Source organism: Gastrolobium bilobum, unplaced genomic scaffold (assembly GCF_033153095.1).
Source record: "Gastrolobium bilobum isolate Gb01-03AN ecotype WA unplaced genomic scaffold, APGP_CSIRO_Gbil_v1 utg15927, whole genome shotgun sequence".
Lineage (NCBI taxonomy): Eukaryota > Viridiplantae > Streptophyta > Magnoliopsida > Fabales > Fabaceae > Gastrolobium > Gastrolobium bilobum.
This window is the reverse complement of record NW_026898198.1, coordinates 366,445-438,533: the sequence shown is the minus strand read 5'-3', so window position 1 is coordinate 438,533 and position 72,089 is coordinate 366,445. Positions and strand designations below refer to the sequence as shown.

The following is a 72,089-nucleotide window of genomic DNA, read 5'->3' as shown; positions in this document are numbered from 1 at the left end:
ACTTTATGAAAGTAAGAAAACAATTTTTCAGGAAACAGAAAAAGACAAGCAAGTAATGTGTAAGCCTAGAAATAATTGCACACCATTCTTCTAACTTAGTCCTTTCTCATCAGCTTGCAGATTGCTAAGTGCATTTCAATTTGGAAAGCCCGCAACAGAGCGTGTAAATGTAAACAAAACGATAACAAAACAAATTTGCAATAGAAATTGGAAATCAAATTCAAAGGGGTGTTTGTTTCAAGTTTTTGAAGTGAATTACCGGTAATCCTTTTTTGGTAAATGTAATTACCATGTTTGGTAGAAGGAATAAATTACGATTCCCGAATATCCAAGGATTACCGGTAATTTGATTTATAAAGAAAAGTCACTATTCAGATTACCAAAAATAATATGGTAATTCGGAATACCAATCAGAATACCAAGTAAAGGGAAAACATAACAATAAATTTTGAGACAAAAATATCCCAATACACATAAAAATCTAGACCCAATCTATCAATTATAAAAGTAAAAATAGTTTGGGGTTATTTTTGTAAAATAACCTCATATTTCAAGTCATATTTCGTTCTAAACCAAATATGAAATCAGTAATTTTTACCGAATATTCCCGGTAATATTTTGGCGAACCAAACACCTCTTTCGTAAGATTCCAAGTAAACTCAATTTCCACTGTATTCCCATTAATCATGATTCCTGGTCACCAAAAAATTTCTCTTGTACCAAACACACCCTAAATCAGTTAAATTATTAGTTTCACTATCTCTTAACTTCTCTTTGATGTGGACGTTTGAAAAGGTTATTGATTTGAAGGCTCAACAAGGAAAATTTGAGGCTTCCAGTGCTAGATCCGGTTCTATCTCATGCTTCACCGTAGGCTCCTAATTATATATATGAAAAATATAAGTATCATAATATAAGAAACAGATTTTTTATCTATATATTTGGAAAATACATAATTATAATAATTTGTTATTGTGTTAAGAATCAATTTAACTCAAAACCTAAAGGTGTTAGGTGATTTGGACTTGAAGCGTGGATATGGCACAAGCCCATTTTTTCTTGTCTGCCTTGTGCTTTTCTTAATTTCACTTGAAGGTGGGGGCGGTGATAATCAAACCTGTGACCTCAAGGTCAAAATCTTAAGGTGTTGAGTGAGGGTATTTATATTATATTCTCTAACACACCCCCTCGCACAAGAGCCCGCTTGAAGCGTGAATATGACACAAGCCCATTGTTGGTCTGCCTTGTGCTGCACAAGCCCCTTTTTTTTTGGTCTGCCTTGTGCTTTTCTTAATTCCACCTGAAAGTGAGGGGCGGTGAGAATCGAACCTGTGACCTCGTGATCTCCGAAGCTCTGATACCATATTAAAGAATCACTTCAACTCAAAACTTTAAGGTGTTGGGATGTGGGTCTTTTTAATAATTTATATTATATTCTCTAACATATTGACGTTAAGGAGTGAGAAAAAATAATAGGAAAAAATTCACCAATGTCCATGTAGTTTGTTTCAGAATCACCTATGTCCCTGTGGTTTTTTTTGTATCACATATGCCACTGTGCTTTGTAAAAAATAAAAAATCACAGGGGCATATGTGATAAAAAAACATACCCTTTTGTAAATCACAGGGGCATACGTGGTAGAAAAAAAAATCACAGAGACATAGGTGATTTTGAAACAAACTACAGGAGTATTGGTAAACTTTTCCCAAAATAATATTAATATTACATGTGTTTAGAGTGTATTAGGTGTGCGGTTCAATTCCCTGTAATGTCAAAAAAAAAGGAATTATGTAAGCTTATTAGCATGGGGTCTTCGTGTAAACCACAAGATATTCGCTATAGGTTCCTCGTTTTTCCATGGAAAATACACGCCTTTTTATCAGTAATTAAACTTTAAAAACATATACCTAATCATCGTTACCATTCCACAAACATTAACAATATCTTTTTCTATTTATGCATGTTTAAATTTGAAACTATGCTCGTTCAAATTGCATACTCCAGTCAATATTATCATTGTTTTTTTTTTCTTCTAAAGATGACTGTCTTTTCTTTTAGTTCATTTCGTTTCCAAATTGCAAGTAGTAGGAAAATTGGGAATGAATCATCTAATGTGTTATTTAACTTAATCATGTTATGTAAGAAGATCATAATTATTTATGAATAAATTAACTATGATGAGAGAGAAGAGAAAAAAATAAAATATAGAGTGATAAAATCATCACCATTGATTTGACCATAAATAATTAAGATCCTATATAATTATAGTAAATTAGTAACACATGTTGTAATATTAATATTAATATTACATAATTCTTTTAGAAAGTCATAAATTTTGACTCGGGTATCTGAATCAGGTAATTTTTTTTTTTGATTTCACATAACATTTTGAGATCTACGTAATGATAATTCATTTGGCATGTTTTAACTCTAAGAAACACAATTTGAATTTACAACAATGGTATTATAACCAAAATTCACGCCTAAGTTAGGTGTGACTCCCAAGGCATTCACGCCTAAATTAGGCGTGACTCGTCTGGTGTTGACACGTGACACAAAAAATTAATAGTTTAACCGTAAAACTTTATAAGGCCATAACTTTTGTCTCAGGTATCCGATTGAGGTAATTCTTTTTTTGATTCCACATAATTTTTCGAGATCTACGCAATAACATCTCATTTGATATAATTTATCTCTCACAAACACAATTCAAATTTACAACAATGATACTATAAAGATGACACCAAAGTGGATTAACTCATCTATAAATAAGATGGCACCAAATTTTTTATTCAATACAAAATGCAATCAGCTCTTATTAAATACAAAATGCAATCAACTCCTATACCATTAAATTTAAAATTCAAATAACCTCCAACAAATTTATTTGAATTGGCAACAATATGTAACCAACTCATAAAATTACAACGCAATCAGCTTCTATTAAATACAAAACACAATTAACTCCTATTAAATACAAAATGCAATCAACTTATTGGAGGTTATTTGAATTTTGAATTTAATGTTATAGTACCAAGTGTTTGAAAAAAAAATAGTGTAAAAGGTTATTTATTTGATTATTAAAATATATACAAATTTATATAATATTCTACCAAGTGTTTAGAATATTTATTTAATTATTTTCTTTATTAATACAGATTTTTCATATTGTTTTTTGAGTTTAAATCACAAATTAAATCTTTATTTTTTTTTTCTTATTAATAATAATTTTTTAAATTTTTTTGGTAATACACTATATAATACAATTATTGCAAATTTGAATTGTTTTTATGAGAGATAAAATATATCAAATGAGATGTCATTGCGTAGATATCAAAAATTTATGTGAAATCAAAAAAAGAATTACCTCATTCGGATACCCAAGTCAAAAGTTATGGCTTTTCAAAGTTTTACAGTTCGTAAGTTGCTTTTTTTTCCACGTGTCAACACCAGATGATTCACACCTAAATTAGGCGTGAATGCCTTGAGAGTCACGTCTAATTTTGGCATGAATAGTCACGCCTAATTTTGGCGTGAATGAGTGCAATAGATCTATAAATAGTTTCGAAACATCTATGTATTCGTAATTATTTATCAAAATAGTAATATTTTAATTTTTTTTTTGCCTTTTATTCTGTGCTAAAAAATTTGTGGTTCTAATGGATTGTTAATATTTACTCTTTCACTTTTTGTTCTTTCGGAATATGTTCTTGACTTTTTAGGGCCATTTCATTAGCAACGACAAGATGTGTTTTGCGCCTTTAACTTTTCATTCCCCCTCAACTATATGCTTATGTGATGTAACTATATTATGGGATGAGTTAAAATTAGTTAATGCAACAGAATCATTAGACCAATCCTCATTCTTACTATTTTAAGTAAGTCCAACAAATATTCAACATTATCATCTTCTCGGCGAAAGAAGAATCTCTTTGCATAACAATACATATATCTTTGGTAAAAAAATTAATTAATTGCAATTTAAATAAAAAGTTATAAATTTATTGTTATTTTGAAATTATTTATGCATGTATTGCAGTGTGTCACGTCCTGATTGGGCGTGACCACTCATGCCTAAGTTGAGTGTGACCCACAAGACACTCACATCTAAATTAGGCATGACTCGTCTGGTATTGACACGTGACACAAAAAGTTAACAGTTTAACCGTAAAACTTTAGAAAGTCATAAATTTTGACTCGGATATCTGAATCAGGTAATTATTTTTTTGATTTCACATGACATTTCGAGATATACGTAATGACAATTCATTTGGCATGTTTTATCTCTAAGAAACACAATTCGAATTTACAACAATGGTATTATAAGAGCGTTTAAACCGAGAAGCTTCCGAATTCTTTTCGAACCAACAACAAACACAATCTTCTTTTAAAAATCTTGAAATTGTAAAAAAAAACACAAAAAGCAAACATCTATTGAATAGAGATAGGAGCTCGCAGACATAGTGAGAGTGTATGTGTGTTCTTTGTCTTTGTTGAGAACAATAATGAAAGTTTAAGAGAGTGGGATGTAGTTTTAAAAAAAAAAGTTTTTTAAAAAATAATGTAATATAAGGGAAAAAGGTGTGTCATTTTAAATGACACACCTTGTGTTCTTTCACTCTCAAATAGGTGAGACCTCCACATTTAAAACTTTCCCCCCACTTTCTTTCCCGATATTTATCTTTTTCTTTCACTTAAAATGACACAATTTTGGGTCATTTAAAATGATTCACGTTTTCCCCCATAATATAATGTGGTCTTGTTCCGATAATCCATTTTTAAAGCAGAAATTAATAGGTGCTTTCTTTGGCTTAAAAGTCCGAATCAAGTGATTTTTTTTATTTCACATAACATTTCGATATTTACGCATTGGAAAATTTTTGGAGAATTATTTGTTAATATTGGGAAGTAAAAATTTAAATAACATCATTCACAAAGATAAAACATGCCCAAAGGGGCATCCAATTGCAGACTTTTCATTGGACTTCTAGATTCTTCTGGTGGACTTTATGCTCTGAAACATGTTTTGATAAGAGAGTTTGAGGTGCTATATATGTTTATAATATTGCGTCTATAATAGTATAATTTACCTCAAACCCTTTTATGAAAACACGTTTCACAGCATAAGAACATATTTTTAATGCAGTACATCAAAAGTTTTGCATTTTTTAATATAACTTAAAAAACATTATATTCTCACCGATCTTTCTCACACATTTATATTGTGGTACTTTTATCCATTGTTGCAAATTCAAACTGTCTTTGTGAGAGATAAATTATACCCAATGAGGAGTCATTGCATAGATATCAAAAAGTTATATGAATAAAAAAATACCTGATTTGGATACCTCAGTCAAAAGTTATGAACTTTCGAAGTTTTACGGTTAAACTGTTAACTTTTTGTGCCACGTGTCAACACCAGACGAGTCACGTCTAATTTAGGTGTGAGTGCCTCGTAGGTCACACCGAACTTAAGCGTGAGTGGTCACGCCCAATCAAAGTGTGACACACTGCAATATACACATAAATAATTTTAAAATAGCAGTAAATTAATAATTTTTTTAAAATTACAATTAATTAATTTTTTCCATATATCTTAATATCTGGGAGTTTTATTTTAGTTTCTCTTCTCTTTATAACTAAAAACTTATTCACATATAATTTTATAAAAGCTTTTATTATATATATATATATATATTTTTTATAATGACGAAAAGAGAGAGTTAAAAGCTCTCAAGAGAAGCTTTTTTACGATATATGTCAGTTTTTTAAAATTTCTCATTTTTTTAACTTTTAATTTTACCCTTATTTTAAATCTTTATTTATAGATTTTATCACTTACTCTAATAATATATCCTATTAACAAATTATTTCATCTCTCTACCTTTAAAATCTTAAGAGTAACTTTATATAATTATCAAACACCTTTTAACTTTATTTTTTAAGTTTTTATTTTTAACTTTAACTTAAAAGTAATTTTTAACATATGTCAAACATATTCTTAATTAGATGAGAATATAATGTGCTTGATTCTACTTATTGCGATGAAGGAGAAAACAAAATTGGTTGTAAGACAATAAGCAATAATATTAATAACTACATATATTTTGTATTTTGTCCCTGGTTAGGTGATAAACCATAGAAGTACTTGTTTACTTTACTCCCTTCTCCTTTTTCAAATACTACTTCCATGGGTATATCTTTGAGTTGAATACCATAATTATTTTGAGATAATTTGTCATATATAATCAAAGTTCTAGTTTAAGCCTTGCCTTAGGGTTTTTTTTTAAATGAAAAATGGTCGAATAAGATGGAATTAATATTTCAGATAAGTCAGTTTTATGATTAATAAATGGATAAATTTACCAAACAGTCGTTAGTTCAAGTGATAAATAATTTATTTCTTTTAATTAAAGATACTGAATTCAAGCCCTATTGTGTGAATCCGACGGTATTATCATTTTCTTCGAAAGGTTTTTTTTAAAAAAATAAAGTTCTTCGAAAGGCTGATTTAGCTAGGATTCTAGCCAATCAATTTTTTTATTTGTAAAAAATAATTCTCCTAATCAGACCGCACTTAAGAAAAGTCCTTTTTAAAATAATGATGCTAATAAGTTTTTTTAAGTTAACTCAATCATAATTATTTCTTTGAGACGAGTTGACTATCTCTGATATCTCCACAAACTTCGTTTCTTTAATTCGGCTATGAAATTAATTCGGAGTGCGGAGCGAGTCAGAGACGATGATATTTAAATTCCTCTCAAACATGATATGTGGAAATCAAATCAAGACCCTTTACTTTCACTTACTCAACTTCCTTGATACGAAAGTAATGACTCGAGTAAGATTTCAACACAAGTTACTATGTTAGCCAAAATCACTTTCTAGCGAGTGAATTATGGAAAGGCTACTGCGCAAGTATGTGAAATATTCCAAGGAATCATGCAATCCTTTCATATTTTTAGGACAGTGATATAAAATAAATTTGTCATTGGGAAGTATGTGAAATATTTTAAGGAATCATTCAATATAAATTTATCTTGTTAACCAAATTAACGTGTCACTAGTCACTACAGCAGCTAACATCATTTTCAACTCCACAACCAGTTACTGCACAATTAGCCAAATTCTGACCGATAAGATTTTTTATAACCACAAGTAAATTACATATTTAAAAAGCCAAGGTTAATTGTTTAAAGCCAAAAAGGTAATTATTGGAAAGATTTCTTTCTGAATTTTATATTTATCATGTTACATAAACCAAAAAAATATTTTTACAGACACATTCAAGAGGTAGACCCACATAATTTTTTTTTCTCTTTCATCATTCCATTTTTCTCTCTTCTTAAATATGTTTGTAAGAACATTTTTTTTTAGGAAAAAATTCATCAATATCTCTATGGTTTGCTTCAAAATCACTTATGTCTCTGTGGTTTTTTTCTATAACATATATTCATGTGGTTTGCACAAATGTATTTTTTTATCACATATATATCTGTGATTTTTTATTTTTTACAAATCACAGGGACATATGTGATAAAAAAATTACAGGAACATAGATGATTCTAAAACAAATCACAAGGACATTGATGAACTTTTTACTTTTTATTAGGTCATGTAATATGACAAATATATCGGATAAATTTATTAATCACGATGGTAATTAATCACGATGGTACTCAAAGAATAGAAATGCTTCAGTTCCTTTCTTTTTTTTGGTTATTTGTTCAATGAATTTATTAGTAATCAGTCTTCCTCGGATGATCAAGACTTAAGTATACGTCGTGAATTATGACAAACGTACTTCACAAAAGCACATATATAAAGTTTCTCGAATTGATTGATGATTAGGATTCTTGGACATTAATCAAATCAATATTAATTGTCATAGTTAACAAACGAGCAGTATGAGATAGATAGCCAGGTGAGGCACATGCATGAACATGATTCATGTAATCGAAGGTGAGACACATCATGATCAGGGTATATGCCACGGCGTCGGCGGTGGAACCGTGTGGATTTCGCTGTTAATTCTAATCAAAACTAAAATAAAAAAAAAAATGGTCAAACACAGTTTAGGTGATGACGTGAGGGCGGTGGTCGGTCAAAGACTCTGACCAATGAACAGCGGCGCTGTCGGGCACTGTTACCGTACGTCACAGCATGTGCTACCCTCATTCCCTTGCCTTTATCTGAATAGCTGATGATTCCATCTTCACTACCATGGCATGTAAACCTTTACGTTCCTTCTCATTCTTCTTTTTTAACATGCCTTCCGTTATAGACACCCTTTGGTCCCACCTTTCTTTTGCTGGTTTTGGTGCACTCGACCTTTTTTTTTTTTTTTTTCGCCCATTATTGGTGAACAGAACACACACCTTTGAATTCCGTTGTTCCGTACCACAAACAAAGTCACTTTTTGAGAAGGCCCAATAAAAAGGTCACTTTTCTGGTCCCCTCCTCTTGTTCCTCTTTTCAGCTTTTTTTTTTTCAATTTATGCGGCTGTCCAAAATATGCATGTCAATTTGAGAACTGGACCTACTAGGTCCCATGAAATAAAGAAGCTCTTGGACTGTATTCCACTTAATGGGCTTTGTATTGATATTGAAATTCCATTGTTATTTGTTTATTTATTTATGCCTATCCTATGCACACCGTCACGATTGATATTTGTTACCAAGTTTGTACGATGATTACACAAATTTAGTTTTTGTTTATTGAGTGCAAATGTGCAATACACTTGTAAGTTGTAATGTATAAAATTTTATGTTCACATAACACAATTACCCTTCATATATTTCTATAAATATCATCTCCCCTTTTTTAATGACCGAGAATACAGAACCCCGTGGATGATCCTTGAAAACTATGATTTTTTATATCCCGTGTGTGCCCTAAAGTCCAGAGCACACATGGTATGTAAAATGATTGAAGCAACAAAGTGAATTTGTATCATCTCATGTGAAAAAGTGATTATGCTGTCATGTTATTCGATCATAATTATTAATTTAAAAATCATATATTTTTCTTTCTTTTATCTCATCATCGATGAATAATTGTGATCAAATAACATGATCATATTATCACTTTTCCATATAAAAGAATCTAAATCCCAACGAAATAGCTTCGAAAAGAACGGGCGTGGGGTATCATAATAATTATAGGGGATTATATGGTTCATGGATTACAAGAGCTAGCATTAAAGTTATAGATGTGCCTAAAAATAATTGAATGAGAACAACACATGAGAACGTTCATTTGGACCAAATCTGTCCTTAAAAGATTGATATCCTTGCCTGCCGATTGATATCCGTGCATCGGAATTGAGAAATTTGGTAATGGGTATATGTCACTACGCATGCGGTATGATCGAAATTCAATCCCTTTTGCAAATGAGATATTCTTTCTCATGTTACAGGAGATAAATCATCTCATGTAATATGAGAGATAATATTCACTTTCTATATATTATATAATGGGAATTGGTAAATATTATGAATGAGTTTTCACGAATTTGGTTTCAAAATGATGGAATAGTGGTAGTGGTACCGAGATGTGTATTTTTTAAAATAAAAAATAAAAACAATTCTTGGCACTATCAGTGGAGAAGAAGGGAGTTGCCACTGGGGGTGTGAGTGGATCGGCCCGGCTTATAGGGATCTACAGCTAGCTTATATCAGGTCAGACTCGGTCTATTATATAAAATCAAATAAAACAGGCTCGAATTTTTTAAAAAACTTATTTAAAAAGTAGACCATAGACTTTCTTTTTACATGTAGGGCCTACAAACTCATAGGCCGACCTATATCATATTATTTAATTTATTCATAATAGTACCAATTGGTAATAGTTCAGTTGGTACATGTGAGCTGAGTAAGTGGTGGAAGGACCTAGGTTCGATCTCCCACCAATATTACATTTGAGAGTGACATAAGATCTGTACCAATCTCTACAGTAGCATCAGAATCAACATTTAGTGCTGGAGGAAGAGTTATTTATACTTATCATTTTAGCTTGGCTGAAAATACCATCCAAGTTTTAATATATGGTGAAGATTGACTACGTAATAAGTATGACTTGAAGAAAAAACAAAAGGTATAAGTTTTTTGTTTTCAATCTTATTTTTTCTTCATTCTATTCTTTAATCTTATTTTTTGTTTTCTACATTTACAACTTGTTTGTCAACTTATGTAACCTTGAAATTGTATTTGCCGGGGATAGAAGATGATGAGAAGTTTTTGACTACTACAAGCATCATGATGCATTTGTTGAATTCATGCAATTATTTTAATTTACATAGTATGAATTGATTTATTAGATCTGATGAAATATATGTTATTTAGTTTGGGTATTTTGCTTTTGAAAGTGACTTAAATGCAGATTGTGATAAGTTGTTACTGTGATTATGATTTTGTTTGAATGTTGAAATTATGATTTTTGTTTTAACAACAGAATTTGAATATTTTGTGAAGTTGATTCATATTCTGTTTGGAAGTTAAAAGTTAACTGACTAACGAGCCAGATTAGGACATTTCATTTGTTCTTTTATAAATGGGTCAGGCCAGACTAACGGATAAATTCATACTATGCTATCGAGTTAGGTCAAATTAAAATTTTTGACATAGACTAGAACTTTTCATGCAAAGCTCGACTCAACCCAACTTACTTTCATCCCTAATTGTCACCATCATTCGATTCTGTGAAAATCACTGTGTGTAATTCTTCTCATATCCTTTAATAATCAATAATTGAATTTGTTCATTTTATTTCCTTGAAATACAAAACTTTGGTATAATATATATCCTTTAATAATCAATAGTTGAATTTGTTTCATTTTATTTCCTTGAAATACAAATATATGGTAATTAGAGGTGTTAACGAGTCGAGCCGAGCTGAGCTTTGCTCTTAAAAGACTAATCCTGTGTTTAAATGTGTCAGCCCGACCAAGCCTGTTACCTGATACAAATATAATTATTAACCTGTGGCCTGACTTATTTACAAAAAACAAAAGCCTGATTTAGCCTGTTAGCTGTTAGCCTGTTTTAAAAAATTAAGACAATAAAAATTTATCCAAACAGAATATATAATCATCAACATTAACAATTCCATAAATATTCATAAATTCAAGGTATATCCAAACAACATAATATAGAACAAAATCATTTAAAAATTCTGTTTAACCAATAAAATGGGATGAAATGGATTGAGGGGAAAGAGTGAGCTATTACAAGTAGTATAAAAAATAAAAAATATAAATAAAAAATAATATATTAGGTCAGCCTGAGAGGCTCTAAGGCCGAGATTTTAGATTGGAGCCTGAGGCCTTTATATTAAACGAGCTTTTATACGAGTTCAAGTCTAGTGCCAACAACCAATTTTAGACATGTAAGCTCAGGCCTTCACGAGCCGAGCCAAAGGCCCCTGGCTCGTTTAGCACCCCTAATGGTAATCAACTCTCCGATTGCAGGAGAGATTTATACCTTCTTGCAAATGCATAAAAAATCGTGCCACTGATTTTATTTATAATTGAGTCACATTTTTTTTATCCAAGTCGCATAATTCAAAATCTTTCATGTAACATGAGAGTCGAAACATATATAATACATATATATATATATATATATATATATATATATATATATATATATATATAAGGAAATGATCCACTTACCACTAAAAAAGTTTACTATTCTTACAATTAATTTAAACACCGTTGATTTTTATCAATCTAATTATTATAATTTATTATGAATAATAACATTTATTGTGTCACATCTTATTAATTATTAATTCTCAATAGATTATAATCATTCGACTGACGAAAATCAAAGATGATTAAATTAGTTGTAAGAGTGATAAACTTTTTTGGTGATAAATATATCCTACTATATATATATATATATAGGGATTTACATTTCTGCGGCTGCTGTACGTGCAGCAGTTAAATACTTGTTATCAGTGTTATTAAACTCGATCCGGGCATCGATCCGGTCGGGGTACTGGGTTACTGGTCGGACCGGTTGATCCGAATATATATAAATATATAAAAATATGAACATATAAATTCAATTATACTCTCCATATCTAAAATGAATCAAACAAGGTTCACTAAATATGCTCAAAAACAAGAAGCATAAATAAATAAAAATGCATGCTGTTACTATGTCAATTTAAATTGTAATTCAGAATCTCCATAAACATACTTCTCAATAAACATTGAACTCATATTTTTCAATTCAACTACATTAAAATGACATATGTCATATTCTCTTAATTTATTATTCAGCAAATTACTTCAGTATTGGATGATGAAATTTAAAGTCATTGTAGAAGAGTATACTAGCAAATAAAATTAAAAAAAAAATTTAAAATGAGTTCTACATTTTTTTCTGACAAAATGAAACAATTTTGATTATTTGGTTTTTTTTTTAAATACATGACCCTACTGGGTCACCGGTTTTGACCGGGTTTGGCTGATTTTGTTTGGGTTTTGACCAGGTTTGACCGGGTCAATGCATGACCGGTCTAATGCTTGACCCGAACCGGTCTGATGATCGGTTCACCGAGTCCCGGGTCAACCGTCCCGAGTCGGGCCGAGTTTTACAGCATTGCTTGTTATATATATACATGAAAGTATTAAATATGAGAAATCATAACTATACATATGTTATTGCTATACGTAAAGTGGTTGTAGAAATGATTTATCATATATATATATATATATATATATATATATATATAATTAAACAGATTGAATCAATTAAACAGGATTGCAGAAAATCTACGAAGATGAGTTAGCTAGAGTTTCAAGCTTTAGTTTTGTTTGTTTTGTTTGTTTTGTTCTAGGCTAGGCCCTCTTTAACTACCAAAAAAATAAATAACAATTCAATAATCTACTAATTGAACCAATAATCTAGCAATGCAATACTTCAACCGAATCGATGAATGAGGCGAGTTTTAAGACACTCTTCCTATCAATGTTTCTCGTAAGAGATATGAAATTTTTCAACCAAGTTTCTTGCGTAAAGGGGGGATCTGGATCCTCTCATGTGAAAATTCACATGATTATGTCATGTGGACAATCATAACCATACAAAGGTGGATCAATGGTAAAAAAGGAGGAAAGAGAGAAAATGATAAAATAGATAATTACGAAATCATAACCGTTGATTTACCTTTGTATGGTTATGATCTTCTCACATGACCATATCATGTTTTTTTGACAGAATCCATTTCCGTAAAAAGCAGAGAAAGAGGGATGTTTATGTGCATGTACCAAACCAAACCACCATCATCATGCATCTTGGTAGAATTAGCAAAAATAATGTTTCAAAAGCTGATTTTTTTTTTTTTTTGTTTTGGGTACAAAAAAAGCTGATTCTTTCTCCCCCTCTCATCTTCCTTTTCCGTATTTATCTATTTAGATTGTGCAGCCACAGGGGATTTTCTTGGTTCCACATATTTATTCTCTTTTGTATGTTCGACTTAGGATCTTTTAGGCTTTCTCCAGATACGAAGCTTTATTTGATTTGATTACACGATAAAGTTTTTCCAATTTAAACTTGACAATGACTATAGATAATCACTCCAACAAAATGTCAATTACGTCAACCAAAAAATTATTAGTGGTCATATCACAGTCTTAGCAACATATTATTCCTTAGGGCCACGTCACCACTTCAAAGGCGCATATGATTTTTATTTTTATTTTTTTTCCTATAGGAAATAATATGCCATGCCATGAAAACAAAGAGCTAGAAACGAAAAACAATAACTATATTTTACGTAGCATCGATATTGATATCAACACAGGATTCGAGATATGATACGATATAACACTCTGACACATTAATTTAAAAAATGTTAGATTTCAACGTGTTAAGACACATTTTGATATTAAATAATATTTTTAATTTATGTTGCGTATATTATATTTAACATTCAATAATTAACTAAAAAAAAAGTTAAACTTATAATATTCATTAATTTTGCAAAGAAACATAAGATATCACAAATATTTATATTAAATTCAATAAAATAATAATAGTAATCCAACAAATCTAATAATTAGAACTAAAAATATAACACAACGCAACTTTTAAATTTTTTTTTTTAATTTCTACAATCTACGTCAAAATATCGAAAAGTGTCGAAATATAGAAGAGTGTTATACAACACATCGGCATCTTTAAAATGTGGTGCATGTAACTAATGGAATAAGAAAAGGAATGGTTAGTGTTATAAGAAAGAGACAATAGAATGGGAAGTTGCTGCACCAATCAGGTTGTGCCGACGTGTAGGAAAAGTCATACTGTTTATGATGTTAATTTGTGGGGTGAATGAGACCGTGGTAATGTCACGTCCAAAGTAGGACTAATACAGCAAATGATGGGGTGCTGTCTGTTGACGTTGGAATAGACATGGACATATTAAGGATCACACGCACGTGTGCGAACTTTCTACACCATTTTTGGCTTTCGTTGTTGTATTTGTACAAGAAAGCAGACACAAAATTCTCACATAATGATCAAACTGCACTTATCGCTTATCGGCTCATAAAACACACCTCGTGGTTATATATATATATTTGGGAAGGATATTCTGACAACTAAGTTATGTTACTATCAAGTGACTACTAATCAATTTCACTGTTAGATCGATTATGTTGATCCAAGGGTTATATTTATTTACATCTTTGTATGGTCATGATTCCCCGTATTTAAAGTAAAAGCATTAAATATGAGAAATCATAATCATACAAAGGTGAAAATAAATATAAAGTATTAAATATAACCGTTGGATCAACATAATCGATCTAACAGTGAGATTGATTGGTAGTCACTTAGTAGTAACACAACTTAGTTGTCACAATATCCTTCCCCATATATATATATATATATATATATATATATATATATATATATATATGTGTGGGATTTATAAGTGTCATGTTACAGAAAATTGTTTAGAACATGTTATAGACGGATCGAATTCCATGCCTCAAACTTTTACTTTTTTGTTTTTTTAAAAAGCCAGTAGGCCCCACCTATGTTGTCTGTGCAGGAAATTACAAATTTTTTTTGTAACATGACATACATAAGCCCACACACACACACACACACACATATATATATATATGAGAAAAGTTATATTTACAACCTTTTTTTTACAACCTCTTATAACCATATCTTAAGACCGTTGATTTTCGTCAATCAACGGTTATGATTTTCGCAAATTAAACTCATTAATTAATTATCAATTCACAATAAATGATAACCGTTGATTGGCGGAAAACAACGGTGTTAAGATATTGTTGTAAGAGATTGTAAAAAAAAAAGGTTGTAAGTATAACCTTCCCATATATATATATATTTATATATGAGTATGTTTTTTCTGATGTTACTTTAGATAACTTTATCTAATGTTCATCAAAACGACGTCGTTTTGGACGGAAATCATGGTATTTTTGTAATTTTAATTAATTTCAGGGTTATAATAGTCTTTATCACTTTAATTTTATAATTTTTCAACCCCAAAACGACGTCGTTTCGATGAACATTAGATAAAGTTATCTAAAGTAACATCGGAAACTTTTTTCCCTATATATATATATAGTTTTATAAAAGTTATGTTGTAGGAAAAATGATTGTGTTATGTTATAGAGATTCATTTTCCGTGCTGTAGTTTTTTTTGTTTTTTTTGTTTAAAAAAATGCGGGTCCCACAAAATGTTGTGTGTGTAGAAAATTTTGTTGTCATGTTGCATGATGAATGCAAATCCCACACACACACACACACACACATATATATGTAAAAAATAGAAATATAAGAGACCTCAATTTAATTTTTAAAAATTTTAGATATTGATTCAATATTGTAATGTTTAAAATAAAAATCAATCTATCCTTTAAATGTATATTTAAAGATTAATTATTTTTACATTATAAAGAACTAAATTAGTGTAAAAGCTTTAAAAAGTCATCTTGATGTTTTATATATCTTTCAAGAATCAATTTGAACATTTATTAAAAATAAATTATTAAAATCTTATAAATGGATGTTTGTATTTTAATGTTATGGTTTAATTATACTATCTCCAATTTACAAAAAAAATAAAAAAAATTATACTATCTCCACACCAAAAAAAAAATTATACTATCTAGAATTTTTTTTAATTGATAATATAAAGTTCAAAAGCAGGAAAAGTTATCCCATTCGAAAGTTATAGCAAGTCTTAGCAAGAACTTAATAATAAATAATAATTCTTGCATATAACCTAACAATGAATGATTACCAACAATAATCAAGACAATACCTTTGAATCGAAAATATTCGATCTTACCAAAAACCTATACAAATAAGATTAATATAACCTCTCTATTTTCTTTAATTTTTGTTGAAACAATTTAGGGGAAGGATATTGTAACAATCAAGTAGTGTTGTTACCAATCAATTTCACCGTTAGATCGATTATATGGATCTAACAGTTATATTTATTTTCATCTTTGTATGGTTATGATTTTCCATATTTAAAGTGAAAACATTGAATATGAAAAATCATAACCATATAAAGTTGAAAATAAATATAAAGTATTAAATATGGGGAATCATAACGATACAAAGATGAAAATAAATATAACCATTGAATTAACATAATCGATCTAACGATAAAATTACTTGGTAATAACACTACTTGATTGTTACAATATCCTATCCCAACAATTTAATCTTATTAGCAAGCATAAAGAAAAGCATGATTAATGGTAATGATCGGGCCGAATAGTACACCCAAACCAAAAAAGAGAGAGACAGAGAAAACGGGCCCAATTATTTATTTTAGATCAATTTAGAACGCATTACTATGCACAAAACGAAGCAAACAGACACAAGTCATATAGAAAGGGCCGAATTACTTGTTTTAGATCAATATATAAGTTCATATAAATAATTACAATTTTTTTTTGGTAGACTAAATAATTACAATTGATGATAATATCTTCATATCTTTCCTACTCTCATGGTGAATTTTTTTACGTTTTCTAAACAATAACAAACTACTAAATTAACATTCAAGTATCCAACATATCCTCATTAGTCAAAAAGATTTGTTTCAATCCTCACAAATAAGCAGAATACAGTTATCATCAGTGTTCCTTCCTCTCCCTGAGCCCTTCTTTAGGAGCAGCAGCCATATAAACCGGATAAAACTATTTTTGGTAGATATCTAATATTAAGGTTAAAATATAACAAAGATTTTAATAAAATTGGCCTGGCAGTGATTCAAAAATAGGCATTTACTCCTTGACCTTACATAAATAAAGCGTTCCTATGCCAGTAACCTGAAAATGATTTCTATGCAGCAAATCGAAGCCCTCCAGTCCACAGGGTATAAAATGATTGAGGATTACTGTGAAGTTCACAGTAATCCTCAATCAACAAAAATGATTACTATAAAATTAGACAGATATTACATGGATTATATTGAGATAGCACGAACAGCAGGGCAAACTGATAGATTAATCACAGTCCACAGCAAGGAAAGCAATAAAGGATACTAGTATTACACATACATAATGTTGGCATTCGGTCTCTGATTAGTTTAATGGAACTCAACCAAAAGCAGCATGCTTATAAGTGAAGCTCCAAAATAAAATAAATAAAAGAGCTGAACAAAATTATTGAATCTTCACCAGATGCACTTTCTATGCCTCTTTTCAAGATACCTCTAAGATAACATCCAGAAAATCTCCAAGATCCTTGATTCAATGTGATTGTGATTTCATGACATGTAATTATATCAGTGGCGGGATATATCTTATAAATTAGATTGGCGAAACCCCATACTTATGGAGTATCTATCTTGAAAAAGAAAATGTTCTCTGTAAATTTTTTAAATAGCACACTTTCTCTTATATAGCATGAACCACAAGCATTATATTAATAACAAATTAATTGGTTGCACATACGGGATATTTAATTTGCCAACAATGCCAGACATATAGATTACTGACTTGAGAAGAGATCAAACCAAAATAATTTGGTATTTCATAGCAGAGTGATGAGAGTCAAACAAAAAGGCATCAAACACCAAATACAAAAAACTAGAAAGAGGTATAGGGGGGAAATGAGTGAGAACAGGATTTTGCCACCAAGAAACTGTTTGTCAGGACTGAACACCATGACTGAAGATATGGTAGCAGTTAGGGCCTATTTGGTGTGACGTTTGGTGTGACGTATAAGGCCTAATAGCATAGGCTTATACTATACGTTATGACATTTTCAGTTGTTTGGTGTGACCATCGTATAGTATAAGCTTATACAGCATGATCTCTTAATACATCAAAACGATGTATAACTTAATCCGACCTAAGGGGGAGGAATAAGGCCTGATAAGAGGTTGGTGTATTAATATCGTTGACCAGTGTAATTTTAAAAAATTAATATATTATTTTAATATTAGTATATTAAAATAATTTTTTTTCAATATATTAATTTTTAAAATATTGAATATTTTTATTTTTATAAAGATTAATTTATGTTTTGGACACACTGATCAATAAATTTTTATAAAAATTAATATCATATGACATTTTTTGAAGAATTATATCAATTCTTTATTAAAAGATATTTTTATAATGCCAACTCATTCAAATTAGGAATAGTATCCATGGAATCGTATGTAAGACTTGATAAACTTACTCCATCCGATAACTCGTCATAGAAATTGATTCATATAAATCCAATTGTTGAATTATACGTAATCACCATGTTTAGAATTTAAAAAAAAAAAATAGATAAGATATTTTTTTAGCATCAATATCAACATCAACATCAACAACACCTTTATCCCAAATTAATTGGAGTCGGTGGTAGATGAACCCAAATGAAAGATATAAAAAGGTTGAATAAAAATAAAAATAAAAATAAATAAATAGAATAGTAATAATATATATATATATATATATATATATATATATATATATAAGTAAGTAAAAAAGAAAGGGAAAAGAAGAAGAGGGGGAAATGAAGGGGAAAAGGACTAAAAAAGGACCATGTGGATGAACCCATATGATTTTTTAGCATACAAGGTAAAATTCAATCCAATCCAATGAATTATTGAAAACATTCATAATACAAAATATTAAATTTGATTTACAATGGTATCAATGGATCCTAAAACCCCTACTTTTATAATCATGTTTAACCAAAGCATGTATTTTAAACTTCACAAGGATAATCATTAATCAAAATTATTTAAGAATGAGGTTTGAAAGTGAAACTTTTTTATGCATTACTTACTCTAAAAGAGCTTTCAGGACCACCTCGCAGTTGATTAGATATCTATTGCATGAGTCAAATGCCTGGAACCTTTGGCGGAGATCAACAGGCATTGGTACTGGAGCTGAAGATTTAAGGTCCAATCAAGCTCAGGTGGTGCTATCTTCATCCCTAATAAAGTTATCACCAAGTTATCCTTTCATTTTTACCATTGTAAAGAGGCAATCGAAATAAAGAACGTTACATAAATGCTCTCAAATTGTCCATGTTAGTAGTTTACTTCAAGTTGCCTTCTTATGGACACAAAATACAATTTAGAATTCTTGTTTCCCTTACCGCAGATCTACCAGAAACTTGACACTGTCAATGATGTTATAGAAAACTGATATCCACTCATACATTAATGACAGTATTCTTAAAAACATTAAATTGCTTCATGGCGAATTATGTCTATCATCAGCCTGTAAATAGTAATATATGATCACAGATCAGTTATAAAATATAAAAATGATAAAAACAAAAGAATGTGTATTCTAATCAATGATATGAAGCAGAAACTAAAAGTTAGCAGCTAGGAATAGAAAGAAGAAAAATTAGAACAATTGAAGGTGATGGAACTTAGAGAGTTTCACCTTAAATACAATGTTGTCATACAACATTACAACTTGACCATTTTCTTTATTAATAGAAATTATTTAATGCTTTTGGAATATGTATAATCATAATTCAAATTTACCTTAAGAAGCAAGTAATTGCCTCAGCCACAATATTGAGTTCATACAGCATATGTCAAACAATTTTTAGCCCCAATTTCCCAGCAAGTTATGAGCATTTGATACTTTTCTGGACACTTTCTTTCAAGGCTCTACCTGCTCTTTCAATGTCAAGTATTGATCACTGAACTCAGTGTATACCTGTTTATTAGTCCAAAACATCTTATGCTGCATTGCTATGTCACAAGAATTTTTCATCAAAGTATTGCTGTTCTTCTCACTTAATATTCTCATGCTGTACAGCTGCTCTAATCCTTGGAGCCTCGAACTATATCATATATTTTTCCCTTGTATCAAAAACTACTAGAAAGAATACAAAGTGCATATTACATTGCTATCACCCTTCCTTCTGGAAACAGTTAAAGCACAGTAGATTACCATCTGATTAAGACTTTACCAAAGGTCCTTGCAAGAGCACTTCCCACCAAAGAAATGATGAAACCTGTTTGAATCTCTCATAATGATTGGCCGTGCTATAGTAATTGATGCGAACTTCATAAATACATGGCAGTCATCACAGACCCGTATATTCTTTATGATCCGTATCGGTGCAACTCCATTGGGCTTTCTAATTAAAGCAAACGCAAGAGCAAGTTTCTCACTGTGGTAAGAGATGGATCTAAACTTTTCTTCCTCCCCCACATTATGTAGAACAACATTAGTATCCGGATTATACCCAATTTGTTGCAATATTGAGATCAATTTGTTCAATTCACCATAGATTCTTTTCACTTCTGGATGAGTGCGATCTTCTGAAACAAATCTGTGGACTTCATTCTCAATCTCAACCCAACTGTACGCAGCAAACTTCTTTGCATTTCTGTTCTTCATGAGAGATCTTACAGCAGCTACATCTTTCCATCTCCCACAAGCAGCATACAAGTTGGAAAGCATGATATAAGGTCCAGCATTATGTTGATCCAATTCAAAGAGATGACTAGCTGCCAACTCTGCATTCTTTATGTCACCCTTGGTACAAACAGATAGTAAGGTGGACCATATCCGGTAATCTGGTTCATGAGGCATACTTTTGATCAGATCCACTGCTTTATCGATTTTACCTGACCGACCAAGAAGAGTGATCATACATCCATAGTGATCCAATGTGGGTGTCATTCCTTGTTCTCGGATTGAATCAAAACACTTCTGTCCTTCTTCGACCATCTCAGCATTGACACATGCAGATAAAACACCCACAAAACTAATATTATCAGGTTTGAAATTTTCTTGCAGCATTTTTTCATACAGGGCCAAGGCCTCCGGAACCTGTCCATTTTGTGCATAACCCTGAATCATGGCATTCCAAGTAATCACATTCCGAATAGGCATAGTTTCAAAAATAATCCAAGCATCCAAAGTGACTCCACACTTGCAGTACATATCTACAAGGGCAGTCGACACAAGCATGTTATCATCAACACCCATAAGAATTACTTTTCCGTGGACAACTTGACCGTGATTCAAAGAAGCTAGCTTGGCGCAGGAGCTGACCACACTTGAAATGGTGTAACTGTCAGGACTAACATTTCCGCGTAGCATGTCAGCAAACAACATCAAAGCATCCTCCTCTCTTCCATTTTGTGCATAACCAACTATCATTGTTGTCCAACAAATCTCATCCTTTTTGGGCATTTCACTAAACATATTCCTCGCATCATCTACACGTCCGCATTGAAAGAAAGCATTGAGAACATTTGAAACCGTAACTTGGTCAGGTTTCAAACCTGATAACTGCATCTCATTAAACAAATGAATGCACACATCAGGGTTCCCCATTTTCACATACCCAGAGATCATGAGATTCCATGAAACAACATTCTTATGAATCATTCCATCAAACAACCACCGCGCTCTATCTACATCACCACACTTGGCATACATATCAGTCAAAGCATTCCATACAAAAGTATTCTTCCCAAAGTCAGCAACAACAACCCTCCCATGAATCTGTTTCCCATGCCTGAAATCCAAGAGCTGAGAACATGCTTGCAACGCATTCACATAGGAGTACTGTGTGGGCTGAAACCCATCTTCCTGCATGCTCACTAGAACTTTCAATGCTTTGCTTGAATGCCTATTACTTGCAAAACACGCAATCAATGTGTTATATGAAACGGAATCACGATAAGGCATTTGATCAAAGACTGCATGCAAGTCCTCAACCAAGCCCAACTTGGCATAAGCAGAAAGCAAGGCATTCCAAGAATAAACATCTCTCTTAGACATGTTATCAAACAGGTTTTGAGCATGTGAGAGCTTGCCACATTTGGCATACAAATGGAGGAGTTGGTTGTGGATGAAGGAGTCTTTGGGTTGAAAAAGGTGAGATTCCATGTGACACTGCAATCTCTTGGCTTGAATGAAGTCACTGGCACGAGCACAATGAAGTACAAGACGAGTATAGTCATCTACAGAAGCAGGGCCAGAAGAGTACAGAAGATCAATGGCTTGGCGAAGCTTTTGCTTGAACATCATTTTTTTGGTTTGGTTAACTCAGCCTCTCACACAACACCACCAGGTTCAGGTTCAATCAACTTCATTCCATGTCTAAATCATAAAACACGAAGCTAGCAAGGTGTGGTTTGACAAGCATCCTCTTCTGTTCACTCCGCAATATTTTTTCTTAAATTATTTGTTGCAGGAAACACTTCATACAATCAAATATAAATAACTAGATTAGATTATTACACGACAACTTTATGTTTACTCTACATTGTGCTTGCTTAAGTCATTACGTTTTCTATAAATAAGAAAGGTTCAATTTTTTTGTGTCAGGAAAAATTTATCTACCACAAATATATATTCACTGGGATCCGCCGGCTGATCTCATTTTTTTTTAATCAAGATCCATTGACGGGTCCGACAAAAATGTGTATGTAAGTGTAACATACAAAAATATTTCTTTCGTAAAGGTAGTCAGAAATAATTTTGCCAATAAGTAAATAACCATATATTTTTGTTTTAAGGTATTTTTTCTTTTTTATTAAAAAAAGGGTGTTCAAAATTTTATCAGGTACAATAACTTCACTCGAGCTAAAATAAATGAGATTAAATTTTGATTCAATATTATATGACTTTTTTTTAATAAATCTCGATATTCGATCAGTGCAGCCGATTAATCCAAATTTGAAACCGCAGCAACATGTATTTTTTTAAAAAAAATATATAGGAAAAAATCAAAGAAAATATTAACTTAAAATTAATGCTTTTATGTAAAATAATATAATTTTTATATTAATATATTTTTTTTCAAAATATTATTATAAAATATGTTTTAATTTTATTTTTATTTTTGAAATTTTATGTCATTGATCTGGTCATGTCTTTTATGCTCTCTCTTTTTTGTTTGTTGATAAACTGTGTTAAAATGTTTTTAGGCTGAGTTAAACCTGGTCCATATGATTTACATTAATTTATTTTATGTTTAAGCTAATTTAATCAAAATTTTACGTATTATGTTAATCCAATCATGCTATATTGCTATCAGCAATTTTATCCAATATTATTAAATTCGGCCCGATTATTGATCCGGTCGAGGTACTGGGTCACTGGTTGAACTAGTGGGTCACTTGTTCAACTGCATGACCCGATAAGTATATGTAAATCTATAATTTATATTAAAAAACTATAAATATACTTAAATACTTGTAAAAAAATATACCAATTTCAAATATCTTAATATGAAAATAATAAATTACACATTATTGTCCAACAAAAGATCAATCAAATATATAATATTTGTGATACTAGAGTTTCAGGTTCAGTAAACGACATTTCTAACTATAAATCAAATTAAAATTTCTTGCATATTGCATAATCAAGATAATATTAGTGTTGTAAGTGTATAATCTATGTAAGTTAATAAGCTACAAATCACTCGAATATTTCAAAAGAAAATAAATCATTTGTGTTTGAGAGTAAAAAAAAAAAAAACATTAATTTATGAAAATAAATTAGTTTTTTTTTTTTATAGACCGGGCCGGGTCATCAGTTTTTACGAAAATCGACCGGGTCGTACCGGGTCACACCGATTCTGTAACATAGCCGGTCCAATATGAAAATCAGACTGATTACATGACCGGTTCACTGCTTTTCGGGTCAACCCGACCCGATCGGTTCAGTTTTTATAACATTAATTTTATCCATCTCGTGGGAAAGGGGCAATTTTTCTTTCATCAAACTGAATTTAGAATCAATCCATTTCATCTTTGTTATTTATAACATATCTTTTGTTACCTTTTTAAGTTGTCTTTCTTTTTTGGATATAAATAGAAATTGAATAGATAATCTAATACAACTACTTAAAGCCTCTCACCACTAGACTAAATCTAGTGACTTTTTAAGTTGTCTTTGTTAGCCTAGTTAAATTTTAAATAAAATAATGAAAGTATTTTATCTTTTAATTATAGAAGAGGATGTCAATTTTTAAGATGATGACAAGTTAGTATATTGATATAAATTTAAAATTTACTTTTTTTATATATTCAAAAGTATATAATATGAATTTGGTTTAAGTTTTCATTTTTGCTTTACCAAAAAAAAAAAAAAGTTTTCATTTTTGTGACAAGCATGGCGAGTGTTAGTGTGTACTTTGTACATAACAATCATTTTGTGCTCTGGTTCTTCCTAGAAGACAATGCTAATGAGACAATTGTGCGTTTGGAAGTGAACTTTACTTTTCATTTTCTTGCTTACAAATGTCTGAAGAGTAAATTTTGGCTAAACGATCTTTTATGCATTTTTCAAAAATAATTTTTAAAGGGTTTTATTTTTCTTATGTTGCATGAAATAAATTGTCTCATGCAACACACAAAAAAGTGGATGAGACCCACTAAAAAAAAGAGAGAGAAAACAAAAAAATAAGTCACACCCCCTTTTTTGCATGTTGTATGAGAAAAATTGTATCATACAACATGAGAAAAATAAAACCCATTTTTTAAATAATGTAATCTTTAAACATAATATCAATATAACACAATCATACATTTCATTTATCCAGGACTAATCTTGTATGTCCTATGCAAAATTGCCAGTATTATCATTATCGGTTAGCCACAATATTCACTTTTTTTTTTTGCTTTAAACATTTATTTGATAAAAATTTAATTTTGAAAATTTTGTTAACACTTTATGTACTTTAATATGTTTTATTTAAATTTGTGATTTTTAAAAGTTTTAAATAATTTAAAATAAAAATTAATATTTAAAGGGTTTGGTATTTGTCATTTTAAAAGACATAAATTATGTCATTTTAAAAAAGAGATAAATACAAGGAATGAAAATTATTGGAGAGAAGGTTGGTGATTTTTATTTAATTTAAAATTTAAATAAAAAAAATTTTCTTGTGTCTATCTCTCTCTTAAAATGACATAACTTTATGTCGTTTAAAATGACAAATATTTTTTTTATATTTAAATATGTAAAAAAAATTAAAATAAATTTTAAAAGATTAAATGAATTTATATTAAAAAAATTATTTTTATCTATTTATATCTGTTAAGGAGGGAAAAACACCATTTAAAATTTTTGGACAAAAGAATTGCCCAGTTAAAATTGATTGGATAAATTTTTTTAAATTAATGCAGTCAAACATGTCACTTATACTGACGGGACTAGTCAAGTCAATAATACTGACGGGACTCGTGCCACATCAGCGTCACATAGGCAGTCTCATTAACGTAAAATTTCAAAAAGCTATAACTTTTGACTTGGGTATCCAAATCAGATTTTTTTTTTATTTCACATAACTTTTTGAGATTTATGCAATGACACCTTATTTGACATATTTTAACTCCCACAAACATAGTTTGAATTTGTAACAATTGTACCACACAATCACAAGAGCGTTTAAATCCAGAAGATGACACATGCGGCAGCTCATGGTGTGGGTTCAGAAAGAACTCAGGATCTTCTGAATTTAAATGATATTGTAACTCTGGAACTATTGTTGCAAATTCAAACTATGTTTATGGGAGATAAAATATGTCAAATAAGGTGTCATTGTGTACATCTTGAAAAGTTGTGTGAAATAAAAAAAATCATCCAAGTCAAAAGTTATGGCCTTTCGAAGTTTTACAGTAATGGTACTGTCTATGTGGCACTGATGTGGCATGAGTCCCGTCAGTATCATTGACGGGACTAGTCCTATCAGTATAAGTAGGGGTGTTAACGAGTCGAGCCGAGCTGAGCTTTGGTCTTAACGGACCGAGTCTGTGTTCAAATGTGTCAGACTGACCTTAACATGTTACCTGTTACGAATATAATATCAGCCTGTGGCCTGACTAATTTACAAAAAATAAAAGCCTTGTTTTAACCTGTTTAAAAAAAATAATACAACAAAAATTTAGCCAAACAAAATATACAATCAACAGCACTAGTAATTCCATAAATATTCATAAATTTAATGTATATCCAAATAGCATAATATAAAACAAAATCATTTAAAAAGTCTGTTTAATTAATAAAATGGGATGAAATGAATTGAGAAGAGAGAGAGGGCTATCACAAGTAGTATAAAAATTAAAAAATAAATAAAAAAATAATATATTAGGCAAGCCTGAGAGGCTCTAAGGCCGAGCTTTTGAATTAGAGCATGAGGCCTTTTTATTAAACGAGCTTTTATACAAGTCCAAGCCTGGGTCCAACAATCAATTTTAGACATGTAAGCTCAGACCTTCACGAGTCGAGCCAAAGGCCCCTGCCTCGTTTAGCACCCCTAAGTATAAGTGATATGTTTGACTCTATTAGTTTGAAAAAATTTATCCAATCAATTTTAATTGTACAATTTTTTTGCCCAAAAATTTTAAAATGATGCCTCGGCCGTGTTATGGACCATCATATGAGCCCATCTCCCAACAACTTAATAGCAAGTGATCAGTTAAAAGCGATAAGGATAATAACATAATCCTACCACTAGAAGATAAATGCTAAGTCATTTATCCTTTCTCTTTTAACAATCTCACTCCCTTTGAGTATACTAATGTAACTAATCCAACAATAATTATCAATCATATATTGGATATTTTCGATCTTGTGGAATCTATCACATATATAATGGTATAATTCGCCTCAAATATCATATAGGATATTATCCTATCAAACTGAGCTTACAGACTTATTTTATATTGTATTCTTATCTTATCATGTTAATTGTTATCCCATTCCTATCCTATAAATTTGTATAAGTAATTACTAACTTTTGAATCTGCCCGATAATGGCAAAGCAACATGATCCTGCAACGCTACCTTAAAACTAAAGCAAAATTAACAAACCCAATCTTCACACAAACTCATTTTCTCAGACACTCAACATTGCAATTTCTTTTCATTATTTGCTGCAAGCAAATTAAGCAACGTTAATCAGGTTCAGTTTCAGTTTGAGGGACTCAGAGAGAGAGAGAGAGAAGTGGTTGGAGAACACCATGCACATGCACAAGGTTGAAGTTGAAGGCCTTCCCTTGATCCCTTTCACCGACCCGGCTACCAATTTATCTGAATCGGAGCTCCGGGAAACGGCCTATGAGATCCTAGTCGGGGCTTGCCGGAGTCCTGGACCAAAGCCATTAAAGTTCATCTCATATTCGAATAGGGGAGAGCGCAAACCTGTGCCCAGTGAGGTGTGTAAATTATTTATTTGTTTTTTAAAAATTGTAAGTTGATGCCTATTTGGAATGTCTTTATACGAAGGGTTTTATATTTCTCATGCAACATGAGAATTGAATTCTCATGTTGTAGAGACAAAAAATATGTGGGACCCATATGTTAGAAAAAATTATATGTAGGATCCACGTTGGCACAGAAATCGAAGAGTGTGTAGGAAAATTCAAATTCTCATGTTAAATGAGAATTATAAAACCCTTATATGAAATAAGTTTTTACAAAATTTCTTATAATAAAAAAAATTTATAATGAAGAAAAAAGTCAAAAATTAAAACTTTTAGGTGGAGCTTTTTTAAATTGTATCAGTTTCTTTTGAAATATGTGTTTTTGTTGTTGTTGAATTGAATAACTTTTAAATAATTTTTAAGTTAAATTTCATATAATCATCAAACAATTTATAATTTTATTCCCAAAGTTTTTTTTTTGTTTTAACTTAAAAATAACTACTTTTCACTTGAAAAAAGAGAGGTGTCAAACATGACATGATTAAGAATTTTGAGAGTTAATGTTTTTCACATTCAAAATAATCACAAGGAAAATGGATATTTCCAATTTTCCATTAAGAGATGTCAAAATGGGCCGTAGATAACGGAACTCTTAATTAAGACCCTATATATGATCCTAATTCACTAAGTTCAGTTTGTGGTAGGGTTTTTTTAAGGATAAAGAATTTCTTCGGTCAATAGAGATAAATTATATTCAGTGAGCTTAAAATGATGTTGTTTTGGAACAGAAATCAATGTATTTGTGTAATTCTAATATATTACAGGGTTATATTAGTCTTTATCATTATAATTTTTTAATCTTTTAACTCAAAACGACGTCATTTTGAATTCACCGGAGATAACTTTATCTCCGGTGAATGGAAAAATACTTTTCCCTTATTCTAATCATAACCTCTAAAGTTTTATGATTTAAGAGACTCACTTGCGATTTATTCATAGGTCAAAAAAATTTCTTTATTAAAATTTTTATTATTTAAAATATATATTTAAATATGGGCTTTATTAATCTCATACAATAGGAGAGAAAATCTCTCATGCTATAGAGACAATTATGTGTGAGACCCATTCACTTATAAAAAATGTAAACAAGAAAAAAAAAAAGCAACACAAAAATCGATGTATGTGTAGGAGAGAAAAATCCTACAACATACGGGTATATTTTCCTTTTAAATATAAATAAATAGTAATAAAATATACTTCATATATAAAATAATTTTAAATTTTAACGATTCAATGAAATTTCTTTTAATTTTTTTGTGAATTTTTTTATTTATAATTATATTTTATTTATTATTGTATCATATTTATAATAAAATTAATTATAAATTTACTGTATATATATATATATATATATATATATATATATAATCTTATGTTAAAATTTCAATAATATAAAAGAGATAAATCTTTATTAAAATATAAATTTATATTGTGAGTCATCAAAATTTGTATCCAACAGTAATGTTTAAAAAATATTATTTGTTTAATAATTAATATTGCGTATATGGATGAGTCTTTTTATGGACATGGATAATCTCATATGTAATTTTAATATGATTATGTCATGTGACAAATTTTATCTATTCAATAACATATTAATGATTACAATTTTATTAAAAAAAATTATAAAATAAAAAAGAAAGAATATTCAAATTAATTATTAACTGTCATTCATTAATTACTTACCGTTGTTATAGCCAAAACAAAAAACAGAGGACTATACAAGGTGTTGTTTAACTAATTTTTATTAAAAAAATCAAACCGTTAAAAATTTTCACTTATAATGAAAATCTTCTTTATAAGTTTAATAATTAATATCATCATTCGATGATATAATAAGAAATGAAAATTTTAATATTTTTGAAATATAATCAATTGTTTAAGGATTATTGAAAAAAAAAATTCTTATATTACACTTGTATATTTATGATTAAATATTACTTTAATAAAAAATAAAAAATATGCAAAATCAATATTTTATTCCAAATATTTTATGAAAATATTATATATATATATATATATATATATATATTTTTATATACTTTAAATTCGAAAAAGAAATATGTATATATTTTTGAAATTGCTTATCCATTTTTACAATTTTTATTGCATACCTTGCACTCTAATAATGAAAACCTCTTGTCTATCCTGCTGTTTTTTTTTTTTTTTTTTTTTTTCACATTTCTAAACTTGACAAACCTTTATAAAAACTTTGATAGGGAGAGAATGGAAATGACATTTGTTACAAAGTGAAGAATAAGTTGAGTCTGAATACGTACTCCTCCGTAAGTGAAGGAAAGAAGAATCGAAGGGTGGTGGCGACGTGGGAGTTGATGAGGCTGCAGATGACGGTTTCCGAGCTCACTGACACCAGAGTCAGACGATCCCTGCTCAGAGTAGCTGCTGGCAAGGTGTGGCCTCTCTTTCTCTTTCTGCTCCAAACTTGAATTCATTTCTGAATTTAAACTTCATTCATATCATAGTAATACTTCTAATTAATTGTGGTTAAGTGATTTATTAAAAAAAGAAAAGGACAAGAAATATGTTAGTTACACTTGTTTTTATTGATCAATATTCATCATATTGGATTATATTTCCTACCACTAGAAATATGTTACACTTGTTTTTGTTCTTTTATGAATAACTGGCATTGAAAAATGTGGACCGAATTCTGAAATTTCAAGTTTTTCATTCATCAATAATAGCTAGCTTACGAGGTCTTTGTTCTTGAAATAGCTTGGAAGACGCATAGAGTCAATGGTTCTGCCGCTTGAGCTAATACAACAATTAAAGTATTCAGATTTTGGTAGTCAACAAGATTATGAGGCTTGGATAAGGAGAAATTTGAAGGTTCTTGAAGCAGGACTTCTCTTGCATCCTCGCTTGCCATTAGATAAGGAAGACACTTCTGCACAGCGCCTGAAGCATATAATCCATGCAAGCCTTGAGAAACCCATGGACATTGTGAAGGATAGTGAGTCAATGCAAGCACTCCGGAATGTTGTTATGTCTCTTGCTTGCAGATCTTCTGACGGGTCTGTTTCTGATACATGCCACTGGGCTGATGGATTTCCACTTAACCTGAAGATCTATCAAACTCTCTTGGAAGCATGTTTTGATAATCATGAAGAAACCTCTGTTATAGAAGAGGTTGATGAGGTCTTAGAGCTCATTAAGAAGACCTGGGCTATCCTTGGAATGAATGAGATGCTACATAATATTTGTTTTTGCTGGGTCTTATTTCATCGGTATGTTGCCACTGGTCAAGTACAAAATGATCTTCTGTTTGCATCAAGTAATCTATTGGCAGAACTTGAGAAAGATGCTAAGGCCATGAAAGATCCATTTTACTCAAAATTCTTGAGCTCCACATTGAATTCGATATTAAGTTGGGCAGAGACAAGGCTCCTTGCCTACCATGATACTTTCCATGATGGTAATATTGAATCAATGCAAAGTGTTGTTTCTGTTGCTATGTCTTCAGCAAATATATTGGTTGAAGATATCTCTGCTCAGTATAATAGGATGAGGAAAGAAACTGATGTATCCTGCACCAGAGTTGAAAATTATATTAGATCATCGTTGCATGCTGTTTTCGCTCAGGCAAGTTCCACCATTCAAACTCCCGAAACATGAATACTCTATTTCAGATGGTACCAACATGTGATAAAGTATGACATATTAGTACATGAGATACAATTTTGATCCCACTAACTGAAATAGGATAAAGCTAGCTGTTTTGCTCTATTACAGTGTTAAATTCCAACAGAAAACCTTGGCTCTTGGGTTTTCTTTTGTGATTAGGAAATTGCCATTAATTCTTTTATAAATTTCAGGAGCTTAAGACTTCTAGCAATATCTCCTTAATGTGCAAGAATAATTTAAATGCACATAATTGATTTACTTGCTCACATGCACCTTGGGGGTTCATGTTTGAAAGCCCATGTAATTTTCGCAAAGCTAGTTACCAAAATTTGGTGGCATTAACTCTTTTTAATCTGTCTTTTGAGTAGGAATTGGAGAAACTGGACCCCAGAAAGCATGTATCTATACAACAGAATAAAGGCTTTCTCAATCTTTCCGTCCTTGCCCGAGACATCAGCAAACTAGCTTTTAATGAGAAGGCGATATTTAGTCCCATACTGAAGAGGTGGCATCCAATTGCAGCTGGTGTTGCTGCTGCTACCCTTCATGTGTGTTATGGGAATGAGTTGAAGCAATATGTCAGTAGTGTTACCAATTTGACACCTGATGCTGTAGAAGTGCTGTTGGCTGCTGACAAGTTAGAGAAAGATCTGGTACAGATAGCAGTGGAGGATTCAGTTGACAGTGAAGATGGTGGGAAATCCATTATAAGGGAGATGCACCCTTATGAGGCTGAAGCTGTAATTGCCAATCTGGTCAAGTCATGGATTAAAACCAGAGTGGATAGACTGGAGGAATGGGTTGACACAAATCTACAACAAGAGGTATGCCAAATCTTTTGTTGTGTCATTACTACAAAGCGAAATGTGTCTTCTCTTTTATTGTTGAGTGATGGAGTATCAAGAGTCTTCTATTCTATAAACTCGATTTTGAAGCTCAATAATGGTTTAGACTAGACACCTACTTCGACACAACATTTTTGTTTTTTTGGTTTGTGATACATGACCATCCTTTTTTCCTCTAGGTATGGAATCCACATGCAAATAGAGATTGCTTTGCTCCTTCTGCTGTTGAAGCTCTACGAATCATAGATGACTCCCTGGAAGCGTTCTTTCTGTTGCCTATACCCATGCATGCAGTTTTTCTTCCTGAATTGATGTCTGGTCTTGACAAATCTCTCCAACAATACATTTTGAAGGCCAAATCCGGCTGTGGTATAAATTTATTGCATAGTCTTTGATTTAACAAAAGAGTTATTGAGTCCCCATGATGACAGGTCTTTCCTTTTGATATGATCTGCAGGGAATCGTAATACTTTCATCCCAGTTATGCCTGCTTTGACTCGTTGTTCGACAAGATCAAAATTTAAGGATGTATTTAGGAAAAAGGACAAGTCACAAGTGACTCAGAGGAGGAAATCCCAGATTGGAACTACATATGTAGATAGCTCATTGGGGTTACCCCAGCTTTGTGTTCGCATCAATACCATGCAGCGCATTGGCATGGAACTGAAGGTTTTGGAAAAGAGGACAATTACCCGTCTTGAAAGTTCTGAATCCACTAGAGAGTATGATACAGAGGCGGGGTTTAAGTTCAAGCTATCTGCAGCTGCTTCTGTAGAAGGTATCTATCAACTCTCTGAGGCTATTGCTTACAAGGTGATTTTCCATGATCTATGTCATGTTCTTTGGGATGGCCTGTATGTTGGTGAAGTTTCATCGACTAGGATTGAGCCTTTTCTTGAGGAGCTTGAGCAGTGCTTGGAGATTATATCGTCAACAGTGCAAGAAGGAGCCAGAACGCGTGTTATTACTGAGTTAATGGAGGCTTCTTTTGATGGGTTCCTTTTGGTTTTGTTAGCTGGAGGTCCAGCACGCGCTTTCTCTCTTGAAGATTCTGCTATAATAGAGGAAGACTTGAAGCTTCTCACTGATTTGTTCTGGTCCAATGGAGATGGTTTACCTGCTGAATTGATAGAAAAGCTTGCTACCACTGTTAAAGGTGTGCTTCCCCTGTTTCGCATGGATACTGAGCACTTGATTCAGCAATTCAGCAAGGTTACTCTGGAAATGTATGCTTCTTTAGACAAATCCCAGTTGCCATTGCCTCCAACATCTGGTCAATGGAGTCCAAGAGAACCGAACACTCTTCTCCGAGTTTTGTGTTGTCGGAATGATGACAAAGCTGCTAAGTTCCTTAAAAAGAACTTCTACTTGCCTAAGAAAGTCTAACTATTCAAAAATAAAACAATGGGGATTTGCACATGATGACAACAGCACCCTTTTGATTTGGACGCGACAAAATGTTATTGGAGCTTTTAACACTTTGTGTTACAATTGGTCTACGAAGGCCAGCATTGCCAGCCAAGTCACATGATTGGACTATGGACTTTCTTCTAAGAGGTTTTTTTTTTTTTTTTTCTCCTTTTAATGTATTAAAATAATCTCTTTACTATAGATCATTTAAATTAGACGCTTACCAAGCAAAACACTTCTTAGTAAATTCGTTTAAATTAAAGTTTAACAAAGTTATCAAGACAAATTTTTACATTTTCTCAAATTCAAATGGTTTGCGTATTCTTTTTTATTAAATCAGATACAAAGGGAGAAAATAAAATCTTATTTCTGATTCAGGCCAATTAACCCTGGTCATTTACAACAAAGGACTAGCAATACGATGAAAGTTTTGAAGTTGGAGAATAACATTATAATAATAAAAGCCCGTTCATTATAGTTGGCCTGCATTTTATGACTGTCAATTCTAATTGCCATTCAGCAGAATAACAACACTGCAGGAGAGGGAATTCTTGAAGAATTGCAGAGATAGCTTATATGCATGTCACAGACAATAAACATTTACTTAGTTATGGATGGTGAATCACTAAAACAAATTTCAGTGAATCTCTAGGCGATCATTAATCTACATTCTCCACTGTATACCCAAAAAGGTAACTAGAAATATCATTAACACAGAAGAAAAAAGGCGTAACTTCAAAAACTGGTTGCCAAAAAGATATAAATAAAACGAAATGTGGTCTGCTAAACAAGAAACATATAACAAGCATGTTCATTCGACTAGTAACCAATGGTCAGGCACGTAATATTGTCCAATTGTTGATAAGCTTATTCTCTCCATTAGGTGGACAGAGCCAAATCATCGATCTTTCAAACCAGGATCTGCATGCATGACAGACATCCCAGAAATTAATCAAAGTGCAATAAACACAACTATTAGCAATGACAAAATCGTACAAAGATCTATATAAAACTTACAAATGGATATGAAAAGACAAAGCTTCAAACCTACTGTTTTCAGCCAAAGCTGAAGCCAAGTAACTCCTAAGAAAACACATAAGAATCAATTTGTTGGATGTTGGGGAAGATTTCCCTTAGGATGGTAGCATAGTTGGTTGACTTAGCCTGCAAAAAAAAAAAAAAGGATTAGTTCATAAAGTAAATACATTATAACAGAAAAATCCAAAAGCAGGAACATCGTGATAATTTCGGCAAGCCAACATAGGTCCGATATGTTCTAAATGAAATCCACACTTTATGCTCATACAACTCCATAACGACATCAAATGTTAGTTGAAACTAACGGAAGACCCGTAATCACATGTTTAGGATCAGTGGCAAATGAAACTCATTCTATATTGGAAATAAAATATATAGCCCCATCTACAAGTATAAATGTTTCAAGAAAAAAAAAATCACAAATTTGTAAGGATAATAAATAACCGTACACATGGGTTATTTTCTAGGTAGATAGTGGTAAGCTTCTCTCTTGAACCAGCAACAGCCTCAGCAATTCCTTCGAGTGATTCTATTTGGTTGTCATTAAGCCACAAATCTTCTAATCTGCAATAGATTAAATTAGGCAATGAAATGAATAACATAAGGATGAGTAGGGAGGGAAACGGAGGAACAGACATACTGCGTCAGGTTGAGAATGTCATCCACAGAGGTTAGCTTATTTGATGATACATCTAAAACCCGGAGATTGACTAAAGATGACAGGCCTTCCATTTTTGTGATACCATTATGGCTCAAGTATAGTTCTTCTAGAGCTATGCAACCCTGTATCCCAAAAAGAGGGAAATAAGTTAGCAACTACAAATGAAATTAATATGAAAAGAAAACTTGCAAATCCCCACCGGCCCAATTCATCAACAAGTTCAAATTGAGTTGCAACCTATAACTTTGATTGGTGAATGAATATTCTCCCTCATGGTTTTACTCGATTGAAATTTATCTCCTAATCCAACATTGGAGATAGAAATAGCATACCTCAAATCCTGTCATTGTAGTGAGACGATTGCTTTGCAAACTAATCTTCTTGATGCATGTCAGACCACAGAGATTTACAACTTTAATTCGATTACGTCCAAGCCAGAGCTCCTGCAAATTTGTGAGGTTCTCGAAATTCTCCATCACCTGAATCAGATACGGAAATCATGCTCCATTAAACACCGTAGGAACACATTGCCATATGTTGTTTATATTCGATCACAGTATGACTAACCCTTAATTTATTGGAGCCAAGTTCAAGAATGTGGAGTTGATGGAAGTGATCAATCTCCTCAATCTTAGTCACTTCATTTTTCGATACATAGAGCTCCTTGAGGGTGTTGGAGACCCTGGACAAGCCATGTAGCAAAGTAATTTCATTGAAAGAAACATCAAAAACCAAAAGAGTCTTGAATATGCTGACGTCAGGAATTTTCCTTAGTTGGTTATCACGCAGCACGAGGTCCTGTACGAAACAAAAAAGCGTTTGTTTCAGCAATTGAATGCATTAAAACATAACCTGTTATGATGATGATGATATTGAGAGTACCTCAAGAGAGGAAAGAGCGTTCCATGAAGAGAGAGGCTCAACGGCAGCGTCAGTGATGAGGTTTTGACGAAGGGAAAGCTTCTTGAGATGAGATAGGTGCCCTATGCGAGGGTCCAAAGTGGACAACCGATTCGAGGTGAGGTCCAACTCAGTGAGATTCGGCGGCAACTCAACCGAGTCAAGGTCATGGAGCTGATAGCTCGTGAGATCCAGAACCGTCGATGAAGGATCGCCTTCGTCCAGATCCGGAGCCGTTGATGCCTCCTCCATTTACCTTCACCAAATTGCGTGGCCTCCAACTCCAACTCAAACTCGAACTCCATCGTTTAATTATTATTTATTATTTATACTTATCGGGCCAGGCCCAGGCCCAATGTCCAAACACTGGCCCGTTTGATAAATGAAAGAAAGGGTATAAATATGATTTCAAATCATCCTTGGCTATTCTAATGCTAATGTTAATGCCAATGCCCAGGTTCTTCTTGCAACTTGGATTCACCACTTGTCGTCATTTCTGTGCTGCGATTTTTACTCAACACGACCCAGTAACATTGATAGCTACGAAGTTGTCTAATTGTACTCGAGTATCGGAATTGAACCAAGTATATGCCCACGTTCTCAGGACACACTTTCTGGAAACCAATCCTGCTTCGTTTAATTGGAACAATATTCTGAGGTCCTACACTAGGCTAGGGGCTCCACGCTATGCTCTTCTCATCCATGTTTCGATGTTGCGGGCTGGGGTTTTCCCTGACTGTTACACCCTTCCGATTGTTCTCAAGGCGGTGTGCCAATCTTTTGCCATTAATCTTGGAAAACAGGTTCATTCCGCTGCTGTGAAGCTTGGACTCCAATCCAATGAGTATTGCGAGACTGGGTTTATAAACTTGTATTGCAAAGCTGGCGAATTTGGAAGTGCACGTAAGTTGTTTGATGAAAATCCTGACCCAAAGCTTGGTTCTTGGAATGCTATAATAGGTGGGCTTTCCCAAGCTGGCCTTGCCAGGGATGCGATTCATGTGTTTTTGAATATGAGGAGACATGGATTCGCCCCGGATGGCATCACCATGGTTAGCCTCACATCTGCTTGTGGAAGCATTGGTGACTTGGACCTGGCTCTCCAATTGCATAAATGTGTTTTTCAGGCTAATGCCACTGAGAAGACTGACATTTTGATGTCGAATTCACTGATAGACATGTATGGGAAGTGTGGGCGGATGGACCTGGCTTACAAAGTTTTTGCAACGATGGAGGAACGGAATGTGTCATCGTGGACATCCATGATTGTGGGTTATGCTATGCATGGACATGTAAAGGAAGCACTTGGATGCTTCTGGTATATGAGAGAGGCAGGAGTGAAGCCTAATCATGTAACTTTTGTTGGAATACTCAGTGCTTGCGTCCACGGAGGGACAGTTCAAGAGGGAAGATGTTACTTTGATATGATGAAGAACGTTTATGGCATAACACCCCAATTGCAACATTATGGATGCATGGTGGACCTGCTGGGTCGAGCGGGATTGCTTGACGATGCCAGAAAAATGGTGGAGGAGATGCCTATGAAGCCAAATTCAGTAGTATGGGGGTGTTTGATGGGTGCGTGTGAAAAATATGGGAATGTGGAAATGGCGGAGTGGGTAGCTAAGCATTTACAAGCATTGGAACCTTGGAATGATGGTGCTTACGTGGTATTGTCCAATATCTACGCCAATAAAGGCTTGTGGAAGGGGGTGGAGAGAATAAGATCGGTCATGAAAGAAGGAAGAGTTGCCAAGGTTCCTGCTTATAGCCTTGCAACAAATTCCGATTAAAGATACAACAATATTTTATTTTAGCATTGGGGATTTTACATTCAATTACAGTTCTGCTGCTGTCGATCACGACTTAAAATTTTGCTTTTGTAGTAATATACACTCCTTAAACAGAGCAGATTTCCATAACCAGTAATTTTAGTTCTTGGGGACGGATGGAAGACTGAAGTTAGGTATGAGTAGCATATTAGAAAGTATGGAAATTTTGATTATTACCGAATAAGTATACTTTTAAAATTTCATTAGGTAGTAAGGTTTAAATCTAGTAAATGAGGATTGAGAATCGTACCATGCTTTGCCTCATATACCGCATTCAGGCTTGTGATGTAAGGAAAGGATGCTTTTACATTATAACAGTTTGCCGCTAGCGCACACTCTTGGTAGGCTTATTATATTTTCAAGTGGTTGTTTGGAATAATAAATTTCATTTTCTCTGTCTGAACTTTCTATTTTTATTTTGAGGTTATTTTTTTGGCGTTAAAAAATGGGAATAGTGACCAAAGTTGGCAAAAAAATTTACCAAACTGTCACGTCAACAGTAAATTTTGCCAAAATATCACGTGGCATATTTCGCTACTCTATGTAGCGAAATATGTGTGCAAATAATTCACTACACAATGTAACAAAATATATGGCATGTGTCAAAAACCAGGGATGCTTTTACATAATAACAGTCTGTCGCTTGCGCACACTCGGAATACTAAATTTCATTTTCTCTGTCTGAACTTTTTATTTTTATTTTGAGGTTATTTTTTTGGCGTTAAAAGATGAGTTCTAAGTTCTGTGACATGAGGAGAGGGACGGGACAAACAGGGATCCAACCCTAGGAGGCGGAAATCACATGGTAGGTCCCATCGAGATTCAAACACAAAACCTGTAGAACACTAAGCCCAATCGATTTCGCATTTAGCCCAAAACTGTATCTCCATGTTTGTGAGTTTCTGTGCGATGATAGAGGGAGTTTGGAAGAGTGACTCGAACTGAAGATTAGCTTAACAGAGGCTAGTGCATAACAGAGGAAGCAGATATTGTATATCTTTCTCACAAAAATCAAATGAGATTCCATCCATTTTTATTGGCTAGCCAATCAATAGAAATATCTGAGGACATGTGAAAGATGATAGCCATATTATCATGAGATTTTATGTAAATTATATCATGCTTACAACTTTTTTTTTTTTTTTACAATTTCTTATAACTATGTCTTAATACTATTGATTTTCGTCAATCAACGGTTACCATTTATTGTGAATTAATAATTAATTAAAAAAAATCTTAACTTGTTTTCAATATTTTTTTAAATAAATTTAACTAATAACTGAAAAAGGGAAGGATATACTTACCACCAAAAAAATTTACCACATTTACAACTAACTTAATCACCGTTGATTTTCGTCAATCTAACGGTTATAATTCCAATAAATTATAACCGTTAGATTGACGGAAATCAACAGTAATTAGATTGATTGTAAAGGTGGTAAAATTTTTTGGTGATAAGTATATCTGCCCTAGCTGAAAAATACCTTTATTTTCTATGTGTACAAATAAATATTTATTTTTATTAATTGTACGCAAATGGCATATAACAATCTACCAATGTGTGTCGATTCGAGTGAAAAGGATTTAAATCTTTAAGCATTTTATCTGAAGTTGCATCTCCATATTCATGAAAAAATTGTGTTAAAAAAAATTACAAAATAACTCAAGATAGAGATTTAGAATATGCAAAGTCCATTTATTAATAATGAAAAAAATTATGTAGTATTATTAAGTTATATACTTATGTGGTAATTACTGGCTTTTTGACCCTTATAACCCTTTATTAATAATTAATTATTAAATTGACCTTCATTATAAACTATTTCAAAAATTTAACCTCCCAAAAAACATAACACCAATCTGCCCCTGTTTGACGTTGACCACCAAGCTTACCCGGGTATATTTTGAAATTTTTTACCTACCCGGGTAGGTAAGGGTGTACCTGGGTATAGTTCTTAACATCTGGAAAATTGCTTGAATTATTTACCCGAGTAAGGAGGGGTGTACCCGGGTAAATCTCGATCCAAAACCCCAAAATCGTTCGAATATTATCTCAACTATTTCAAATATTTATGGCTGATTTCTTTCCTAATTAGTGTGTAGCTGATTTCTTTAAAAAAGGGAAACAAAATTGTAACAGATTAGGAAGAAAATAAATACTAATTCAAAAATAAATAACTTCAGAATAATTTCCAGAAATCAAGCAACGATGGAGCGTATTTATTGAGGCGCAATCAATGAGGATCAATTATTGTGGTGCATTTGAATTAGTATTTATTTTCTTCCTAATCTGTTACAATTTTGTTTCCTTTTTTTAATGCTAATTTCTTTCCTAATTAGTGTGTAGCTGATTTATAGGGATTGTACACTTCATCTTAGAAAGAAAATAAAGGGAAACAATTTTGAAAGGGAAACAAAATTGTAACCAGTGTTATGAAACCCGGACCGACCCGGCCGGGTCGACCCGGGAACCGATAAACCAGTCATATAACCGGTTCGGTTGAAGCAACGGACTGGTTATGCATTAGACCCGGTGCGACTCGGCCGATTTTCATGAAAACCGGTGACCCGACCCAGTCCCAAAAAAAAATCATAATTGACATATTTGAATATTTTTTTGCTTATTAACTTACATAAGTTATGTACCTACAACACTAATATTATCTCGATTATGCACTATGCAGCAAATTGTGATTTGATTTGATTTATAGTTAGAGATGTCGTTTTCTTAACCTAAGGTCTCGTATGACGATCATTATATTTTTGTTTGATCTTTTATAGGATAATAATATGTCATTTATTATTTTTATATTAAAATATTTGAAATTTTTATCATTTTTCTTAGATATTTGAGTTTGTTTATAATTTTTTAATATAAATTATAAAATTGCATATAATTACCGGGTCATGCGGTTGAACCAGTGACCCACCGGTTGACCCAGTGACCCAGTACCTCGACCGGGTCAATGACCGGGTCGGTTTTAATAACATTGATTGTAACAGATTAGGAAGAAAATAAATACTAATGAAAAAATAAATAACTTCAGAATAATTTCCAGAAATCAAACAACGATGGAGCGTATTTATTGAGGCGCAATCAGTGTGAATCAATTATTGTGGTGCATAACAACACATTGAGATGCCATAAATATTTGAAATAGTTGAGATAATATTCGAACGGTTTTGGAGTTTCTGGTCGAGATTTACCCGGATACACCCCTCCCTACCCTGGTAGCATTAATTTTCAAAAAATACCTGGGTAGGGAGGGGTGTACCCGGGTAAGCTTCGTGGTCAACGGTCAAATAGGGGCAGATTGATGTTATGTTTTCTGGAGAGGTTAAATTTTTGAAATAGTTTATAAATAGGGTCAATTTGATAATTAATTATTAAAAAAGGCTATAGTGGTCAAAAAGCCGGTAACTACTATATATAATGCTAGATAGATAAGTAATATTAAATAAAGGATTAGTGTTTCTCAATTTTCATATTATAAGAGATAATTTTATTTTTATATAATTAAAAAAATAAAAATATTATTATTTAAATAAAAATTTACTAAAACATAATATTTTAAAATTAATTTATGAATTAATTATACTCAATCTCATTCAAATTTGATGAGATCACTTCCGTCCAAATAAAATAAAAATCTCACCCAAAAAAGGCGAGATCTGGCCGATTACAATGTCTCACATTCTCTGGCTTTTTGACCCTTATAACCTTTTATTAATAATTAATTACCAAATTGACCCTCATTATAAACTATTTCAAAAATTTAACCTCCCCAACAAACATAACACCGATCTGCCCCTGTTTGACCGTTGACCACCAAGCCTACCCGAGTACACCCCTCTCTCGTTAATACTGATTATTGAATCATAGGGTCCGGAATCTGGATACTCTACAGTTGAACTGCAAAGGTGCAGCCAGAGAAATATAGAAAGCGCATGTAGATCCCACAATTTCAAAAAATTTAAGACGCAAATCTCGAAAAAATTCTTCGGTACTAGGAATGTAGTGAATTTTTTTTTTTCATCTTTCACTCATAATATAATATTATATGGAAAAAATATTTCTTCTTCTAAAGAAAATAATTTTGTGTCATTTTAAATCCTAATTATTGATTTTCATCAATTAACGATTAAGATTTGGTAGTAATAAGTAGTAAAAAAGAGAGGTAGTAAGTATAATTTCTTCCATGTTATATATAAGATTCATTTTTTCTGCCGTCAATGTAGATAAATTATCTACATTGAGCTCAAAATGACGTCATTTCGAGACGAAAATCATAGTATTTTTATAATTATAATTTGTTTCAGGGTTATAATAATCTTTCTCATTATAATTTTTTAATCTTTCAACACGAAACGACGTCGTTTTGAGAGTGAATGTAGATAACTTATCTACATTCATTGTAGAAACATTAAAGCCTAATATATATGGGTAAATGATTTCTCCAGTCATCGGTGATAAAGTTATCTCCAGTGAGCTCAAAAATGACGTCTCTTTGAGACAGAAATCAAGGTATTTTTGTAATTATAATATATTGCAGGTTATATTAGTCTTTATCATTATAATTTTTTAATCTTATAACTCAAAACGACGTCGTTTTGAGCTTACTGGAGATAATTTTATCTCCGGTGACGAGAGAAATATTTCTCTCTCTCTCTCTTTATGGGAGAGCTCATTTGACTCTAGAGTAAGACTTATAAGTCTTACTCCACATCGTAACTGTTGATTTCCGTCCATCCAACGGTTATAGTTTAGGAAATCAAACGGTTATATATGGAGAGGGTTCTTTTGACTCAAGAGTAAGATTTTTAAGTCTTACTCCCTATCTCAGCCGTTGATAGACGGAAATCAACGGTTGTCATTTATAGTGTAATTAATAATTAATTAATTATTATAACTTCCTAAACTATAACCGTTGGATGGACGGAAATCAACAGTTACGATGTGATAGAGAGAGAGAAAGAGGTAGGATCCTTTGACACCGGTGTCAAATTTAAAGTTTGACACCTCATCTGAGAGCCGTTAGATAAAAAAAAATCAACGACTCTGATTTGTAAGCATGTGATACCATTGATCTTTTTTGATCTAACAGCTCTCATATGAGGTGTCAAATTTCAAATTTGACACCGGTGTCAAAAGATCCTGTCTTATATATATATATATGTGTGTGTGTGTGTTATTTGAAGAGGTTATAATTACAATCTATTTTCGTTTACAACCTCTTACAATCATATCTTAACCGTTGATTTCCGTCAATCAACGGTTAAGATTTATTGTTAATTAATAATTAATTAATAAATTTTATTTGCGAAAATCTTAACCGTTGATTGATGAAAATCAATGGTTAAGATATGAGTTGTAAGAGATTGTAAACGAAAATATGTTGTAAGTATAACCTTCCTAAGTTCCTATATTATTTTTATCAAATTATTAATAAATAATTTATTTTAAAATTTGTTGAAAAAATAATTTGATGAAAATTAAAATACATATTACACATGTACTAAAAAAAAATACATATTACATTATAAATAAAATATATATTAAAATATTCGGTGCATCCGTATTCCGAAAGATACTCCCCAAATCTCGCATATATCTATTTGTAACTGCCATGCAGGCCTTCCAAATCCTGGAATCATATTGGAAACAAAATCATAATCAAATGTGATCTCACGTCACCCCATGCGTCATTCGAGGGTGCAACTATTTTCCCCATAAGCTGCAAGGAACAACAGAAGAAAATAAGTATTTAGGTCCTTTATATTGTTGAGAAATTTGGATATATCTTTCTCATGTGAAAATAGTTTATTTGATTTGATTTTTTTCTTTAAACAAAAATGTTATTCAGAACTTGTGACATAATGATAAACCAAAATGATCAGCTTGAAAAAATGATTTATACTTCTTTATTTCCTAATAGCTGTTAGCCAAGCTGAATATCTTACTTTTTTTAATATTATTAACATATTGATTTTATTATATAGTCAAATAAAAAAGAAATCATTTTTCTTTATCATTAAATGATATTAACTAAGACAAAATGATAACTCTTCCATGTCTTTTCTATATTATCTCTTCCTTTACTTTTCTATATTTTCTTCTGTTCCTCCTTGCAGCTTATAGGGAAAATAGTTGCCCACACATTCGAATGACGCATGGGGTGACGTGAGATCACATTTGATTATGATTTTGTTTCCAATATGATTCCAGATTTATAAAATACAAGAGAGAGTAGCATTGCAAAATGAGAAGGGTCGAGACTGAGAGTGAAATCAGATACTAAGAGGAGCGAAAAACGAAAATGTCAGACATAACAAGTACATTGATGTTAACCTATACAGTTTTTCAAGTCTAAGACAAAGAATGGTAGATAGCTAAATGAATGCTATCCATCAAATTGTGCATTAGTGATCTATCACTGAAAAAGATCTGTGACTTTGCATTCCCTACGGCTAATTACATCGAACATATTCATGAACTAAAGAAAAAAGACATATCCTCTGTACCCTATAGAAAATTATCTCCTCTACAGCTTATTTGTTAATCTTCCGATTCTTCCCCATATGTGACTTCATAAATGTTACTTTTTGCCAAACCAACTTCCCTTATCAACATTTGAAATGTTTTCTTCGCGCAACATGTGTGCCTGGCCAGCCACTATTTCAGTTTCATTACCATCAGGTGGAACACCATTTTCATCATGAAAGCTTTGGACCCCATCTATTTCCTCTGTCACGCCAGCATTTGTGGCAATCTCCACCACGTTTTCCTGCATCCTGGATTCCTTGTAATTACTCTTGGATGGTACCTTAGCTTGATTTTCTGGTTGAAGTTCCATTTCTTTTCCTTCAATATTTGTCCTGAATTTCTCATTGATACGTGCAAGTTCCAGTTCTATAATAAGCTTTGTTTGACTGCCATAGTTCTTTGTCTTATTCCTTGAGTGCCTGATCTGATATACCAACCAGGCACAAACAGACAAAACTACAATCACCTTCAATGCCTGCTTTATTTTACCCCCTTTTGGTCTCTGGGGCCTTCCAAAAGATTGATTCTCCATTCCTCTGCATATGAATGAATCAGCAACTCGTCAATGATCAAATAAATAATCGGGCATTTTAACACGTTGATTCTGGCATTAATTCCAGACATGTAAAATAACTATTACATTAGATCAAACAAGTCCAATTACAGAAAGAAAACGATAGCATATGCAAGAACCACAAAAACTACTTATCAAATATTATTTCCAAGATATTTTGTAAATTGATTGTACATAAAATCCATGTTCATTAAATTGTGGTTTCAGCTAAGCTTTTCAAATTCAACCACCTATCAAATATGATGTCCAACAACACTTAACTTTATGATAAATTGACAATCAAGAATTTAAAGAAATAAGTGTGACCATGATTGATTGATGAAAAAAAAAAAAAAAAAAAACCAAAATTAAAAGACAGTGTTGAGAAATAGGAAATTCAAAGGAAGAAAGAAGAGAAGAGAGAGAGAGCAAGAACTAGAGTCTTGAACAGGAAGTTACCTTCTCTTAACGGAGCAAAATGATCTTGTTTCCTGTGTGTTCTTCTGTGCTACTGTTTCTCGGTCTTTTCGTGCTTTTAAATTGAACTTCTGACTAAAAAGATCAAAATTAATACTTTGAGAATGTGGAAAAGTAGCGGTTACATTTTTGTCTGAAATCTCTTAAATACCCGAGACTATCCAAAAGGCAACAAGTGAGAGGCAAAGCCGCCAAGGGCAAATTTGAGAATTCAAAGACCATGTGCCTTTCCCCTTCAAGTGCGAGCTTATTTTATTAAAAATTAGGTAGAATGTTGAAATATCAATAGGCAAGCAAGCGCAAGTAATCAACTAATCATTTTTCTTTTCTCAAAATTGACTCTCTTTTTTTGCTGTATAGGTGTGGAGGAATTCACTTAGTACAGGATTAAATTTTAAATGCTAAAAAAAAAAAGAAGCAAATTTAAGCAACCGTGTATGAATAGTCCAATAAAATTTGATTAAATATATTTGCATGAGCTTTATCACTGCTTGCACAATAATTGAATATGATAGCTGAAGCATTGTGTATTATTAAAGAAAAAAAAGGAGTAGAATAATATAAAAAAATTAGTTCAATTTATGAAAAAAAAAAATTATTAAAACCAGTTCAATTTATGAACTATTTTAAAAAATTAATTCAGTTCATGAACTATTATTTTTAAACAATCAGTCTTTTTAAATGCAAAGCTGACCAATTAACAATAGAGTCAAGTTCTTTTGGATATTTTGCTTAAAGAGAAAATTACGATGACAATATTGTTTAAACCGAAATCTATATTAAAAGGAATAAAATTTTCTACAACTGGGTCAGCCAATCAGGACCCAAATTTTCAACTCTACGTTTGACAAAATCTTTAAATAAAAAATAAGAAAAATATAGCTCTCCTATTATTGCAAAAAATTGCAGCAACACATAAAAAGTTAGAATACGTCGATGGAATTTTTTTTTTAATGAATGAGTTTCATTTTTTTATATCTATTGCAAAAAATTTCATTCGTAGTAATTACAGAAAAAAACCCAAAAATAAAATAAAATCTCAAGATTGAGATGGATTTCCAACGACTCAAGTTTTCTTTTCTTGATTTGACTCAAGTTTTGCATACAAGTATTACTTATTGTATTTTTATAAAGTTGGTAAATGAGACTATAAACTAAGATCCGAACATTTGGGTTTCATTGAGAAACGCCACCTACCCCAACAATACTACTTTTTCTTTTCCGGATGCTCTTAAATCATTAAAAAAAAGTAAAAAACGGTTGTCTCAACTCTCCTATCCCATCATCTCAAGTTTAATTATTTAAATATCAAATATTCAAATAACTTGATTTATATGCAGATACAGTCTGAGCGAAAAATATATCATACCGGTGGTCTAATTACAAGGATTTGGGTTCGATCAGTCGATCACATATGATTGAATTTGGTGTAAAGGGTTATTCTGATGAATGGGTGTTATGGGGTCCCTATTTCATTGCGCGGGGTGATATATCCAAGATAGGACCTTCGATGTTGCAATTGAGTGATTTGACTGATACATAAAGTCTTGGATATTTGTAGCATGGGTCGAAATAAATCGAATTTTTTAAAAAATCGAGTCGAATTTGTTTGAATGATTCAGTTCGAAAATAGTTCTGTTCGGTTCAAAACTGGTTGGGTTCACTTCGGAACTGGTTCGGATCGACCTTATTTTGAAAAGAAAAAAAAATAAAAATAAAAATTATAAAAATCAATTTGGTTTGGTTTGAAAACGCTTTAGTCCGGTTCGGATCAAAATGGTTCGGTTCTTAAACTGATTTTAAAAATCAATTTGGTTTGGTTTGAAAACGCTTTAGTTCGGTTCGGATTAAAATGGTTCGGTTCTTAAACTGGTTCTAAAAATCAGTTTGGTTTATGAACTGATTTTTAATAACCGATTATTTTAAGGGTGGTTCGGTTTATAGTTCAGTTTTTTGATTATTTTGCACATTCCTAAATACTTGTAATGCATTTTGATACATAAAACAATGTTTGCTTAATAAATTTAAGTACGTTTTTTTTTTTGGAAGTTTAAATTTAAGCACGTTGATACATTGGCTTAAGCCTCTTGGCTTATTCACCATGTAGGACATGATTGATATGTCTCCTTATTATTGGGTTTATGAGGGTTTTCTAACCTATTTTCCATGCAAATGCCTCTTGGTGGGCTATATTGTTTAGGCTTAGCTTGAAGTTTGTTCTTGTCATTCAATTATTGGTTATTGAAGAGGTTTATTAGTTGTGTTGTTGGGGACTTAGTTATTTGTTTTATGGGATTGAAGATTGCATATACACATTTCTAATGTATTTTCTTATGGATTTATTTTGAGTATTTTAACTTAGGAATAATAAGTTTTCATGTTGTAAGAATTTGAAATTCTCCTGCAAATTATCTATTCTGAGAAATACATAGTTATAATATTAAAAGTTTTTTTTTCATATCCCTTATAACGATATACTCCTAGAAATACATAGTTATAATATTAATTTTTTTATATTATAATTATATACTCTCTAAAATACATAATTTGCAGAATAATTTCAAATTCCTGGATGAGAAAAAAAGGGATCCTTCAACTTATATTGGATTGTTGTTTCATTAAATCCTTCCTATAGGTCCAAATCACTAATATGCAATTAGTCGTCTTCAATTCTAAAAACAACACATTTTATAGCACGTTCTTTTTGTTGATAATTTAATTTTATTAAACTGTGAGTATGAGGTGTTAAAATTATTAAATAATATAGTAACAATAAATAGGTGATAATGTATTTTTTACACTGATGATGTTTTTTTATTTTTGGGTACCACACCCGCTAACGTTTAAGAGAAATTTAACACAAAAGTGATAATTAAGACATCCTAACTAATAGAAGAGAAATGGAAATAAATTGTGTATCTCTTGATTGTGACATGCAGCCCTTACATGCTTCTCTTTTTTTGTTCTGTCGTACTTGTGATCGCATAAGCTCCATGGCCCCTTGACCAAATATGATTGAGATCATCCCTCATACCAGTAGGTAAACCTCACGTTTTTTTCTTGTTACCTCATCTTCTAATGTTGAATAGAAAATATAGTCCAATTCACTGGTGCGGTATATGAAAATTGAACCCATAACCTCATCGTGGTATTGGCTAGTTTAAAATAGAAGAGAGTTGCCGTAGATATAGTTGGTTAAGGATTTAATTCATACTCCATAAGCGTGTGGGTTCGAATCCCGCTGACCAATGTGAGGGCGTTGTTGGTGGTTGATCTGTAATTTCTCCCAGAAATTCTCAATGAGATGAGGAGATCTGCTCTGACCCTATGAGATACCAGTGTCTAACCCCACCTAAACTTGATTAATCAAAAAGAAAGAAAAAATAAAAAAGTATTACAAACTTTGATTGATCTTCGGTCAAAGTATTAATAAGTCATTGATTCAGTAGCTCAACCCACTAATAATTGATCGAAGTAGTTGAATTAAATTTATATAATAATAATAATATATAATAGATATAAATTTAAAAACATAACATACAAATAAAATTAATTTAGTGATAAAAGTTGAATGCATCACTCATCATGTGCTAAATTTGATCCCTACAAGAGCAAGTTTTCAATCATTTTACACAATTTCACGAATTCATATGCGTATGGTTCATCTTTGATTCGGGCTTCCACGAGAATGTCATGTGTCCAAAGTAATTGCTGTTATTTATGCATGATTGCAACTCTGTCGTGACATTTCTAGGTGTTCCACTTTTAATTGGCTTGCAAGTTGCAAGCATGTGATACTAATACATGTTGCGTGACCCATTTTTCTATGATTTATTTGTCATATTAATCAAAATCGAGTGGTACATAACCAACAAATACAGAACGAGCAAGAAATTTAGTTTGTTAAGTCTTATTGGGATTTTTATTTTTCGCAAAGTGTCTTGTTGGGATATTTAATATTAAAGGTGTTATACTTTCGAGTGTGATATTGGTAATTTGGCATCAATAGCGGTCTTGTACTACGGTGGGTATTTAATTTATTGGCTGGAGCCATCATGCTTCTCTTATGATTGTATTGAAAGGGATTGCAAGACGATCACTTGTCTTTGGACGGGTGAAACTGATTCAAATCGGGGCATTATGCTGAAAGATATCTACGATGTGTGTCGCTCTTTTCGATCTATTGGCTTTTCCTTTGCAAGGAGTTGTAAAGGAGATTAATCGAAGGGTTCATCACTCAGTAAAGGGAATTTTGAAATTAACATCCTCGTTCTTTTCTTCTTGGTATCCTTGCTTCTGATTCGACTTAATACAATTTGATTTTTTTTTAAAAAAAAAAAAAACTCATTCACAGAATTAAACGTAATTGGGAAATGAAAAATGTATAAATAAAATTATTTTGTTTTAAAGGGCAAAACTGTAATTTAGTTTTTCAACACAGTTTATCACGTTTTCCTGGAATTTTATATTATTAAACAACAGAAATATATTTCTGTAGTTAGTTATGTGCATTTATTTTCAAAACGATGTCGTTTTGAGATTGAAATATTAAAAAATTATAATTATAAAGACTATAATAACTCTGAAATCAATTAAAATTACAAAAATATCATAATTTCTATCCCAAAACAATGTGTATTGAATTTACTACAGATAATTTATGTAGGAAAAATGAAATGATTAAACAAATGATGAAGAAAAAGATATAAATGAAAAAGGAAATGATGAGGAAAAAGATATAAATGAAAAAGGAGGGTAAAGATTACGTGGTTGAGATGCTTTATACACTATCTTTTTTTCTTTTTCCTTTTTTTTAATACAGAGCTTTATACACTATCTTAGTCTGCAAGGCAAATGGTAAACCTTGACCGCAGGAGTAGAGCACCATCCAAATCATTTCTTCAATTATTGAACGATTGGGGGTAGGGTGCTACAGCTATGCACAAAGAGCAAGGGGACAGTTTTAAATAACTCCAACCATTCTCATCCATTATAATATGCAGAAGCATTTCTAGCGCGTGAACCTCCAATCCCCATAATTAATCCGATATAACCTTTCTTTAAATGTATCCGTATTTGAACTAAGTTGTTAATTATTTATTTCTTGATAATTATATTAAATACATTTTTAATCATTTATCATAAATTAATAATAATAAATTACGCTATAGTTAACCAAATAGACCTCTAGTTAGATGGAATTCGGTTAACAACCACGGTAAAATATTACATCTTACATAGATAATAAAAGTTGAAAATTGAAACTATAATTTTTTTTTTTTGGTACAGTTGAAACTATAATTCTATTTGCTATTAGTTTCTTCACTAAATTAATAATAATTACTCTACCAAAAAAATAATAATAATAATTACAGTGCAGAGTGCACTGCACCGCTTTAAATAGCTCCTCCTAACCCTTCCTCTCCCATTCCAGACCAAAAAACATTCCAATCGATTATTCTCTCTCTATATATCTCTCACTCTCACATTCTAAAGAGAGGGAAAAAAAAAAAACAACAAAGACAGAGTTACTCGTAACAAAATGGAAATTGAGCCAAGCCCACCAGTGGCAGCAAAGAAGGTATGGAACATAGTACGTGTATTGTTCTTCATGTTGAGAAAAGGCATAGCCAAAAGCAAAATAATGGTAGAGTTCCATTGGATGCTCAAACGTGTTAAACTCGCCGGCAAGGCCTTAGTCAACAGCGTCGTGCTCCACCACCACTTCGCCGCCTTCGCCTGCCACTCCCACGACACTCACCTTTCCTTCATCTCTCCCCGAGAGTATGAGTTCAGCTGCAGCAATAGCCCTGCAAACCCTCTCCCCGCCATCAATAAACGCAAGCACCACCACCATCAGTTAAGTCGATTCTCCAAGTCAAAGCAATACGACGACGTTTCCACCTTGAATGCAGTTCAGAAGGTGCTTGAGATGTTGAACAATGAGAAGGTGGAAGCTTCCCCGTCGGTGACATTACCTGGGTTTGGGTTTGGGAAGAGCCCTCTTGTGAGGCAACTACGAGTAACTGACTCACCCTTCCCGTTAAAGGACGAAGGGGATAGCAAAGTGGACATGGCAGCTGAGGAATTCATTAACAAGTTCTATAAAGATCTCAACTTGCAAAAAAGAATGGCTAGTACTCTTGAGTCACCATACCATAACTTTTGGAACAGATGAAAAAATGGACCTTAATATGCTTCTAGCCATATCTCACGAGCACCTTCTACATATTTTTCCCTCTCTGTGTCATCATAGTTAGTGCTACGACCAGATCATCTGATTGATGTATTTTGTGTTTTTAATTAATATCTTGTTTCAGTTCACTAAACTTTAATTTTAGTGCTTTTGAACTCTCTTCTTTTTTTGTGTAATTTGGGGTTTCCAAATGTTGGTAATGGAAGGAAAATATCAAAATAATATAATTTTTTTTATCCAAAAATCTCAGTAACATCTAGTAGAGTAGAAATTTTTTTTATCCAAGAATCTGAAATAATCCCTCGTACCAAACGGGAGAAATGAGAGAATAGTGGTTAGGAATATCTCCGTTCCCAATAAAGCTTGCACCTAATTCAACTTTGCACAATAAAGTAGGCGACTAAAGCAAGAGCGTTATGTTTTGTCCATCATTTGGTTAAATGCAGAAATTTAAGGTACAGCTTTCCAAGGTTGGTGAGTTGGATATTGTATTTATTAACTCCGTAAAACTTCAAAAATCCCTCTAATTTTTTTAATAATTATTTATTTTCTTTCTAAAATTTTAAATTATTTATCTTCTGACTTAAAGTTTCTTTATCATTTATCCTCTCTAAGTGAAGGGAGTAAGTGATAAAGAAAATTTAAGTCAGAAATATAAATGATAACAAAAATCTAAATAAAAATATAAAATGAGAAGATAAATAATAATTAAGAAAACTCATACAATGATTTTTGAAGTTTTACCTGTAAGTCTTTCTTGTCTCTGAACTGGTCCTTTCTGCCTTTATGGTGGTTCTCGTGGCTGTGCTACTCGTAAGTTGCAATCAAGGCTGCCATTGATATGTCAAAATAAGGCCGTTGTTGATTGATACATTTGTATTAAATATTTTTTATATAAAAAATTGGAGTAATAAAAATAAAACCAATGCTTCGGAAGTACATTAATATAAAATGATCTGACCCATAGAATAATATTGAAATAAATATAGTAATATTATTCGGTGTAATTTTAAATTTAAATTTTGATTTTATTAAAACTGAATTGAAATTCATGATTTTTTTTAATACAATAATGATACTGGGTTTGAATTTGTTATTTCTCATGCAAATTATCCAAATTTCTCACTATTAATCAATTCTCGTTATTTAAAATGAGAAAAAATATTGTAATAACTAAGTAATGTTACTACCAATCAATTTCACTGTTAGATTGATTATATTGATCCAACAATTATATTTATTTATATCTTTGTATAGTTATGATTCCTCATATTTAAAGTGAAAGCATTAAATATGAGAAATCATAACCATATAAAGGTGAAAATAAATATAAAATATTAAATATAGAGAATTATAATCATACAAAGATGGAAATAAATATAACTGTTGATCAACATAATCGATCTAACAGTGAAATTAATTAGTAGTAACACTACTTGATTATTATAATATCCTATCCCATTTAAAATTCATGAAATTTACTTACACTTGTACATGTATTATTTCCTAGATTGGGGATGCATTTAATTCAAATACAAACAAAAGTTCAACATATTCTACTATCGGTTTTGGATCTTGTGGAGAGTATATGAAAAGAAAAACCAGAAATTTCGGGGGTAAATATTACTGATGGGGAGAGATGGTGACAATCTCCCTGCTCTATGAGGGTGTTTGGTATGAGTATTTGATATGGAATGATGGAGAAATGGGATGAGATATATTTAATTACCATATTTGATATGAGTATTGTCAAAAAAATTCCAGCAAATATTTTTCATAAGTATTTCCCTTTTCAACTATACAAAGACAAATAATTATACCACTGATTCTTTGGTATTTTTTTTAGCATATAGTCTTAGATTTTGAATATAATATGTTGAGTAAAAAATACCCTCCTGATATATGAGCACAGGAAAATGAACCACTTTGATATAATATGTTGAGTCAAAAGCATTTGATATATGAATCACTTTTCATATTGGGTATTTTGGTATTTTTAGTTCACATTTCCATCAATATTTTATCATCAACCAAATATAACATCAGTAAAATGAATCTAATTTTCTGGTAAAATTTTGGTCAACCAAACGTTTTTTCGTAACTTATCCGAGATAAAAAAAATCCTATCAAATCCTCAATTATCTTTTTTTCTCAGTAAAAAAAAATATCTCTCGTACTAAACGTGCCGTATAATTAAACTGAGTGTGTCTTATCAAGCATTACGGAGGATTATTTTCTGTTTAGTCTCTTTTTTTTTTCCTAGGCAACGAGGGTTAAGTTTCTTCCTAAAAAAAAATGTTGTAATACTTGGTTGATGTATGAAACCAATAGGTACATAAGCCTTCAATATCCAATAAGTTTTGCTTCCGTTCATGAGGATGAGAAAAGCAAAAGATGGAAAATTAAGAGGAAAAATGTTTCTGCAGTTACTGCATATAAGTTATCTGCATTTATTCTCAAAATTACGTCGTTTTGGTATTGAAATCTTAAAAAATTATAAATATAAGGACTATTATAATCCTGAAATAAATTAAAATTACAAAAACATCATGATTTCCGTCCCAAAACGACGTTGTATTGGGCTTACTGTAAATAACTTATCTGCAGTAACTGCAGAAAAACGAACCCTAAATTTTAATAAATTTATAATTATATATATATATATATATATATATATATATATATATATATATATGTGTGTGTATGTTTTGTGTTGTAATACGTATTTTTTTCATTTATGATTGATTTTTTTATTTTATTTTTCTCTAAAGTAAAAACTCACTTTAAAAATGAACGATGTTCATTTTAATATATACGGAAGCCAGCTTGCCACACATAAATTACGATCATAAAATCAATCATTTAACAGAATAATCTATCATACATATCACTATTGGACTTGGATAATTCAGTTTCGGCACTTGATATGTAGGGTTGCATAAAAGTTATAAAAGTTATGTTGTAGGAAAAATGATAGGGTTATGTTATAGAGATTCGTTTTTCGTGTCGTAGTTTTTTTTTTTTTTTTTTTTTTGCTTCAAAAAATCTGGGTTCCACAAAATGTTATGTATGTAGTAAACTTTTTGTGGTCATGTTGTATGATGAATGCAAACCCCTAATATGTATTGTGCTATTTGAAAACTCGGGATCCGTACGTGTTTCTTTTTTTTAAATATCAATATGAAGATTTTTTTTTTTCTTTTGTTTTTTTTAGACTTCAATACGAAGATCTTAAAACAGAACTATATAAAAATTTATTTTGTAAGCCTTAATCTCTTGTATAAAAAAACGGTGGACAGTATATAAAGAAAATATTTTGGTATCTGTTTCTCTTTCAGAATAATATTGGTATTAATAAAAAATATAGAAATTCATAGATATTGAAAACTGATTAGTAATAATAAATATAAGAGAAAGATATTTCTCATAAGATAAAATTATAATATCAAAATAACGTCGTTTTGAGTTTAGAGAAAAGAATTTAAGATATTTCAAGAATTTACTTTTATATTATAATATAAATTTTTTCAAAATATTTTTTTTTAAATCTCAAAATGATATTATTTTGAGGTAGCAAAAAATAATTGTTTCTTATTGAAAGAGAAATATTAAATCTTAAATATAAATATAGTTATCATATATAATAAAAAAATATACTCTTAAATAGTCTAATTAGTAAAGTGGTTGTAATGTATATATGTCACTCTCACTCTCATTTCATTTCCCCTCCCCTTTTCATAAAGCCACACGTGTAGCATTTATCAATATTCACTTTAGTGTTGGCCCTCTCCTAAAATTAAATAAAGTATACGCGGGGTCAAATAAAAAAATGTTTCACAACTGATTGTCCTATGCGTATTGAGATTAGCATTTCCACTATATCACCATTTAATGGCTAAGCATTTACGTTTAAAAGTGGTTAAATATATGCAATCGTGAGAGTTTAATAATTAAAGTCATAAACTTTTGCTTTATGCATTGAATCTTATATTGTGTAGGGATATGGGAGACTTAACTTTGCAATAGAACTCACAGGGATAAGGAAGCCAAATTAGAAAACAACAACGTGGTTGTCGAGTGGGTGTACATGTGGGACACTGGTATTATTTACGAAAACTTTAATTGGTGTGTGGATTGGTTTGTCTATTTCTTCCCAAAAAGCAGTGGCAATGTCAACAGGGGAGCCATTTTTCTTAAAGATAAAGAAAGCCATGCTGCTTTGGGGATCATTGAAGAGGCAAAGACGATTGGTGTTTAGTTAGGTAATAATGAGATAAAATCCACTTTGATGTTCTGGTGTATATCCAAACTTAAGCATGATTGTTATAACTAAACTCGTCCCTTGTTATAGACACTTGGAAAGCTCTCTGCTTTATTTGAATGGGGGAAATTAATTTTGGAACTATATAAGTGAGACTATATGCGTTATCTTTTCGGAGCTATTAGTATATGATATATTACTATAGCCAATCTACTGACGACATAATTTTGATGGGGCTAAGGTTATCCCTTCCAGTTCATGTGTGAAAATGACCGATGGATATATATATAGAAGGATAAAAAGAATATAGGTAAAGGTTCTGAGGCAGAACATAACAAAGAGACCCTCATCAAATCAGAAGTTTGATCCAAAATATTTGTCCCTTAATGTTTTTCTTTTTCTTTCTTTTATAATACACTAAAAGATTCTAAAACTGTCATAGCGATCTCTTTCCTGGTGTAAAGATAATTATTTACGTATATTACATTTATATATATATATATATATATATATATATATATATATATTGGAAACATATATTACATTTATATAAATGTAATAAGCTTATCTAAATGACTTATATTACGTTTATCACTTTGTATTAGCCTCGGGTTTGGACATTTTAAGAGCTTTCATAAAAACGAGTTTTTATATTAAACTTTTTATTTTCAATCAATTTATTTATCTGACTTAATCTGATTCAAGCATAATCACATCCATACAGAGGGGTGATTTTTTCAATATTCTTTTGGGCTCGAATTTAATACCTCTAATTAAAGAGAATAAACTCCACATCACTTGAATCAATAATTATGAATTGCATATTAAAATTCTCTTTTACGAACTCAACTAAAAAAGACATTGACAATTGACAATATCTATGTAAAGATAAATTTAATTAAATTTATTTAGAATGAAGGTTCTTGTTTTTTAATTAAAAAATTAATGTGAAATTAATTTAAATAAATTAATATAAGAGAATATTTTCTTCTGCTTTTAGTTATAATAAAAAAAAAATTATATACAAAAAATTGTCATGTGAGAGAATATCCTTGGTAAGGCACTAAAACTTATTTATAGGCGACGCGCAAAAACTTGTATATAATGAATTTAAATAAAATTAAAAAAGATATAAATTAAAAAGTATATTTGAACTTATAAAAATGTATATAATTAATTTAAAAAATGAAATTTAAATTAGAGTTTAACTTTGTTTGCTGTGAAGTCGAAGGCGAGGCCTCACAATGGGTTCAGAATACAGTTGAAAGGAGAGATGTCCACTCTGCGTATCACTGGTTTTCTCCATCATGTTGGGCCTCTCCAAGCCCAACTAAATATCCTAGTTCGGTTTTGACGGTGATACCTTATTTTATTATTCAGTATCTGGTTCCTTCAACTATATAACATCGTGATTCATGTAATTTTCTTTCTCTTTCGAACATTATTTTTTATTGTGTATTTGAAATGCTTCATGTGGTTGCAGAAAGCAGTGAAACTGTTTGACTTAGGGGCTGTAAGGCAAAAAGGGTCACAAGGTTTATGGGGCGTTAAGAGGGAAAGAAAGAGAACTATACATTAGGCTCCGTTTCTGCGACCACAGGATTCAAATTGAGTTTGAGAAACATAATTATAATTATAATTATAATTATAATGTAATTAAAATCATAGTTAGTTTTAAATTTTAATCTTACGTTGAAATAATTTTGAAATTTATATCTGGATCATCTAATGAATTAACGTTTTGTGCAAATATTTGTTTAAATATACTTTTCAGACAATTGTGATTATTTCGTGATAAACATGGTCGTAGACGGATCGAGATTGTTGCTCTAATTTTTATCAGACAAGATAAAAGCATAAGTGCATTTGATTTATGTAAACGTTCTGTATAGGTGCGATCTGACTAATGCTATTTTACTCCGATAAGCATATATTATATATTGTACCTGACAGCAAAGAGACAAATAAAAGAACAGCCTATGCCTATGGTACCGTAACATGATGCGCTGGGTAATCGCTTTAAACAGCTCGTGATTCCCAATTAATGACATTCAAAATATTAAGGGATATGTTTTTCCCATGATAAATTTGTCTCATGTAAAATATAAAAAAGTGAATTTATTTTTCTCTTTTTTCTCAATAAGTCTCATTTATTTTTTTATGTGTATTTATCTCATGCAACACGAGAAAAATATTTCCTAAATATTAAAGCATCTTATGATTGCCTACCGTTCGGGATCACGACCACCTACTAGGTGGAATAGCAATTTTCTTTCTAATGGTGAATTGAGGTGCGTCTTTATTTTATTTTTTAGTTGTGGATGCAAAAGTTTTATACTTATAATTTCATAATTAAAAAAAAAAACATTTGTTTTTTCAAAACCTCCTTGATCTGATGAATTTTGCATGAAGGTGTGATATGTTTTTGGACAAAGAGTATGCTGTACAAGAAGTGCATCTATGTTTGCCGAAATCAAGTCATAAATAATTTTGAATTTAACAATGAGTTTTTTTTTTTTATAATAGTAAGTCCAATATAACATCGTTTTGAAGTAAAAATTATTGTATTTTATACTTTTAATTTATTTCAGAATTATTATAATCTTTATAATTATAATTTTTTAATATTTCAATCTCAAAATGATGTCATTTTGAGAGTAAATAAAAATAAATTATTTGCAATAATTACAGAAATTTTATTCTGTTTAACAATTGAGGAAAGTTGTTCGGATTTGTGCGAAATCAATACCATGAGTGAGCATTAAATAATGTTGGGCAGACATATTAGAATGAGATGATTTTATTGTTTGGTGTAATTTTAAAATAAAATAAAAATAAAATCTATAATTAAAGAGCGATATATTTTAATTTTATTAAAAAAGATAAACTTAAGGAAAATAAAACAACAAAATCATTTTATCCGAAACCAAAAGCTATATAAGTCTCATATTTTAAAAGTATAAAGATATATTGTTAAAAAATTGTCCAACATAACTTTAAAGTCAATACATGCACCACAAATAATGTCTATCATTTTATAAAAATATCTGTGATGATATGTTTTGGATGACCATGAAGACATTGTTCATGAATCAAGACAATAATCCAAATGACCATAATTATGAGTGAAAATGACACCATATGTCACATAAAGCTGTTCGGTCATATCAAATAATTCAATCATAAGACTTTATTACTTACTTTTAGTATATGTTAAGATTAATAGATTGTACTAAACTTAATTTTTTTTTTTTTTGGAAACATACTAAACTTAAAATTGGAAATGCCTTTGCTTCACTTTAAAAATTTTCTTTATTAAAAAATAGAGAGTTAATACATGCAACATTAATGTACTTATTTATTTAATAACTTAAATAGTTGTCATCAATTCTATTGTGGGTCACTAGAAAGAGTAAGTTTCTTTCCAATAAAAAAAGTTAGATCTTCCAGTTTTCAATTTCCAATGAACATCCCTAAATTAGAACTCTCTAATATATTTGGGTGAACGGTGATAAAAAAACAAGAGAGAAAATATTAAAATAAATAATTATAAAATTATAATCGTTCATTTATTTTTATATAATTATAATATTCAAAAGTAATAATAAAAAATGAGAGAAAAATATTGAAATAAATAATTTAAAAATTATGATTTTGATTCATTTATATATAATTAGTTTTTTAATATAAGAGTATCATTTTGAACACAGAAATGATCCGTTTATAAATTTTTTTACAAATTACACTAAATATGATCAGTTATACACTTTTAATTAAAGCATGACCAGTCATACTTAGTATAATTTATAAGAGATTATAAATAAAAAATTTATAAATATAATCTTTTCTTTTTTTAATATATTCCCACCCTTGTTTCGTTTAGGACAGACACGACAACCTTTGGGATACACGTGTTATTAACAATGGCCATTTCCTTCCCTGTTTGGACACTTGTTCTCCTTTGACAATCCTACTATTGAATTTATACATCTTCACATAACTCATTTTTATAAATTTATATATGCTTTAATAAATTACGCTAATTAAACGGAACTAAAAACCAACCACAATACTATAAAAAAAATAAGAATTTATTTTTCTCATGCACTAGAAAAAAATAAACTATTTCTACACATACTATAAAAAAATATACCACTTTTTTTTGTTTTTTTAAATAAGTAAATCTAATATTTATTATATCTGTGAAACGAGATTAGAATTCTCACGTGATATGAGATCTCTTTTTCCCAAAAAAATATTGTTGATGTAACATTTTCCTTAATATAACATTATCAAACAGATAACAAACTTTTCCCCGGTGAATTGGGACGAGAGAGCGTCAACTATTCTAACATTGTTCACTGTCGCCGGACAGAGACAAACCAATGTCTTTTTTAATCTCTCTCTCTCTTTCTCTTATCGTTGATATTATCTTTCCTCTTATTATAATATAATGATTTCATTGAACGTAGCGCCTTTAACGGGTAATTAACTCTCACCCCAGCTTATGATTCGTTTTTTGACTATTTTTTTTTTTTGAAAAACTTTGATCTTGATCACCAATGTGGCCGTTAAGAATCTTGAGATCACCACCCTAAAAGCTAGTTCAAAGGGTGGGAGTGTTCAAGGCCTTATAAAGGCCACATTAGTTGCACATCTAACCAATGTGAGACTATATATCTCAACACGCCCCCTCACGCAAGAGCCCTATTTTTGGTTTACCTGTGCTTTTTGCTTTTAATTCCACTTTAAAGTGGGGGACGGTGAGGCTCTGATACAATCTTGAGGTCACCACCCTAAAAGCTAGCTCAAAGGATGGGAGTGCCCAAGGCCTTATAAAGGCCACATTAGTTGCACATCTAACCAACGTGGGACTATATATCTCAACACCAATCATCTACGAACGTGAAAAATAATGCAAAAGCAAAGAAAGACGAGCACTGCACTTGGTCGCACTTGGTTTTTCCAAATAGAAAATGACACACGGACCCCACTTGCGCAATTTGACTTGGCTTATATAGTTAGTGGTGCTGTGCATGCCATTTTTGTGAAGCAGGGACACAGACAGATTCTCAATTAACTCCGGCATATCTGGTTACTTTGGCAGTTCACTGAGAGAAAGTGGAAGCTCAAAGGATCATCATAATATTCATAGGAAGAGAAGCAAGTAATTGTGAAGAAGATGGAGAGCACACTTAAGGCCTTTAGAGATGGTGAATCTGTGCTGGACCTCAGTCCAAGATCCACTGTCAGCGGCGGTGTTGAGGACGTCTACGGTGAGGATCAAGCCTCCGAGGACCAACTTGTCACCCCTTGGACTTTCTCAGTTGCCAGGTCCTACTCACATCACATGCACTTGTTTTAGATTCATGGGTTGGGCTAATTTCAATTACATCTAGGGGACTATAACTTATTTTTTATTTTTTTGATTGAATGATACTTACCTTTGTATTATATGTTTTTTTTTTCTTAGCTTCTATTATCCCTGATTACTAGATTGATTATGACTTTTTTTGGTGAGAGATGGGTTTTTATTAAATACCTCTCTGGTATGAATTTATGGTCTGAGTTTCTATGTGATTTTGTGCTACCTGCAGTGGTTACTCTTTGCTAAGGGATCCACAGTACAACAAAGGACTTGCTTTCACTGAGAAAGAGAGGGATGCACACTATCTGCGTGGGCTCCTTCCTCCCACAGTTAGCACCCAGCAACTTCAGGTTTGCATTTTATGATAACTAAGATTCTTATCTATGATCTCTGAGGTGAGGGTGTTATTTTCCTCTCCCCTCCCTTCTCTCTGTTTCTCATTATTTCCTTGTGTTGTCTACAGGAGAAGAAACTAATGAACGGCATCCGACAATATGAGGTCCCCTTGCAGAAGTACGTGGCCATGATGGACCTTCAGGCAAGCATTTTTTTTTTTCATCTCATCATAGTTACATTAAACAGCATGAGATTTGTTTCTTGTTAAGTTTCTCTTGTTAACGCTGTTATTAAGTTTCTCCTTTCTCATTGACCTTCACTTAAAAGGACCAAATGATGCCCTTGAATTTTATAAGAGAATATTGAAAATATATTCTTCTACTTGTGAGGATTGACATGTGCCTCTTAATATATAATGAGGATATGAAAATTGAAAGGTAACAACAGCATGTTGTTGTGGTCTACAGGAGAGGAATGAAAGGCTGTTTTACAAACTTCTCGTTGATAATGTTGAGGAATTGCTCCCAGTTGTATATACTCCTACTGTTGGTGAGGCTTGCCAGAAATATGGGAGCATATTCAGGCGTCCTCAGGGTCTTTACATTAGTTTGAAAGAGAAGTATAAATTTCTTTTTTATTCCCCCTGTATTTGTATGCAATTTTGGACTACATTTGGTGCAGGATTATATAGCTTTTGGCCCTTTTGCAGGGGGAAAATCCTTGAGGTTTTAAAAAACTGGCCTGAGAGGAGTATTCAAGTTATTGTTGTAACTGATGGTGAGCGGATTTTGGGACTTGGGGATCTTGGATGTCAGGTATTTTTGTAGGGGAATCAAACTCTTTAATTTACAGCTTACTATGAAAATATAGGCATGGTACTAAAAGTAGATGACCAAGCCTTCACATAATTAATTATGTTGGATGTGCTTCAGGGGATGGGAATTCCAGTTGGTAAATTGGCTTTGTACACGGCACTAGGAGGAGTTCGTCCTTCAGCAGTAAGCTTTTCTGTCTATTGTTTCTTCTCATTTTATCTTTGTATGTCTCATATAATGTTTTGTCTTTTTTTTCTTCTTTCCTTATTTATTTGTTTTTTGTGGTTAGTGTTTACCTATTACGATTGATGTTGGGACAAATAATGAGCAACTACTAAAGGATGAATTTTACATTGGGCTTAGACAAAAGAGGGCAACAGGGCAGGTTTGTACAACATATATGCCTTGCTCCAAATATCATATACTATCTGCATTTTAACTTTTATTGATCAGAGGCAACTTCGATGGTTTCTTCTTAGGAATATTATGACCTTCTGCACGAGTTCATGACAGCTGTGAAGCAAAACTACGGGGAAAAAGTTCTTGTACAGGTGGTTACAAAATTCCATGCATGGTTTATGTGGCTTCTGAACCGTTATTCTTCAATTATAGTGTCTGATTCTTTCAAATGATTTCTGCAGTTTGAAGATTTTGCAAATCACAATGCTTTTGAGTTGCTTGCAAAATATGGTACAACTCATCTCGTTTTCAATGATGATATACAGGTACAATGTGTCACAAAAGCTTGCATCTATTTCTTCATAGTTCTTATATTCTAATTATTATTGTATTCTTATCTCAGGGGACTGCATCTGTTGTTCTAGCTGGAGTTGTAGCAGCCCTGAAGCTCATCGGTGGTACCCTGGCTGATCACACATTCCTCTTCCTTGGTGCTGGAGAAGTAAGACCATTATCTGTTTTCCTCCGTTTTTTTGACATGATAAGCGAAGGGAAGTAACCAAAGTAACAAAGTAGTATATAGCATTGGATAATTTTAAATTCATTCATATTTTGAGGGTGGTAATGCAAGCACACACATCGCCTATTATTGTTCTGAAAGCAACAAGTTAGTTTGTCTAACTCATTTTCTGTCATGGATTCAGGCAGGAACTGGTATAGCAGAGTTAATAGCTCTTGAGATGTCGAAGCAGGTGAATCAGCTAGTAATGCTGGTTTCATGAGTTCATTTTTAAATTACAACTGGGGATATTCTTCTATTCATTTCTATTGTTTCTGCCGCAGACCAAGACACCTGTAGAAGAGACTCGCAAGAAGATATGGCTTGTAGACTCAAAGGTAGTAGAAAGCATGATAAGTTTTTATGGAAAACTATTCTTCTGATTCATTCATTTATTCTAATTTTAATTTGATTAAGTTTTAATAAAGCATTTCTTTATTCTGTTGCAGGGTTTAATTGTTAGTTCGAGGAAGAATTCACTTCAACACTTCAAGAAGCCTTGGGCTCATGAACATGAGCCTGTTGACAGTCTCATAAATGCCGTTAAGGTGTCAAAATATGTCTGCTTTATGACTTGCAATATCTTACCTTTAGATATATACGTCCTTATCCTTAATTACCTTACATTTTCAGGTAATCAAGCCAACAGTTTTGATTGGATCATCAGGAGTGGGAAAAACATTTACAAAGGAAGTAATTGAGGCTATGACCTCAAACAATGATGTAAAGTCTTATCTCTCTCTCTCTCTCTCTCTTGTGCGTCAGTATTTGTGTGGGTATTTAGTTATACAATTTTAAATAGGAATTGTATCTTTGTCATGCCTGGCCTGCAGAAACCTCTCATTTTGGCTCTCTCCAATCCAACCTCACAGTCTGAGTGTACAGCTGAAGAGGCTTACCAGTGGAGTGAGGTAAAATAACAGATGACCATATCTTTCTCTAGACCTGGTTCAATGTTCTTTGATGCAAATTATGCTTGACACTCCTACATTTTTGCAATAATAACTTGCGTGCTTGTTTACCAAAAAGGGTCGTGCAATTTTTGCTAGCGGGAGTCCATTTGATCCTATTGAATACAAGGGCAAAGTTTATCTTTCTGGCCAGGTTTCAAAATCTTCTTCAGATTCATGATTAGTTCCCTCTTTTAAATAGTTAAACAGCATATCATCATATCTGATTCTTTCCTTGTTAATTCAGGCCAACAATGCTTACATTTTCCCTGGCTTTGGTTTGGGTTTAGTAATGTCAGGAGCAATCCGAGTACATGACGATATGCTTCTAGCAGCATGTAAGTGAATATGACAAATTTAGCATGATACATCCTACGAACATGATGTTGACTCTTTTAATTTTCTTAGCTTACTCTTGCCTTTCTACTGGCTACTGGCTTATATGAAGATCACAAATACATAAGGCTATTTTTATACACAAGGCTTAAATTTTTATGTCTCAACCTTCCTCCAATGCACCCTCTCTTCCAATGAAGAGTTAGCCTTAGGGGCAAAGGTGACTGGAGAACGTTGTATAGAGATACTTCCAGGTTATCTATCAAAAAAAAAAAAAAAAAACTTACATGTCAAAATATTAATTGCACCCCATTAACTAAGTACATGCATGAGTAACTTTGAACCTACAAATACATAAATATGCCAATACATAAACAATGTTTTTAGATCATGTAAAATTGACAAAGGAATGATCAACATTCTTTCATGAATTGTACAGCGGAATCCTTGGCTAAACAGGTGTCAGATGAGAACTACAAGAAGGGCTTGATTTACCCACCATTCTCTGATATCAGAAAAATTTCGGCTAATATAGCTGCAAGTGTTGCTGCCAAGGCATATGAACTAGGTGTGTGCTCATTGTCTTAACTCTTACTTCCTCATATACTAGTTAAAGTTCGCTATCTGTCTCAGGCATGCATTTCCTTTTAAACTCAAAACAATTGCTTCAACTCTCATTGCAGGCTTGGCTACACGTCTTCCTCGTCCTCAGAATCTTGTGAAGTATGCTGAGAGTTGCATGTATACCCCTGTATACCGCAACTATAGGTGAATGTGGGGAACTCGCTTTTAACAAGCGACTTTGGCTGTAATAAAGAATGTGTTTGATGTATGGTGTGCTTTTATGCTTATGCAATAACGAACGATTTTATGCTTTACTTGAACCAAAGCTTTTTCAATTATGAAATCCTTATAAAGCCAATCGCTATGGTTATTTAAACAAGCCAAAACAAAAGTGCTAGGAACTAGGAAGCATTATAGCTTGAGTTATTTGCCCCGGCGACTTTGGTTATATTTAGGACGAAGTAAATAGAAGGGCATATTGTACACCATGTACTACCTTTGTATAATAATAATAATAATAACAATGGCCATGCATATACAATTTAAGGGTGTTAAACGAACCAGAAGTCTTTGATTCGGTTTGTGAAGGCCTGAGCTTACATGTCTAAAATTGGTTGTTGGCTTCAATTTGTATAAAAGCTCGTATAATAAAAAGGTCTCAGGCTCCAATTCAAAAGTTCGGCCTTAAAGCCTCTCAAGTTGTCTTAATATATTATTTTTTATTTATATTTTAATTTTTTATACTACTTGTACTAGCCTTATCTTTTTCTTCAATCCATTTCACCTAATTTTATTGGTTAAACATACTTTTTGAATGATTTTGTTCTATATTATGTTGTTTAGATATACATTAAATTTATGAATATTTATGGAATTACTAGTATTATTGATTGTATATTCTGTTTGGATAAATTTTTGTTGTCTTATTTTTTTTAAACAGGCTAAATCAGACTTTTATTTTTTGTAAATAAGTCAAGCGCCGATAAGTATATTTATAACAGGTAACAAGTTTGGTCTTGGTCAGTCTAAGACATTTAAACACAGACTTAACCTTTTAAGATCAAAATTCGGCTAGGCTCGGTCCGTTAACACCCCTAGTATTATTGGCACTCTTTCAACATTCTAATGTAATGTCTATGAGCGCTCCTTCATAAAGCCTATTGCCGCATACAACAACCCATTCATGTTCTATTTTTCTTTTTCTAATTTTGGAAAGTAAAGCTAAAAAGCAATCAAAATGTTCAGGAAGATGTTTGCATATTCAATCGTATTATAATTTAGTTTGTTATATAATTAGTCAAAGGAATATGAAATAAATTTTTATTTGTTGATTCAAACATTCAATAATTGAATTTACAAAAAAATTAATAAATTATTTAGTGTTCGTTTTAAAGTTTAATGAAGGTTAAAAGTCGAAGTACATCAACCGCATCCTTGTATGGACCACCAGGATTGGCAATAGAAAATGGGCACAATACCCAAAATGCCAAACCCCTATAAAATTGGTTCCTACTATTCTGAAATAGGTGAGACTCTTGAAAGAAAAAGAAAAAAAGTAGTTGATAATAATGGGTGAGTAAGTCTCATTGAATAATCTGAATTCTGAACCTAATGGTATGATTTTTTGTTATTGTAATGTTATGATTTTGATTTGCAGGTAAGGTTCACGGATCACTAGCTCGAGCAGGGAAAGTAAGAGGGCAAACACCGAAAGTGGCGAAGCAGGACAAGAAGAAGAAACCACGTGGCCGCGCCTACAAGCGCATGCAATTCAACCGCCGTTTTTTCTCCACCGTTGCGGGATTTGGCATGAAGAGGGTTTATGTAGTTCATCTTTTTCAGACTTGACTCTTTGTCTACCTACCAATGTCTTCTTCGTCCTCTTGAGCCTAATCATATCGTTGTTGCTATGCTTTTGATAAAATAATTTAGTTGCGGTATTTCTATTGATCAACATCTCTCTGTAATGGAATTTGAACTTGTTCTCTTATTTCATATTTGACAATATGTGCATTTTTACGTACTTTCATGTTTGATTATGCACTCATGGAGTGTTTATCATTTGCGCTGGGCTAAAAAAACAGATTAATATTTCAAAATAAGTATTTATCAAATAAATGTATAAAAAAAAAAGCAAACACAGAACAAAATATCAAACTAGGATTGTTTGTCATTTGTGCAAAATGTTTGCATTTCGTCAAGTGGAGTAGTATTTTTTTATTTTTATTTTAAATGTTGAGTTTGTCAATTAGTATACTCCACATGACACTCTTAACCTCCCTTCTCTCCATGTAAACAATCTAACCTTGAGATCGGGCACAACGTTTGGATATATCTTAATTCAATTGATTTTATAATTCTCACAAATTAACATTTAATTATTAAATGGATTAATTAATGGTTCCGGTTTTTACGCTTATAAAAACGTAATTAATTAATGAACACAGTTTTCGTTCTTACTTTCTTTGGATTTATATAGGAAATATGAACAATTTTATTACGGTTAAAATGATCAACGAGTTTAACCATTGAAGTCACGAATAGATCAGTTGAAGTGTCATTTTATTAATTGGGGTAGGTGGAAATCAAACGCAAAATACTAAAAGGTTGAGAAAAAAAGATAAACATAAAATTAAAAAAATATGAATAATACTAAAAATTAAATAAATAACAATAAATAATTAAAAATAAAATAAAGATAAACAAAATAAAAAATATATATATAAAAAATAAAAAATAAATAAGAGAGGAAAAGTAGAAGAAAGAAAGAGAAAGAGATATGGAGAGATAAAAAGAGAAATAAAAGAAGTCATTAGGTGGCAAAGGGTCTAACACATTGGATTGGTCCGTTTAACTCACCATAAATGACAAGTTGGGTTAAGATTTTCAACTTGCTTGAACCCGTCTCATTTAAGAGTAGGTCAAAACGGGTTTAACTCGTTGTGAGACGGGTTGATCTGCCAGGGCAATTTTTAATTTTATTTTTTAATTTTAAAAATTAATTGACAATGCTTTTTATATTTCTTTGTCTTCATTTGATACTTTTTATATCTACGGGGAGTATAATTTTTAAAAAAAAATCATTTTTTAATATGTTGGCAAGTTAGAGGGGCGAGTTGGGTTGAAATTTTCAACCCACTTACAAAAATGAGGCATGAAGGTTGGGTTATACCTGTGAAAGGTTTGGAAAGTGAGATTGTAGATTCAAATCTCAATAACATCATTGTACTCAAAATAAATAAAAAAATAAAGAGAGATATAGGAAACATGATAAAAAAATTGGACTAATTAGAACATAAGAATATAAATTGGTCTAACCCTTCACGATGTTAATAAAATTATTTCTATCTGTTTTAAGTCAATGTTAATAAATTTTCCTAAATCCTAAACATAATATAAGAAATTTTTGTTTATTAATTAAATTATAAATATATTTGAATAATTAATTTGTGTTTGTGAGAATAACAAAATTAATTTAATTACTAAAATATATTTAAAAGTGGTGACCATCTTACAGTTTAATTCAATCATAAAATAGTGTTTTGTGTAAAACATGGCGTGGCATGTGATAGCATATGGTAAAGTTTACTTCACGTGCATCTTGTAATACATAATTTGAAATCTTCCACGCCATTTGGGGCAGTCTTCTAATAATCGGCTTGGAGTGACCGGTTCAAATCGAAAACTGGTGAACAGGTATCGTAACCGGTCCGAGTTATATAATGGATTGGACATGTCTTATGAACCGATTTGACATGGCGGCGATTTTTGTTAAAATGGGTAAACGGTTGGTTTAAAAATACCAGGTCATGTCCTGAAAAAAAAAATAAAAAAAAATAGGTAATCTCTTCTGGGTTTTGAAGAGATGAATTCGATGGATGCAAAAGTTGAGGAGAGACATCCATGGTTTTGGTCTTCTCATACGAGAGAGAGAAAGAAAAAGATATTTTGCAATTCGAAAATGGTGAACGGCACATTGTCCTTGTGTGTCCGTGCCCTATTTCCCATGTCTCCACTACTATGTTTGCTTTTTACTTTTTATTTTTATTTTTTTGAATTTAGTATTTTTTTAGTATATTTTAATTAATTTTAGAAAATAAAAAATTAATTATTGCATACATAAATGTATTAAAGATTTATTTTGTTTATGAATGGTTTTAATGTATATTTTTAAAATAACCATACAATAAATTTTATGTAAATATTTTTTCTAACAAATTAATTTATATTATATTTATCATGGTAAATTATTTTATGAAACTTAATTGATTAATAAAATATTGAATATTTGAAATTCAGCATATAAATTTATAAAAAGTATGTGAGATTTAGTGATTTTTTGAAATTTTGAATATTAAATATAAATTTGAATATAATTATTCTATTCAAGCAATTTAACCTCAAATTTCCCAAAGCAAGTTCGCCGTGAACTGTAGCAGCACCGTCTTCTAAAATTTGTCCCCTTTTTATGCGGTCGTTGAATGAATCCAATATCCTAACTGGATTGATTGCTGGGTTGAATTTTATAACATTGATTTGGGAAATATGCTAGTTGAAGGAAAGGGTGTTGCTATTAATAATGATTAAAAAATCATTTGTCTTTTTGTTTTCTTGTATGATAACTTAAATATTTGTAGCATTATTGATTTTTATTAGATGTATAATTGATGTGACGTTGTAGTGTAAAAACTAATAAGTACTTTGAGTATTTATTAGCAATGTAAGGAGACTCTTTATTAATTGATGTGAGAGCATATGTTGGATCTTCTTTATTATTGTCTTTGGAGAGATTTATCATCTTAATTTCAGAACTCGTCTCGAATCGAATTAGTTACGAAGCGATGAATTGATTAAAATATCTAAAAAAAATTCCTTATAACTTCATTATTTTTGCAACTTAATCATAACGTCATTGTAAAGTCATATTCTAGGAACATCACACTGTTGTTTTATATATCTAACTCTAGTGCTATGCTGCCGCATAAGAATAAAAATATAGAAAGTAGGGATTTAGATTTGGTAGAGTGGGTTGGATAAAGGTAAAATTGATTAATCCGTCAAAATGGGGGGTTGTGTAATCAACCCAAAAATCCAACATAATCTATATGTGGGGCGGGATAATCCGTAGGTCAACTCACCTATTATTTTAAAAAATATATATATTTGATGTGAGATTATGACTTGATTAGTCTTTGCAAATTACTATTATGTAAGACAAAAAAAATTTCTTTTAGGGCCATGATACTATTATTTTACTGCAACAATTATTTTTTATTTATTTTTGATTCAACAAAAAAAAGAAATTAACACAAAAAATAAAAAAAAAACTTAATCTTGATTTTGAATTTAAATGCAAGTGTCTATACAAATAGGATTATATGCTTATTACGAGTTGAAATGATGTGTTCATTTGCAAATATTTATATGCTTGATGTCATTATTTTGTTATATAATAACACTGAAATTATTAATTAATTTTAAAATATGATTTGCGTAATTATGTTAAATGAAATTATTGGTTTAAATCATTTTTTCTTCTTCAAATTATTGCTTGATTTTTTTTAAAATTCAAAAATATTTATCCATTATTAGAAATAAAATATTAGAATAAATATATTTATTTTTTTAATATTTTATTCATCTCAAAAAAAGATGAGTTAGTATTTCAACCCACTCATCATGGGTCAACGAATCCGACCCATGGTGGTTTGAAAACGGGACAGGGCAAGGCGGTCCGTTTACATAAATCAACCAAGTTTTTTGAAGTTTAAAACATTGGTTTGGTATTTGTTATTTTAAATGGCATAAGTTACGTCATTTTAAAAAAGAAATAGACACAAAGAAATAAAAATTGTGAGATAGAGAAAGTGAGTGGTTTTTTTAATTTAAATTTTAAATAAAAAAAATTTATTTTGTGTCTATATCTTTTTTAAAATGACATAACTTTATGTCATTTAAAATAACAAACATTTTTTCCTTAAAACATTGAGTTCTTATTTATTTTTTTCTCGTGAGTAATAACAATATTCTAACCTACGGGGTGTTGCTAACATAACTGACATGACATCAAATATTATTAATTCAGTTAAAATGTATGACGAACGATATCATTTCTTTTAAGTGATTAAATTAAGGGATTAATATTTTCTATATTGTAGGAGATAATTTTATTTTTTACGCATACATAAAAGTGTACATAGTCCATGTTATCTTTTTATCTCTCTTCTTTTTACATAGTCCCACATAAGACTCACATATTTTTATATGTGTATAAGAAATACAATTATCTCATATTAAATCAATTAAATAAATGATTAATTAAATTTAACAATTATTAATAAATGATTAATTTATATGTACCCTACTCCTTGTTCAGTGATACATTGGAACCCAAAATTCGTTGCGAAACCTTGAGACAGTGAATGTGTGAACCAAAAATAAAAACTAATATGAAACTTTCTACTCATACTTAAATTTTGCAACATTATTCACTTTTTTTTATTTTGAACACAGCAACATTATTCACTTAAAGTCTGAGCCCCAACAACATACTCGCCTTCAAGAGCAACGCCAATCCAAATCATTGACTCTAAGGGTGTGTTTGGTACAAGAGAAATTTTTTAGTGACCGGGAATCATGATTAATGGGAATTCAGTAGAAATTGAGTTTACTTGGAATCTTACG

General features: G+C 31.5%; 7 protein-coding genes across 9 annotated transcripts; 4 read left to right on the top strand and 3 right to left on the bottom strand.

The window, feature by feature from the left end:
* Positions 1-20,445: 20,445 nt before the first annotated feature.
* Positions 20,446-22,527, bottom strand: LOC133313739 (pentatricopeptide repeat-containing protein At1g11290, chloroplastic-like). Its single transcript, XM_061515144.1, has one exon. The coding sequence runs from the start codon at positions 22,525-22,527 to the stop codon at positions 20,446-20,448; it is 2,082 nt and encodes a 693-aa protein (XP_061371128.1).
* Positions 22,528-30,022: 7,495 nt separating this feature from the next.
* On the top strand, positions 30,023-33,592 carry LOC133313777 (protein unc-13 homolog). Its single transcript, XM_061515188.1, has 5 exons — positions 30,023-30,127; positions 30,453-31,338; positions 31,746-32,185; positions 32,386-32,575; positions 32,664-33,592. The coding sequence occupies exons 1-5, from the start codon at positions 30,050-30,052 to the stop codon at positions 33,590-33,592; spliced, it is 2,523 nt and encodes an 840-aa protein (XP_061371172.1). The 5' UTR covers positions 30,023-30,049.
* Positions 33,593-34,156: 564 nt separating this feature from the next.
* Positions 34,157-36,496, bottom strand: LOC133313744 (protein phosphatase 1 regulatory inhibitor subunit PPP1R7 homolog). Of its 3 annotated transcripts, none has more exons than XM_061515150.1 (7): positions 36,198-36,496; positions 35,883-36,113; positions 35,648-35,794; positions 35,295-35,437; positions 35,104-35,218; positions 34,664-34,780; positions 34,157-34,537 (listed from the first exon to the last, which is right to left on the bottom strand). In XM_061515150.1, exons 1-6 carry the CDS (start codon positions 36,465-36,467, stop codon positions 34,700-34,702), a joined length of 987 nt encoding a protein of 328 aa, XP_061371134.1. In that variant the 5' UTR covers positions 36,468-36,496; the 3' UTR covers positions 34,157-34,537; positions 34,664-34,699. The 3 variants fall into 3 exon arrangements, 2 of the variants coding, with proteins under 2 accessions (XP_061371134.1, XP_061371135.1); XM_061515151.1 differs by having other exon boundaries at positions 34,668-34,780; XR_009751852.1 differs by having other exon boundaries at positions 34,158-34,537; positions 34,634-34,780.
* A 304-nt stretch (positions 36,497-36,800) lies between these two features.
* On the top strand, positions 36,801-38,321 carry LOC133313746 (pentatricopeptide repeat-containing protein At1g77170, mitochondrial). Its single transcript, XM_061515152.1, has 2 exons — positions 36,801-37,784; positions 37,914-38,321. The coding sequence occupies exons 1-2, from the start codon at positions 36,926-36,928 to the stop codon at positions 38,006-38,008; spliced, it is 954 nt and encodes a 317-aa protein (XP_061371136.1). The 5' UTR covers positions 36,801-36,925; the 3' UTR covers positions 38,009-38,321.
* A 6,192-nt stretch (positions 38,322-44,513) lies between these two features.
* Positions 44,514-45,639, bottom strand: LOC133313740 (uncharacterized). Its single transcript, XM_061515145.1, has 2 exons — positions 45,604-45,639; positions 44,514-45,127 (listed from the first exon to the last, which is right to left on the bottom strand). Exon 2 carries the CDS (start codon positions 45,121-45,123, stop codon positions 44,644-44,646), a length of 480 nt encoding a protein of 159 aa, XP_061371129.1. The 5' UTR covers positions 45,124-45,127; positions 45,604-45,639; the 3' UTR covers positions 44,514-44,643.
* Positions 45,640-51,072: 5,433 nt separating this feature from the next.
* LOC133313773 (uncharacterized) lies at positions 51,073-51,993 on the top strand. The gene has a single exon (XM_061515185.1). The coding sequence runs from the start codon at positions 51,164-51,166 to the stop codon at positions 51,797-51,799; it is 636 nt and encodes a 211-aa protein (XP_061371169.1). The 5' UTR covers positions 51,073-51,163; the 3' UTR covers positions 51,800-51,993.
* A 9,142-nt stretch (positions 51,994-61,135) lies between these two features.
* Positions 61,136-66,017, top strand: LOC133313759 (NADP-dependent malic enzyme). Its single transcript, XM_061515169.1, has 19 exons — positions 61,136-61,412; positions 61,676-61,796; positions 61,910-61,984; positions 62,250-62,401; positions 62,492-62,597; positions 62,715-62,780; positions 62,887-62,982; positions 63,077-63,148; positions 63,239-63,322; positions 63,400-63,498; positions 63,701-63,748; positions 63,840-63,893; positions 64,005-64,103; positions 64,189-64,278; positions 64,389-64,466; positions 64,585-64,659; positions 64,753-64,843; positions 65,281-65,409; positions 65,525-66,017. Exons 1-19 carry the CDS (start codon positions 61,261-61,263, stop codon positions 65,611-65,613), a joined length of 1,776 nt encoding a protein of 591 aa, XP_061371153.1. The 5' UTR covers positions 61,136-61,260; the 3' UTR covers positions 65,614-66,017.
* Positions 66,018-72,089: the final 6,072 nt, after the last annotated feature.

Excerpts from the sequence above, each read along its gene's own strand:
- LOC133313740 (XM_061515145.1), bottom strand. The coding sequence starts at position 45,123 with ATGGAGAATCAATCTTTTGGAAGGCCCCAGAGACCAAAAGGGGGTAAA.
- LOC133313746 (XM_061515152.1), top strand. The coding sequence starts at position 36,926 with ATGTTGCGGGCTGGGGTTTTCCCTGACTGTTACACCCTTCCGATTGTT. Across the intron at positions 37,785-37,913 it reads AAATTCAGTAGTATGGGGGT|GCTTGTGGAAGGGGGTGGAG; the intron begins GTTTGATGGGTG and ends ACGCCAATAAAG.
- LOC133313744 (XM_061515150.1), bottom strand. The coding sequence starts at position 36,467 with ATGGAGGAGGCATCAACGGCTCCGGATCTGGACGAAGGCGATCCTTCA. Across the intron at positions 36,114-36,197 it reads ACGCTCTTTCCTCTCTTGAG|GACCTCGTGCTGCGTGATAA; the intron begins GTACTCTCAATA and ends TGTTTCGTACAG. Across the intron at positions 35,219-35,294 it reads GACATTCTCAACCTGACGCA|ATTAGAAGATTTGTGGCTTA; the intron begins GTATGTCTGTTC and ends AATCTATTGCAG.
- LOC133313773 (XM_061515185.1), top strand. The coding sequence starts at position 51,164 with ATGGAAATTGAGCCAAGCCCACCAGTGGCAGCAAAGAAGGTATGGAAC.
- LOC133313739 (XM_061515144.1), bottom strand. The coding sequence starts at position 22,527 with ATGATGTTCAAGCAAAAGCTTCGCCAAGCCATTGATCTTCTGTACTCT.
- LOC133313777 (XM_061515188.1), top strand. The coding sequence starts at position 30,050 with ATGAGGCTGCAGATGACGGTTTCCGAGCTCACTGACACCAGAGTCAGA. Across the intron at positions 30,128-30,452 it reads TCAGAGTAGCTGCTGGCAAG|CTTGGAAGACGCATAGAGTC; the intron begins GTGTGGCCTCTC and ends TTCTTGAAATAG. Across the intron at positions 32,186-32,385 it reads ACACAAATCTACAACAAGAG|GTATGGAATCCACATGCAAA; the intron begins GTATGCCAAATC and ends TTTTTCCTCTAG.
- LOC133313759 (XM_061515169.1), top strand. The coding sequence starts at position 61,261 with ATGGAGAGCACACTTAAGGCCTTTAGAGATGGTGAATCTGTGCTGGAC. Across the intron at positions 62,402-62,491 it reads TACATTAGTTTGAAAGAGAA|GGGGAAAATCCTTGAGGTTT; the intron begins GTATAAATTTCT and ends GCCCTTTTGCAG. Across the intron at positions 64,844-65,280 it reads CGATATGCTTCTAGCAGCAT|CGGAATCCTTGGCTAAACAG; the intron begins GTAAGTGAATAT and ends TGAATTGTACAG.